The 62488-nt window shown below is 32.0% G+C and overlaps 8 protein-coding genes and 1 pseudogene across 12 annotated transcripts; 4 read left to right on the forward strand and 5 right to left on the reverse strand.

Moving 5' to 3' along the window:
• The first annotated feature begins 6462 nt into the window (after positions 1-6462).
• Positions 6463-7729, forward strand: LOC110659755 (protein SRC2). Its single transcript, XM_021817793.2, has one exon. The coding sequence runs from the start codon at positions 6677-6679 to the stop codon at positions 7598-7600; it is 924 nt and encodes a 307-aa protein (XP_021673485.2). The 5' UTR covers positions 6463-6676; the 3' UTR covers positions 7601-7729.
• A 469-nt stretch (positions 7730-8198) lies between these two features.
• LOC110659757 (autophagy-related protein 18a) lies at positions 8199-11315 on the forward strand. The gene is made up of 4 exons (XM_021817796.2): positions 8199-9176; positions 10127-10340; positions 10632-10758; positions 10996-11315. The coding sequence occupies exons 1-4, from the start codon at positions 8397-8399 to the stop codon at positions 11090-11092; spliced, it is 1218 nt and encodes a 405-aa protein (XP_021673488.2). The 5' UTR covers positions 8199-8396; the 3' UTR covers positions 11093-11315.
• Positions 11316-11394: 79 nt separating this feature from the next.
• Positions 11395-15474, reverse strand: LOC110659756 (putative protease Do-like 14). Of its 3 annotated transcripts, none has more exons than XM_021817795.2 (12): positions 15247-15474; positions 14875-15098; positions 14646-14748; positions 14390-14506; positions 14113-14289; positions 13889-14016; positions 13337-13548; positions 13165-13246; positions 12860-13002; positions 12573-12693; positions 12277-12369; positions 11395-11564 (listed from the first exon to the last, which is right to left on the reverse strand). In XM_021817795.2, the coding sequence occupies exons 2-12, from the start codon at positions 14887-14889 to the stop codon at positions 11544-11546; spliced, it is 1212 nt and encodes a 403-aa protein (XP_021673487.2). In that variant the 5' UTR covers positions 14890-15098; positions 15247-15474; the 3' UTR covers positions 11395-11543. The 3 variants fall into 3 exon arrangements, with proteins under 3 accessions (XP_021673487.2, XP_021673486.2, XP_058002816.1); XM_021817794.2 differs by lacking the exon at positions 11395-11564 and adding an exon at positions 11601-11988 and having other exon boundaries at positions 15247-15472; XM_058146833.1 differs by lacking the exon at positions 11395-11564 and adding an exon at positions 11601-11988 and having other exon boundaries at positions 14875-15472.
• Positions 15475-15526: 52 nt separating this feature from the next.
• On the reverse strand, positions 15527-16540 carry LOC110659758 (histone H2A.1). The gene is made up of 2 exons (XM_021817797.2): positions 16183-16540; positions 15527-15904 (listed from the first exon to the last, which is right to left on the reverse strand). The coding sequence occupies exons 1-2, from the start codon at positions 16384-16386 to the stop codon at positions 15671-15673; spliced, it is 438 nt and encodes a 145-aa protein (XP_021673489.1). The 5' UTR covers positions 16387-16540; the 3' UTR covers positions 15527-15670.
• Positions 16541-20170: 3630 nt separating this feature from the next.
• Positions 20171-27067, reverse strand: LOC110659759 (ATP-dependent DNA helicase Q-like SIM). Of its 3 annotated transcripts, none has more exons than XM_058146834.1 (16): positions 26829-27067; positions 26071-26681; positions 25769-25988; positions 25569-25679; positions 25275-25374; positions 24199-24487; positions 23784-24010; positions 23333-23389; positions 22830-22910; positions 22627-22690; positions 22309-22408; positions 22140-22223; positions 21814-21901; positions 21505-21618; positions 21286-21378; positions 20171-20947 (listed from the first exon to the last, which is right to left on the reverse strand). In XM_058146834.1, the coding sequence occupies exons 2-16, from the start codon at positions 26660-26662 to the stop codon at positions 20636-20638; spliced, it is 2532 nt and encodes an 843-aa protein (XP_058002817.1). In that variant the 5' UTR covers positions 26663-26681; positions 26829-27067; the 3' UTR covers positions 20171-20635. The 3 variants fall into 3 exon arrangements, with proteins under 3 accessions (XP_058002817.1, XP_021673492.2, XP_058002818.1); XM_021817800.2 differs by having other exon boundaries at positions 25185-25374; XM_058146835.1 differs by lacking the exon at positions 20171-20947 and having other exon boundaries at positions 21286-21418; positions 25185-25374.
• Positions 27068-27778: 711 nt separating this feature from the next.
• Positions 27779-32272, reverse strand: LOC110659739 (luminal-binding protein 2-like; annotated as a pseudogene).
• A 4137-nt stretch (positions 32273-36409) lies between these two features.
• LOC110659761 (formin-like protein 11) lies at positions 36410-40554 on the reverse strand. Its single transcript, XM_021817803.2, has 4 exons — positions 37945-40554; positions 37678-37868; positions 37344-37579; positions 36410-37236 (listed from the first exon to the last, which is right to left on the reverse strand). Exons 1-4 carry the CDS (start codon positions 39846-39848, stop codon positions 36508-36510), a joined length of 3060 nt encoding a protein of 1019 aa, XP_021673495.2. The 5' UTR covers positions 39849-40554; the 3' UTR covers positions 36410-36507.
• A 4493-nt stretch (positions 40555-45047) lies between these two features.
• On the forward strand, positions 45048-49954 carry LOC110659762 (respiratory burst oxidase homolog protein B). The gene is made up of 13 exons (XM_021817804.2): positions 45048-45205; positions 45555-46120; positions 46239-46398; positions 46616-46664; positions 46749-46862; positions 47042-47470; positions 47592-47978; positions 48093-48188; positions 48285-48400; positions 48501-48603; positions 48708-48784; positions 48879-49393; positions 49659-49954. The coding sequence occupies exons 2-13, from the start codon at positions 45625-45627 to the stop codon at positions 49766-49768; spliced, it is 2652 nt and encodes an 883-aa protein (XP_021673496.2). The 5' UTR covers positions 45048-45205; positions 45555-45624; the 3' UTR covers positions 49769-49954.
• Positions 49955-55143: 5189 nt separating this feature from the next.
• LOC110659763 (heavy metal-associated isoprenylated plant protein 35) lies at positions 55144-57180 on the forward strand. Its single transcript, XM_021817805.2, has 3 exons — positions 55144-55470; positions 55581-55662; positions 56004-57180. Exons 1-3 carry the CDS (start codon positions 55345-55347, stop codon positions 56906-56908), a joined length of 1113 nt encoding a protein of 370 aa, XP_021673497.2. The 5' UTR covers positions 55144-55344; the 3' UTR covers positions 56909-57180.
• The last annotated feature ends 5308 nt before the right edge of the window (positions 57181-62488 follow it).

Raw genomic sequence — 62488 nt, forward strand, 5'->3', positions numbered from 1 at the left:
AATTGAAATTTTGTTGCTTTAATTGGTGTGAGAACAATTGGAGATGAAACTAAGACCTAATGCAACAATTTTTATGTAAAAACCTTGCTCTAAAATTGACCTTAAGTTAGTGTAAAATTGAGTTGAATCCAGATTAGGTTCCTTGCCCCTGTACATAATTGACCATATGAACAGTACTTGTTCAAATGGTCATAACTTGGTATAGAAAGGTCCAAATGACTTGATTTTTAGACCATTAGAAAGCTATGATATAGTAGAATAACTTTTATGAAGAACACAAACTCGAATTCTGGCAATAACCTAGTCAATTTACCACCCAAATTTGGCTAACCAAATCTACCAGAACATAAAACTTGCCCAGAAATCTGGACTTTGGTCAATCCTGCCAGTTATAGTTAAATAGCCATAACTTGAGTTACAAAACTCTAAATATAGTGATTCAAAAAGAAAATTAAAGCTATGACACTAAGGAACATCCTTGATGAAGGGAAGTCAGCCAAATTCTCATTGTAGATGGTCCAATGAAATAGTAGAAGTAAGTGACCAAAAACTGAAAATTTGTCAATTCTCCTAGGAAAATCTTGAATTGAGTTTGGCAATCAATACCAAAAAAAATGTGACCCAAAATGTGGTATGTAGGAGTAATTAGAATTAACAAACCTATTTAGTATGAAAAAATCAATATTTTGATCAAATGGTCAAATGAATAGTAACTACTATAATAAAAAACACAAAGAATTCAATTTATGGGATCTTAGAAGTAAAATAAAGTAAAGTGAAAATTTCAATTATTGAAATTTCATTAGAAATAATTTGGATAGGTATTGAAATACTGTGATTTTGTGTTTCAGTAGAAAAAGAGATCGAAAAGGACAAGAAAATAGTGAGTCAAGGCAATGAGGCGACTCACTAGAGGTTTGTACATAACTAATTTTATTTAATTGATTTTAATACTGTAAATTATTTTGAATGAATTGTGACTTTGAATGTGTTGATAACAATTATGATTTTCTCTTTGAACTTTATGAATTGTGTATTGCCAACCCTATTAGGGTAAATTCTTGAATGATTTGTGTTAAGTGAATTGAAATGCAATTATTTAAATGGAAATTTTATGAATTAGTTTTTAAACCACAACTAGCATGACAGTCTCATTCGGAAATTCCTGGTAGTAACGGCTATTTGGGATTTGACAATTAAAAATTGCTTATATCTCCCATTAATAACGGTTAGTGGGGTAAGACTATATGAGAATCATTAACTAGTTAGCCATTCCCTCATTAATAACGGTTAGTGAGGTGATTTGCTTTGTCGTGGTGTACAATACGGCATTGATCATGAAATTTTGTGTCATATTCTAAACTGTGTGTTCTTGGCAATACTTTTACTTTGTGATTTGTGAAATGTGGTTTGAAATAAATGATTCATGTTAACTTGAGATTTTGGAAAATACTTCTTTGGATATGAAAATTTTGATTTGTTATGTTTTGATTTATTATGCTTTATAATGAGATAAAATTTTCCTAGTTGTGTATCATTGAGTATAATTACTCAGCGATAGCTTTTATTTGCTGTTACAGATAAAGGAAATGACAAAGCAACAGAGTGAGCTACTACAATGACAGAGAAGTACAGTTTGAGGGTCTTTTTGTACGAGTATATTATTTATACCTTTATCAATTAGTTGATGTAAATACTTTTGTTCATGTATATTTTTTGTACTAATTGAGTAGTTGTACTGTAAAATTTATAATGATATTACTTTTGTTTTCCTTCTTGAAAAATTTAGACTTTTGTATTTATATCGAATATATTAAATGAAATTGATGGATATGGAAAATGTATTGAAATTGTGTTGAATTGAGGCCTATTGATGTTGAGATTAAGAATTTTGTATTGGAAATGTTTTCTTTTCAGGTATTGGAAAAATTGTTTTCTTAAATTACAGCCGGCACTCCACCAAAATTTCTATAAAAATTATGAAAAATAAAATTGACTAAAATTTTAACTCATAATTTAAACTTCAATTAAAGGTTTTTAAATAGTGCTTTAACATTACTTTACAATTTTAAAATAAATTGAATTTGCTTAAAATTTCTTGTAGTATATTTAATGGGTTATCGATAGGCGAAGTTCGGTAATTCATTATATATACTACGGGATCATATTATGCTTTAAAGAAGAGTAAGGTGTGACAATATTTTTAAATTTTATAAAAAGAATTAAGTAATATAACATATAAAAAAATTATAAATATGCAAATTAAAAAAATAAATAAACATATATATATATATATAATTGGTTGACTTTAAAATCCTATTTATAAGTTTTTAAATTCAATTTTCCTTGCCAACTATATAATTCTGAATTTAAATGTAGATAAGCTACTCATGGTATGAGAGGATTTTTTCATTATGATATTAGATTTAAAAGATAAATTTGTTTATAGATACCATAAAACTATATATGAATGACTAGCTTTAAAGCACACGCATGGTCGTAATTTTTTTTTTACTCCTTTTGATTTTATTTATAATTATATATAACTGGTAAATAATCATTTATAAGATATATTCTTACTTGTCTAGATTTTGGATGTTTATTTTAATTTTTATTTTTATATAATAACAACAACAATAATACTAATTTTAAATTAATTTTCAAGTTATCACCCTTTCCTTATTAAATATTATTAAGTCTTTGATTTTAATTGTTTAAAAAATTATTTTCTTTGTAATATTATTTTTTATTTACAATTAGGAGTATAATAACATTAATTAATATTAACATTAGTGAATTCTATTATTATTTGATTTAAAATAAAGTAAATATTTTTTTTATTACGAAAAATAACTTGATTTAATAAAGTTTGACAATTCATCTTATTAATTTTTCATCAAATGATATTTTTTTATAAAATAATTAATTATAAAAAATTTGTTAAATTAACAAAAAAATAAAAACTTTTTTCACATAAAAGAATATATATATATAATATTTTTAATAATATTAAAAAATATTATAAATAAAATTAAATAAAATATACTTATGTAGCATTTACATTTAGAATCTATTATTTTAATTAAAATTTAAGACGATGTAAAAAATATAATAATTTATAATATTCAAGAAATTTTGTTCGTTAAGTGAATAAAATTTTTCGTAATTGATAAGTTTAAAAAAATATTATTTTATAAAATTTTAATGAGATAAATTATAAAATTTTATTAAATTACCTTATTTTTTTAACAAAATAATTTTATTTTATTTTAAATCAAATAAACATAGAATACATTATTAAATATATTTGGTTCATATATAATAATTTTTTTAAAATTATATTTATTTTATTTAGATTAAATTTAGTTTGATTCTATTAATTTTTTTAAATGGAATCAAATTGATTAAATTAAATTTTTTAAAAAATAAAACTAAATTAAAAATTAGTTGGTTTAATTTAATTTTTTTTCTATTTAAACCGAATTATACTATTTTTAATTTTTCTCTAAATTTTATTTTGTAAATTATAAATTTTTATGTAGTAATATATATATATATATTGATTATAATATATATATATATATATATTGATTATAATAAAACCTATCACTATCACTGTAAGTATATTGAATTCATCGTATAATTTTTTTTGCTTATTAGAGGTTTTAATTTGGCATCAAAAGGAAAAAGAAAAACAGAGGCTCATAACGTGGCAGCGTATGAATGTGTTTTCATTCCCTTATTTTACACCTTACTCTATTGAATAAAATCTTTCTAGGAGAATATATGTTTCTAGACAGAAAATTTGCAGTCCCCTGGCATCAAACATTTCTTCTCTCTCTCTCTCTCTCTCTCATTCATCTACATCTCTTTAAAATCCCTTCTTTTTTTTTTCTCACTTTCGTAGGAAGCAAACAAACCAAAGCACTCTCACGGTACTTGAAAAGAAGGTATGCTTTATCTGTTTTCAAGCCTTTAAAATAATAGATTTCTAAGGTTTTGAATTGGTTCTAGCTCTTGCAATGGTATCTTTTGTAAAAAGCAAAAACGAATTAGGTACAAATTCAAATAAAATCGAAGATAAGCGAGCAGCCAGGGCTTCTGGTGATGCTGCAGATAGCCCCAGTGAAGAGAAAGCCAGGGTTTCTGGCGTAGAGCGTGATTCCAAATCTACGGAGAGTGAACCAATTGCTAGGGTTTTAGAGAATGATGGATTTGCAGAAGAGCTTAAAGCAATGGCCAGAGTTTGTGGGGAGAGTGGTTTAGATAAGGAAATGGTGTAGGAATCTAGCGTTTTTGAAGTGAAAAATGAGAAAAACCCAAGTTTTTGGGAAAACCCAAGTGAAATGGCAAAGTTTGCTCGACTTGGCTCGATAGATCGGTCAGTCATCCGTGTCTTTTGGCGGTCCTCAACATGCTGTGTTGTGTTCCGGCACAAGTTTCATGCGCAGGCAGCATACAGATATGCTGTTGGGAACAATTCCTTATTTGATAATGTGAATGTGAGGTGTTCGGGAAGTAGGAACGCCTGCACCTGAAGCACCTGAATCTGACCAGGGCCTAGGAGATGACACTTACATTGAGGCCCCACGTGTAAAGGATTCAGCAAATGAAAGACTATTCATGCACCAGCCTCTTGCTCAGTCAACCATCCAGCTCAAGTCCATTCTGAAGAAACCAACGGGTGATGAAGCGGGGCAAGCAGCTGGTGATAATGGGCCTAATGGTGGTAGAGGGACAGCACGTGTAAAATTCATGTTGGGTGCGGAAGAAACTAGTAGGGGAGAGCAATTGATGGTTGGTAATAGAAACTTCAACAACAATGCTAGGTTAGCTGATGTTGCACCTACTTCTATTGCTATGGATTTCAATAGTAAGAACTATAAAAGGGTTATGCCTCCATCTCCATCACCTATACTCCCACTTCCCAGTCAATTTACAAAAGTCTCACTTAATAACTCACATCATACTGTTGTAGCACCCAGAAATTTGCGCAATCTGAATATTTCAATTGCTTCACCAAGCACACTGAGTATACATATTTCACAGCAGATGCTAAGCCTTTTGACAAGGTGCAACAATGTTGTAACCACTGTGACGGACTTGTTAGGCTATGTGACTTATCATCCTTTCTGATGACTATTGTTACGGGACTATCACTGAATTATTACAATAAAAAGGCAGCGAATTCATTTCCAAACCTCTTCGTGCATTGCTTGAGGGTATGGTATACAGTGATTTGGAACATTATAGGACAAGCTGTATAAATTTTTCCCTTGGGATGGTTTCTCAGAGCAATTGCAACACTAGAACGAGAGGTGTTTTTGTGGGCATCATGAGCTGTTAAATGAGATGCCAATTAAGGAAATCCATAACGAATTGAGTTTGGCTTTTAGTTGTGTAGCCTGAATTGATCATCCGAAATGTACCCGTGCCGATACTGCCATCTTTATTTGTATTTCCTTCTCTTACATATATATTTTTTCGTTCTTATTTACTTTTATAGACTTAGCAAACGGTACACTTGCTTTTTGTGTTGAAAATTTTACTCATGAATTGTTACTTGTTTGATTCACAGCTTATTCCTCCTAAGAATTAATCGCCCCTCCATAATCCATTGGAGGAGTTCCCGAAGACAAATTGGTTCACTTGCGTTGTATAGAGTTAGTGTTGCATAATTTCCATGAAAAACGTTTAACATTATTGCAAGTATATAAAGTCTTAATTTTAAATATCAGTTACTGAATTTTGAATTTCAATCACAATTAAATAAAAAAATAATAAATTGATACATTTTCAAAATTCAAAATTCCCAAGAATATTGAAAGTGGGAATTATGAAGTGGGGTTTAGGTCCACCCCACCAAGAACTGGCCAGCAATGTAATGACTTTTCTGGGTCAACTAGGCTTCGATCGACATCAACAAAAAGGAATCCGGTTTAGAAGGCCTAGCCCGGTCTTTATAGTTGGCATCGAATTGATCGACGAGTTCATTCGTCCATCGCTTTCCTTCCTTCAATAGGAAGGAATATAGAGAGGAAGGGAAGTGTTCTAGACATGCGTCAACAGGAAGAATATTAGATGTTTTCTTCTCAAGTATATGCACGTACAAATTAATGAAGGGGTAAATTATTATTAAAATTATGATAATTTTAATAAAATTATTATTTTTATATAATTTATATTTATATACACTCTTACAACTTATATTTTTTATATAAATATTATTTTTAACTCTCATGCGTCAACTAATTGTCAACCCAATGGAGAATTTAAAAGATTTTTTTTTTTACCCAAAATTATACACACACAAATTTAAAAGATTAAATGAGCATATACTTGATATTATCTTTTACTTTTTTGGGTTAAGATTTCTCTATCAGACTACGCGTTTGCAACGCGTAAGCATCATTATAGCAGAAGAATCCATTTTAAAGTGAACCTATCCTAACCTTCCATTATATTCTCCTCTCATCTATTTGCGGTTCATAGCCAACGAATCTTCCTTCCACTTTCCTCCTCCTCTCCAACCTCCTCCTCTATATAGCCCTTTTTCTCTCCCTCTCCCCCAGATTTCCCAATACAAGAGTCTCTCTTATCTGTTCAATAACTCAGTTTTTCCTCTTTTCTTTTCTGCCCAATTCTTTGATCTTCTTGGTTGAATTTCCGATCTATCATGGAGTGCAGACCATTAGAGATCACTCTGATCTCAGCCAAGGACATTAAAGATGTTAATATGTTCTCCAAGATGGATGTTTACGCCGAGGTTTCCATCAAGGGCGATCCTTATAATTCCAAGCAGAAACAGAAAACTCCTGTCGATAAAGATTGTGGAACCAATCCCAAATGGAATTTTCCTATGAAATTCACCATCCATGAAGTTTCTGCCCAGGACAACAGCCTTATTCTCGAAATCAAGCTCAAGTCCGATCGCAGCTTCGGAGATAAAGACATCGGTGAAATACATGTGCCCATCAAGGAGCTGCTGTCTCATAAATCCGGAGATGAGAAAACAGAGCATGAAAGTAACGTCAGCTATGGTGTCAGGACATCTAGTGGCAAAACCAAAGGGACTTTGAATTTTTCCTTCAAATTCGGGGAAAAATTCGAGGCTCCATTGCACACACAGGAGAAAGCGAAAAAGGTCGACGAACCCGTAATGGCATATCCAGCGGCGGGGTATCCAGGCGCAGGGGCTAGTGCAAGTTCTGCCTATCCACCTCCAGGTGGATATCCTCCACCACCACCCTATCATACGGAAGTGGGCAAGGGACAGGTTCCGTATCCTTATCCGCCACCAGGGGGTTATCCGCCGCCAGGCGGATATCCACCACCTCCACAACATGCATATGGAGGGTACCCTAATGCTCCCGGGTACGGGTACGGTTACCCCCCAGCACATGGGTACGGTGGGTATCCAGCGGTGATGCAGCAGCCGCAGAAGCCGAAGAAGAGCGGTGCAGGGAAGATGGCATTGGGATTGGGAGCTGGGTTGCTGGGTGGGTTGCTTGTCGGAGACATGATTTCTGATGTTGGGGATATGGCTGCCTATGACGCCGGATATGATGCTGGCTTCGACGATGGTGGCTTTGATTTCTAAGCTTTCCTTTTATTTATTTATTTATTTATTGTTTTTTTTTTTTTTTCCTTTTAATGGGAGAGATGTTGTCGTGTATGTGGATACCCTTCGTCTTTTTATTCATAAATAAAGAGCTGACTTTTTATCTCATTGTTATCCTTTTGTGCATAAATATATGTATTAAAAGTTAATTTAATATAATTAAATAACTTTTTAAAATATATTTTTAAAGTTATTTTTTTATTTTATTGTATTAAAAATTTTATAGTTAAATATATTAAATTTTATTAAAATAATATTTTTTAAAAAACTATTATTTAAATAATATTAAATTTTTAATATTCTTATTTTTTTAATTTTATAATTAAAATATATTAAATTTAATTTTTTATACTATTTTTAATATTTTGTTTAAAATATTTTTAACAATAATAATGTTAATAATAATTTTAATAATAATATCAAGTATATTATTAATTTAGATGATAAAAATTATTTGTTTATTTTTAAAATCTAAAAAGTTTTGTTGTTAAATATGAGGCAGAGCATTGAATTTAAATATATAAAATTAGAAGGATAAAAACATTATAATGATGAATTTTGTGATTTTAATAGATGCTTTATAAAAATTGGAAGAATATCTACAAATTTATTCCTATTTTTAGGAAAAAGAAATCCTAAAAATCCAACCAATTGACAAGTGTCTTTCCACTTATAGTAACTTATCCCTTAAATTTGCCTCCCTATCGTCGTCTCGTCTACCTAATGACCACCGTATCCTCTAAACCCTAATAATCCTAGTTTCTTCTTCCCCTTCATGGCTCAGTCCCACCACATCTCGCCGGATTCCGACTCTGAACCCGGCGAATCTATGTCCTCCTCCTCCTCCTCCTCCTCCTCCTCCTCCTCATCTATCCCCCCTCAATTTCTCCCTCATAATCCCACCCAAGAACCCAAACAATCACCAGCCATCTACCATCTCTCCTTCAACCAAGATTATGGTTGCTTCGCTGCTGGCCTTGATAATGGTTTCCGTATATACAATACCGATCCCTTCAAGCCCCTCTTCCGCCGTGACCTTGACTCGCAGGACGGAATCTTCCTTGTGGCCATGCTATTCCGCTGCAATATCCTATGCTTGGTCGGTGGTGGTACTGGTCCCATCTATGCAATGACCAAGGTAATCATTTGGGACGACTTTCAGTCGCGATGCATCGGCGAGCTGTCGTTCCGATCGGAGGTAAAAAACGTGAAACTGAGGCGGGACAGGATAATTGTTGTATTGCTTCAGAAAATTTTTGTGTACAATTTTGCGGACTTGGAGCTGCTGCACCAAATGGAGACGGTTTTGAATCCAAAAGGGTTGTGTGAAATATCCCATACTTCATCGCCAATGGTGCTGGTTTGCCCTGGCCTCCAAAAGGGGCAAATTAGAGTGGAGAATTGTGGGTCGAAGAGAACCAAGTTCGTTATGGCACATGATTCGAGGATCGCGGGTATGACTATGACTCAAGATGGCAGATTATTGGCTACTGCGAGTAGTAAGGGCACTTTGATTAGGGTCTTTAATACTTTGGATGGCTCGTTACTGCAGGAGGTATGCTTCTTTTCAATTTTTGTATGAATACTTGATGTAGAAAGGGAAAGAACCAAGAAGAATTATTGAAAGAATTAATTCTCAAGATATTATTGATTTCATAAAGATTGTCATAACAAAGATTGTCTAATGACAACAATAGGATTTTAGAATCTAATTCAAGAATACTAAATTAAACATAATAAAATTCCTAAATAGTAGACATAATAAGAATAAAATTCTTCAATAATAAAACTCTTAAATTTCCTAATTTTGCAATGAGAATAATTCCTAAATTCTATTTTCTCATTCCTAAATCTATCTTCCCATACTGCATTAATACTGTTACCCATATATGTGTGCTGTTAAGTGCAGACTCTATGTTTATTCATGGGTTTCATGGGCTTATAGTTGCAAGTGTACGGATACCTCTGTGAGTTTGGAGAATTTTGTGTTATCAAGTATTAAGCTTTGGAACTTGTTTTTCACCTATGTTTAATTCTTTTACTGTTTAATGTGTATTTTGCATAAAAAAAAAGTATCCTAGCTTTTGATATTGAGACAAACTTATGTCCAACAGAGCTGATTGGCCAAAAAATCCATAGAACTTGACCCTAATTAGTTTTAGATTAAGGCTTAATTGTTGATGTTGAATTTCATTCATAGTTGAAATAAAATAGTGACGTGAGAAACGATTGAGCTCAATTTTTTTGAAGGTATTAAGAGCTTAAAAGTTCAACTTTTTCTGGGGTGTGAGATTATCTCCCATTGATTTTTAGTCGCATGCATTGTCCATGTTAATATCTGTATTTATTTATTTTTTTTCCATTTTTTGGTTATTTAGGTGAGCCATCATTTAATTTGTTAGTTTATGTCATGGAGAAAAGAAAAAAAAAATTCAATTTCCTGTCTATTTGAACTTCTAATGCTATTTGCTAACTGTTGACCACTTTTTGAGCCTCTAATATCAGGTTAGGAGAGGTGTAGATAGAGCTGAAATATATAGTCTTGCATTCTCTTCTAATGCTCAGTGGTTAGCTGTCTCAAGTGAGAAGGGAACTGTCCATGTATTCAGCCTCAAGGTTGATTCAGGTTTGATGATATTGGCGAATGATAGATCACGTGTTGCATCTGAACCAAACCATTCTAATGGTTTAGGCATTTCATCTCTTTCCATTTTGAAAGGTAATATATTGATCAGTTGTCATTTGTCATTGAACTATTATGCTGAACCAGCTATTAGCTGAGAGAAATATTGAGTTAAGGTTTAGAATAGTTGCTGATTCAGCAAATCTTAGTTGAGAACTTTATGTTGTTGCATAGGTTATGGCACTACCAATTCTAGTGCATCAATTTCTTTAATTCAATTAAATGTTATGCAAATCCCAACTCGGTGATCATTGACATGACAACTTTGATTGCATATCAATGTTTTGGAAGTCGAGTAGGCTTATCCAACATTCTTGCTTTTTGCAGGTGTATTGCCAAAGTATTTCAGCTCAGAGTGGTCAGTGGCTCAGTTTCGATTACCTGAAGGATTGCAGTATTTTGTTGCATTTGGCCATCAGAAGAACACAGTTGTAATCATTGGCATGGACGGAAGGTAAATGAAATATCATATTATTCTCGTTTTGCTTTTGGTTTTTCTCTGTTCACCTGAACCATTATATAGCTTAATTGATTACCATTCATAATTTCCCAAGGCAATCGCCAAGTCTAAAAATCTGGTACTTACATTTGGCTAAAATGTTTCAGTGGATCATATTTTGAAAATCATGAACATTTAATTCATTTTCCTGTAACTTGGAACTTTAATTGAATGTCTTATTGCATTGCGCAGCTTCTATCGATGTGAGTTTGACCCAGAAAGTGGTGGGGAGATGACTCAGCTTGAATATCACAATTTCCTGAATGTAGACAATTTCATAAAAGCCTAGAGAAACTTTTCCAAGTTTGATGTAAAGATTGTTTCCAATTTTTTACTGGCAATTATTGTTAATACTGCATGTTGTACAACTTGAAGGTACAAGAAATTACCGAGTCGAGAAGAGCTTCCAGGCTGCGAACAGTTTGTAAATGTCTGTAAATAATAGTCATAACTCGTAATATGAATCTGACTGGCAACTTAATATAAAAGCCTTCATCTCCAATTTCTTGGAATCCCTCATCTAGCTGTCAAGTTTCAAGCCAAGTATTTTATCTATATTGATGGTTTTGTCTTGTTCAGCACTAGATTTTGGAATAAGTCGTAACGTGCCACAGGCTTGGAACAGCAGACCGTATCCTACTGAAGATATAATAGGCGTTCTGGTACTGATATTATTCCGAGACTGGCTTTCGTGAAAATCTCAAGATCAAATTTATCTACCATTGTTATTTAATTACTCTTTACCGTTTGAAGGATAGTACCTGTATCAGAAGCAAGACACGGAAACTAACGACCAGTTCAGAAAATTTCTTTGACATTAAAAAATAATTTATACTGTTTATCATTCCAAAAAATAATAATAATAGAGGCAAGTTCTTCTGTTCAGAGGGCTAAATATCATCATCATGAAAAGCCCTTCTCATAAATTCAAAACTTGACCTATGATATGGAATCTCAATTCGATTCAACTCAGCCTCAATCTGCTCAATTATGTTCGGCTTAGGGTTATAACTCTAAACTCTTTCAGCATGACATCACATGTACGGTGAAAAAGGAAATGCTAGAGTTTCACATATCAGGATTTGCCTCCTCTGGAATAACAGTCAGAGACGCCAAAATATCATTTGGTCTTTTCACAACTACCTTCATGGGAATGCCGACCCTGTCCCCCATTATTTCAATTATCTGCGACGAATTAATTCAAGCCAAACATCAGCATGCAAATGGATTTAGGATTACTATGTTTCTAGATCCAAACCTCCATGAAACGGTAACAACAACAAAATTAAGCACTACTTCCTAACGTCTTCTTATTTTAATGATTAAACCAATTGCCAAATGACCAGTATCGTTTTCCAAAATCTGTGTTTAAAGCAATTCAGTGGTTCTGTAAAGATACACAACTCCAAATGTGCACCCACCTAACTTCAGTAACTCTCCTTTACTCAAAAAGAATAAGAAAATGTTAAATACCTCCTTGATGCTTTCGACAGGCTTCCCATCAAATTCAATCACAACATCACCAGGATGGAATCCAGCACGATCTGCAGGAGACCCTGGAGTTACCTGGAATAAATAACAAATTTGTAAAACATGGAAAGGGTAAAATGCCACTTTTGAGACTCACACCTGATTTAATGGAAATTAACATGCATGCAACACCAAACCAACCAAAAGAAATATGTCAACAGTGGGACATTAATACTCTGCCAAACAACATTAGGTTATATGCAAAGGAGGAGGAGGAACAAGAATTTAGATAAGCACACCATTGGTACAAGAACGCCTCTGTCTACATTAGGGAATCTAGGATCTCTCTCCTTAAGTTGAGCAGTGATCATTTCATTGAGATCAATCATCTTCAAGCCAAGCCAAGGCCTGACAACTCTCCTGCAACATATTACTATCAATTTACACAATGTCTCAAAATAATGTTGCCTATCAATACTATTTAATTATATACTATTGGTTCTTAGATGAAAGTGAGAGGGAAAAAAAACCATGTAGGCTGCAAATACTTGTAATACTTCACTGCAAACAAAACCTAATCGCATACCCACTCTTCTTGAAATGCTCTATGATTTTGATCACTGAATCGATTGGTACAGCAAAACTCAACCCATCTGCAGCCAATACTTTCATGATATTAACACCAACAACTTGTCCATCAACATTAACAAGCGGCCCACCAGAATTTCCCTATGACAGAAAAGTAGACAGAACAAAACCTTAGTAATTAGTATATGGATGAACTGAACTTCTTGCACTGGCATGAATGAATGCACATTCTCCTGCGCATTACTGCCAGCAAGTAATCCTTGAAAGAATGTGTTTCCAAGCAAGAGAGAGAGAAAGCGCTACCGCATTGATTGCACAATCTGTCTGTAAATACTCTCTTCGCATGCCTCCAAGACCCAAGTCACTGCTTTTACGGTCAACACAACTATGTCCAAAATACATAAAGCTAAATTACAACAACAAATGATGGGAAGAGGCAAATCCCCGATACTTTAATTTTAAATATTCTAAGTACCTTACAATACCAGCTGTCACAGTATTTTGAAGGGAAAGTGGGCAGCCCATAGCTATCACCCAATCACCTGGGCGAAGCTTACTTGAGGACCCAAGCTTTGCCGTAGGCAATGGAGTTTTAGACTTTATCTTGACGATAGCAATATCAGAATGTAAATCAGCATTGACCACTGTACCCTCAAACGTACGACCATCTTGCAAAGTCACATCTACCTGCAAATGTTCATAATGCATCTAATTCTACAGCTGAGACTTCATAAGCAAATCTGAAACAACTTTATTGTAGCAATTGCAATCCAGAATTGCTACCATGCACTAGGAAACCAGTTCTCTACATTGTTCAGAACTTGAGATATTGCAACTACATGCTAATAAACTACAGCGAGTTAATTTTCTGTAAAATCATAGCGACAAAGGATTGTCAACTAATACTGCACAGCATTGCTAAAATCTTTAAATAAAAGGATTGTCAACTACTACTGCACAGCATTGCTAAAATCTTTAAATATCTTTACGCATTGACTACTAAATCTATTTCTATGTGATAGCTAACCTTCCCTTTGGATGAACCTCTCATGCCTTGAAAATCCACCACAACATGAGCACAAGTTAAAATAGTGCCGTCTGAATCAATAATAGTTCCAGAGCCTATGCTCTTTCCAGTAGTAATCCCATAGAATCCTACAAAAAAGGCCAAATGTATACAAAACCCTTGTGTTCAATAATAATCCAAGAAAAAACCAAAACATATAATTTGAAAGAATCCCCAAACCAGACCCTGTGGAACAGATAGATTGACAACAGCAGGACCAACCCTGGCAGCGGCATTGGCTATAGTGTCCCTGCCTAAGCATCCACAACTTGGTTTTGGACCATCAACAACACCGGGACTCTCTTTCTGTATGTCAGCGGATGGAGCAGGACTAACTCTAGAATAAAACAATGGAAGAATTCCTACGAATTTAAAAACAAATTGATAACCAAAAATACCAATAAAAGAATCGCGCCGCCAAGTTATTTGATTAGTTTAAAAATATAATAAAGTAGTACAAACCAAAGTGCCAGTGATCTGCAGAAATAAATGAAGGACGCAAAGGGATCAAGTGCTGTGACCATGGCAATGATACAGATTCACGCAATGGTAGAGGAACTGCTAGAGACACCGTTGCATCTATAACATTCAATCAATCAATCAATCCATAATAGTTAATTTTTCTACAGAAATTGAAGGAAATAGGCAAGAAATTTTCAGTTAGGGAGAAAAACAAAATGGAAGGAGAAGGTAATTGCGGAGAGGATGGAAAGCTCACCGGAATAAGAGTTGCCCTTAGCATAGAGAAGGCCCGACCCGGCAGCAGCAATGGATAGTGCTCGAAAGAGGGAGTGTCTGCTGCAAGAGGTTGAAGCCTTTTTCTGCAAACCATCAAAAAAAGGATCTCAGGCAAATGATATTGATTTCAACGTTGGACATGAAATCCAACGTTGAAATCAAAATTATACGTTTGAATATTTTTTGCGATGAATAAAACAGATTATTACCAGAAACGGGTTCATGTCCCTCACTTCCGGTACGTATCGATTCAAAAACCTAGTAAAACCCCTTGCTCTGGGTTTTAGAACGATCGAAGTATACCCGGAGCCCCAACGCCATTTTTAATGGAAGTTTCGAAGTACCTGGGCCAAGTTCACAGCCAACAGCCCAAACCCATTTCCCCTTTTATATGCCAGATCCCATGAGGGCTTCAAAAGCCTCATAGGTTATCCTGTTCCGATCATCAAGATGCAAAGAGTGAGAATCTCTGATGTTAGTATCTATTCTTTCCATTAGAGAAGTATTCACTTTAGAATATATTTTCTTGAGGTAATGCGATGTTTGTTCCAATAAAATTCAAGTGAAATAGTGTTCTTAACTGGTGAAACGACAGAGCCAACTTCCATCTGGCCTGCTTTCAAGTTACTTTTTATGGCATATGATTCCAGATCTCAATAACAATCTTCAGGCCTGCTTGTTCACATCTCAGGCCAAGTCCTTTCCTTTGAAGGAGCTCAATCTCAGCTCATATTTAATACACTATCCCTTATTATGGTTTGGAAGTCCAGAAGGACTATTTACAATCAACTAAACAAGCAAACACTGGTATGCGCCAAGAACCCTACACTAATCATGAAAAAAACAAAGCAGAGCAAAGAATGCAGAAACGGGCAAATTTCCATTAGAAACTTTATCACCAGCTACATTATGCACCATAAGGATAGTTAAATTCACAAGGGGGAAAAAACTACTAGATCCTACATTCCATTATTGGAATTAAAACATAATTAGTGGGATTCATCTTTAGGCGCTTTTGGAGGACTTAGGGGATTTGGGCTCAGAAGATTTATCGGTAGCTGCAGATTTCTTGGGCAAAAGAACTGGGTTGATGTTTGGTAGCACCCCTCCACTAGCAATGGTCACACCTTGAAGCAATTTCCCCAACTCCTCATCGTTCCTCACAGCTAATAGTACGTGCCTAGGGTTTATTCTGTTCTTCTTGTTATCACGTGCTGCATTACCAGCCAGTTCCAGCACCTACATGCACACGTGAAGACAAAATTATCAAAACTCCTGTTTGGTAGCCTAGAAAATGGATGGAAAAAAAAAAGACAAATCATTCTTAAAACACCCAAAAAAAAAGCTATGAATGCAATCAAAAGAGGACAACACATTCAATCACAAATAACATACATTAAGAGCCGAAAATTGCACAAATGTTAAAATCACCTTCATTTGCCAAGAAATGAAAAATAGGAACAATCCAATTCGATCAAATTTACATGGAAGCAACAGAGATCAGATCTGAGACAAACCTCAGCGGCTAGATACTCAAGAACAGCAGCGAGATAGATCGGGGCTCCTGAACCATATCTCTGAGCATACCGGCCCTTTTTGAGAAAACGAGCAATCCGACCCACTGGGAATTGAAGGCCTGCCCTAGTCGACTTGGAAACAGCCTTCTTCCTGTCCCCTCCTCTTCTTCCTCCTGCACCTTTCTTCTCCTTTGGAGCGTCCATTTTTAACAAAAATCAGACGAGATCGGAAACTTTGAAATCGAAACGGAGCGTTTTAGAGGGAAAACCTGGAAACGTTCGAATTTGAGATATTGAATGGGAGTTTGAGTTTGGTATATATGGACCATTTGCAACGTTGGCGATCCGTGAACTTTATCTTTCGACCAATGGGATTGCTTCTTGATTTGCTGATCTAATGGAAACCATTTTCCACGCTGGCGATCCTTAGTTTTTTGTTGGCCAGTGACGATCTGTCTCGTAGCTGGGGCGTCCTTTGGTTTTGGACCGTCGGATTTTCTACTCTGGCATTTCGTGAAGTGTATTTTTGCCAACGAGAGAGAATACTTTAACACCCTGATTGATTTGATTTTGTGATAAAATTTATTTATAAATAATTTTTTTTATTTTTATTTCATATATTTTATATTAAATATTAAAATTTTTTTAAATTAAAAAAATTTTATATTTAAAATAAATAAAAAATAATAATATATAATAAAAAAAAATTTTATTCTTGAAATATATATAATTTTAAATTTAAAATTTATTTATAAATTTTATTAATTTTGATAAAATTTAATTTAATTATAATAAATTTTATGAAATTAATTATTAAAAATTTTAAATAAAAATTTTTATAAATAAAATTTTTATTTAAATTAAACACTAAAATTTTAATTTTACAATTGAATTTCATAAAATTTTATGAAATTCATTTATTATCAAATACTACCTTATAGAAATTTAGATACTTTGAAGTATATTTATGGATTTAATACTCTTTCATCCCATTTTAATAGTTTTTAAGATTTTTTTATAATAATTAAGAAAATAATTATATAATATTAATTTTTATACAAAAATTAATAATTAATTAAAATACGCTTATAGCATTATTAGAATGCAAAAATATATTAAAAAGAGCTAAATGAATTGAAAATACTAAATAAGGATAAAATTAAAAAAAAAAAAGATTAATATTTTTTATTTTTTAAAATAACAAATAAAATAAGATACAAAATTTTTTCTAAATCATCTATTACAATGGGGCAAAAAACTCTATAATAGTTGAAATTCATTATTATTAATTTAAAATTCATTAGTATTTCATATTTTTTATAAATTTTAAAAAAGTTAAATTTAAATAAATTAAATTAAAATTAAATATTCTCCACAAAATATTAAAAGAATGAAATTTCTATTCAAAATTTTTAATTAAAATCCTTCCATCTAATAAGAGTAATTATATGGTATGATCATAATTTCATATAAACATCTAATAATGATAAGTATATAAATATAATTATTAAATTTATTTAAAAATAATTATTTTAAAACTAAAAAGATATAAGTGAATTATTTTAATTTTAGAGGATTTACTTTTATTTACCTATCATTTTCTAATTAAATTATTATCTATATGAGATTTTTAATTGAATTATTATCTCTACGAAATCACAACGATAAAATATAATTTTTCTCTAATCAAAATATTACCAATTGCAACTAAATAATTAGATGCAAATGATTACATGATCTAAAAGATAATTCCTACAAAAATGTAGAATTTATTTATAAAAAAAATTGTCCAAGTCATGTCATGACCTACCCAACACAGAAAGATTAGCTTCATCTGGGAAATTGATCAAGATCTTGATTTGCATCTCTCTTAATCTAACAACAAACTCCAAAGCCTCATTCATGGCAGCCCTAGCAGCAGCCAAAGCCTCCTCAAGGTCTTGATGGGACAAATAATGTGAGCATATCTGGCTTAATAACTGATCATGCCTTTGTTGAAATCTCGCTGCCCTTTCTTCAGCATGCTCCAATGCCTCATTTATTAACCTCAGTTTCTTTTCTGCAATTTGCTGCTTTTGCCATCTTTTTAAATTTGGCAAACAAAGAAGGAATGATGCAGAGAAGCCAATTATGGTGAAGAAAATGCAACCATAACCCATGAGAGCTATAGCTTTTTTGTGGCAAGAATTGAAAGGAAATGGAATGTTGAGATGTATATTTGGTGTTATTGAATGATTCCTTGCTTTCATCAATGGGTAATTGATTATTTTTGCCTGTGTGGGTTTGCTTTAGGAAGGTTTCTAAAGTTGCCTCCACCAAACTATCATTTTTCTCACATTTTCCTTCAAAGATTGGAATTTTTCATTCTCGTTTAACCTTCAAAGAATATACATATATAATATTATAGATCATGATTTAGGATAGTTTCATATTATATTATATGATATGATTACTTTACTTTACATATTTGGAAAGGTTATTCCTAAAAATTGGTAATTTAGAATTGTAATATCATAATTTTTTAAATTATCAAATTGGTGATTTGACATTGTGTAAATTTTTTATTTTCTCATTTTATCTCGGCACAATATACAAAATTCTAATTATATAATTTCAATGTTATATACCTATGAGATATATTTAGTAATTAATTAAAAAAATATAAAGTATATCTTTAATTATTATTACAATAATCTTATTTAAAAAATAATATTTTATTTAAATAAATATTTTTAAATTATTTATATATTTAAAATAGTAATAAAGGATATTTTAATAATTTTTATATTTATTTAAAAAAAATATTAAATCATATTATACCATACCATCTTTTTAAATATATTAATAATAAAAATCATATAATGCAATACAATACAATATAATACGATACATTAATAAATTATTCTGCACTCAATCTAAACAGAAAGTATAAGAAATGTTTGATTTTCGTAATTTAGCATTATATATACTAAAACGACGAAGTTATGGCAAAATCCATAATTTTATATTTCGATGATATATTTTTTTTCTTCTAAGATATATTAGTGCATGCAAATATGTATTTGCAATAAAAGTAATTAAATAAATACAAAAAATTAAATAATATAATATATAAAAAAATATAATTAATCCAATATTAATGAGATTTGAATATAAAATCTTTTAGTTTCAAGACTTAACTAATTTTACCATTACACAATACTTCATTGACCAAATTTAGAAATTAATCTAATTGAAAAAATAAATGTGGTGTACAACCATAAGGCCCCACATCACCTAGTTTCCTTGGTGTTTTTCAGAAAAATAAAGTAAAAATTTTAAATAGTATTATTTGGTCCATAAACTTTTATCTTTTTATGAGTCCCTAAATTTTTATATTTTTTTATATTGAATCCTTAAACTTTTATCATTTTTATATTATATCCATCTTCTAATGATTTAATAAAGAAATATTAAATTAACATTATTAAAAAATAAATTAAAAGCAAATTTTCTCTGCACAACACTTTCTTCCCTCTTCTCCCTCACGTGTTCTCTCTCACTCACACCATCTCTGTGTAGAAGAATTTTTACTTGCATCAAAGGTTTATATATATCCAACCAATAGAAAATTACATACATATATTTTTATATAGAACTTATCATAATTTTAGCTAAAATAACAATTATTGATTGGCTGAATATACCCGAATGTAGATAAGAATTACTCTCTTTGTGAATCTAAAACAACACTTCCCTAGTTACCCTCCCTCCCACACCTCACACACTCCCTCTCCCTCTCCCTCTCCAACAACCCTCACACACACTCCCTCTCTCTCCAACAACACTCTCCCCTCCTCTCTCTCCCTCCCTCTACAAACACATGCCCAAATTCTCTCTCCCAAACTCTCTTTCCGTCAATGACACATAACAAAATCAGAATCAAACCTAAGAAAATCAAGGCAAAACAGAATCCAAGTTTAAGAAAAACTTCAGAAGACAAGGCAAATCAAAATCAAACCTCAGAAAATCTGCTTCAATTCAATTGCTCAAAATACTTTGTAATCGTTGCTAGCCTAAAAGCCATTTATCTTTTCATTGCCAAACTCCAACCACTCGCAAACAATGTCATACGACCTAGCATTTTGGTACTTGTTGATTTACATGGATAACACTGCCATGCCTACATCTAATATCATATCACATCTATTATCCACCCTCAAGGCTCCACAAATCACAATTCTGAAAATTTTTAACCCATCATCTATATTGCATATTACCCCGAAATATGCCTTCTCGAATCAATTCTAGGTAATTATATGTCACTATACAAACTAGATCAACTATCACCAATAAATGCCTATTAAATAATAACTCTGCAAAACTGCCCCTTTGATTTTCAATTCTTGTTGGGGCCTTGAAGGATGAAGGATGCTGCAGCCCTCTTTAGTAGAAAAACCAAAATATAACGTTATCACTTCAGTTTTGAGAGTTTTGCTGTTATTCTCCCTCTCGCAGTTCTCGTATCTGGTTTCCCTTTTCTGGATTTTCTCATTCTTGGCTTTCGTGGCTCTCTATTCAACCGCCTTTTTTCTAAGCGCTGATGGCGGATCTCAGGATCAGCCCAACCTTTTCCCCAGTCTGCAAAAGTAGAATAAGACTTGCATTTGTTCATTGAAAGAATCATGTCTGCTTCGGGATAAACATAGAAAGGTTGATCTCTTTCAAATTCCAGAAACTCCAATCCTAGCCTTGTCATCTGTGGGAATTTTATTTGAACATGAATCTGCATAAAAACATTGAAGTCAAAACAAAGAAAGCAGAATAACTAGGAATCCAAACATTCATATAAACATACACAATGTGCACGCTTGAGATAGCAGCAAATGCTAATGCATTAACAAACCATCAACATTCCAAATTTACTAAATTGAAAACGCAATGCTTTCAAATATTTCTAAGAAACTGACTTGTTCCAGATGTGGTCACAGCTCAAAGTTTATTATTAATAAATTGAAATAGTAAATGATAACATCAAATTGCTTATTCTGTAATAGCACTGGTTTAATCATGAAGTTCAACTACAAACTCTACTTAGAACAGGAATCTTTTTTGAGTATGTACCTTGTCATCACCTTCTCTGATGTATCCTTTACCTTCAATAACCCGAGCAAGACCTCGCCACCATAGCTGATCTTTCTCACAAAATTTTTGAGACTACATATAATCACCATATGGAAACCATAAGAAGCGGCACCTAAGAATTCAAATGGCATGCATATAACAATCTTGGACTGAACACAAGTAAAGAAAAAGAGAGAGAGCAATGAAACCTAGTATTACCTGCTCTCTTAATTTACTAACAAACATTCTGAGGTTTGGCTTCTGCATTAATCTAGGTGACTTGGAGTCACTGTATGTATCATCATATGAACCATCAAGATAACAGCTCTGTCCCTGAAATTCAACATAACCTCCAATAAAGAATTTTAGTCCACAAAAAGAGAGAAAAAGTTATTATCAAAAGTTATTATCCTTACGTCCATAACAACGAGTTCATGTCTTAAAAATCCATAAAATAACAGTATAATGAAAACAGAAATCCAAGCATGGTCAATTAGAATGGAAAACGGAAATCCTCATCACACTTACATGATGGGCAGCAATAATCTGCATTAAAATATCAGCTTCCTCTTTTAAATTCTCCACTTTAGGAGGCCCATCAACACACACATCACACCTGCATCAAAGGAGTTTCATAGAAAATGCTTAAGAAGCATATCTTACATGTCATTTGCCATACATGACAGACATAACAGTGCAATTAAAATAATTATTCTATTACCGATTATAATAAAGTAGATAGGCAGAGAATCCTATTGATATAGAAGATAGGAGTTGGTTTTACACTTAAAAATTCATCATTCAAAATTCCCAGATATTAAAACAGGTCCTACAAAGAAAGAAACATTACATACAAGAGACACTTCTCATAACTGAAATCCTCCCCAAAATACTCCACAAGTCTTTTAGCTCGACAACATGAGGTATTCATTCCATATCTGCATGTTAAAAAAATAAAATGATGAAATAGAAAAGAGCAAACAGAGTTGCAAATAAAGATATTTTTGGGTATTGAGTATTGACCTGAAACAATCAGACAACATCTTGTATGCTTGTTTTGTCTGATCTTCACTTCTTTTACTAGGCAAAAGTGATGGTATTCTTGACAGGTTTGCATATAGAACTGCTTGGTCCAAAAGGGAAAGAAAAATTACCTTACTCTTTACAAATATCAATGGCAATGTTGATGATGCCAATGCCATATTTTAATTACTTTTAACTAATATTAATCTATAGTACTTCAACCTAAATTGAAATCCTTCATCTTGGAGGCAACTATAAATAATGACACACAAGAGACTGTGTGTGCACGTATATATATAACATTTCAAAAGGACTTACTGCATTCTGCTAGTTTCCCATCCCTTCCAGCACGGCCTGCTTCTTGATAATATGCTTCCAAACTCTGTGATTGAACTTAAGATTAAAAGAAGCTTTAGAAGGCAAAATATAACTGAAGATTGTGTAAAATGATATTATGATAAGTCAATATCCAAAGGGATTGCAAAGCTCAACCAAATACGGCAGCGATATCAAATGTAAACCTGTGGCCAACCATAGTGGATAATTCTTCGGACATTTAACTTGTCAATCCCCATTCCAAAAGCAACTGTTGCCACCACAACCTATATCGAGGAAGATAAAAAGGTCAATTCCCAAGATGTATTGTCACATCTATACTTGAAAATGAAAGGAAGCTCAAAACACTGATATTGTCTTTTCAGATTAATAAAAAATGATCACAACTCAAGCAGTTTAGCTTCCATGAAGCCACAGAAAGTATACTCCAAATATTAGCAACGTCCACTCATTGTTACCAGATATGGATAAGAGCATTATAAAGTGTAAAAGAAGAACCTCTATATTCATCTTATAGCAAGTAAAATGAACATATGAGAATATAAATATAGACAGGATGCTGCAAAAAAACAGGTAAACTAGATACCTAGGTTTAAAACAGCTCCTGTTATTATCATCCATGGAGAATTTTAGATTCAGATGATGGAAATACAAAACAATCTAAGATTATTGGTTCCATTATCCAAACCTCTAGCATGTTGTCATGAAATTCCTTGTGAACCTGCCGGAGATGTGATTTTGACAACTGGGGAAAATGGTCATTTATTAGTTGCAATAATAATAATAATAATAATAATAATAATAATAATAATAATAATAATAATAATAATAATAATAATAATAAAAGATTGACCTTTCAAAGTGGCATGGAATACATAGTGTAGCAAAAGAATAGAGTGTGAATGTCTCACAAACAAAAGAACCAACTTTTTTTGATAATGCAGATATCCAAACAATTTTTCAATCATTTTAACATATTTACACTATAAAAGAATGTGTAGTATCATGGTTCCATATTATTATTGGGGGACCGTGACAGACTCAGAGATTGAGGAATGAAGGAAACACTATATCATACTAGAACAAACTTGAAAGTGGGTGTCTAAATACACCTGGGGTAATAACCATGGAATGCATACCGATGCATTATAAGCAGCAGCCTTCACACCATAATCACAAAGATAATTTGCAATGCTCAATGTTTCTTTTCTCGTAGGAACATATATGATGGTTGGTCCTTCTTCTAAAGGCTCTTGCAAAAGAGCTAATCTTTTTTCTGCTGTACTAGAGGCATCAATTGTCTCAGCTAACCCACTCATTTCCCAGTCCTTGTGAGGAGATTCTCCACAGAACTCACCATATGCAACTTCAAAATTGAAAAATAGATGAATCAGAATAGAATATCACAACCACGTAATGAAAATGAAGATTGGGAATAAACTTGTTTGCTACTTTATTTTTAAGTTCTATATTGCACATTAAAGCACATGTTAATATCCAACCAATAAAAAGCAAGAATGGGACATGAAATTTTATGATAATAAGAATGGATACCATCCCAGTCATCCACGCTCTGAAAGTCGTCAACCTCATTTTCCAAATATTCAACTGATAGTTCTTTTCTCTCCAATCCAGATGCAGTTGATCCATCTTCCTTTGTTAAATGTACTTCATCATCATCATCTACATCACTACACTCATCTGCCTCTGATATGCTACTACCAGAACAATTACTTATGGTCTGTTTCTTGTTGCCATTCTTTCTCTTTCTGGCATATATGTCTATCAACTGGCAAAAATCCTTCTTATAAGAAGTTGAAGAAGAGGTTCTGCTATGTTTTACCTGTAAATAGCAGCAACTATATTTTTAGTTTTATACAGTGGTAGTAGGGAAGCAACAGGTAGATGGCCGTACATCAATATCAATTATCAAACACAAGAAGCAACATAAAGTTTCTTTTTTTTTTTTTTAAATAAACCATATATATGTGTACAATAAAACTGATTCATTGGAAATGACAAACATTATTTATTTATTTTTCTTGCTGGCAGAAACTTCTAAATCCCTTGATAGGTAAATCTGTTAAGTTTTATGACACTATGACAGTTCATAAGAATATGATGAAAATAGGAAATACATTGACATGGAAATTCATAGCACTTCACCATCATTGTGGATAAAAAGTCAACATTATTTCCCTAGTAGATGTCACATAAAACTTGTTGTTTCTCTATATAGCCATTACTCTAAATTTTCATGTATAAAATATGTTAGTTTGAGAAATCTAAGATGAAATTTGTATGAAAAATAAATAATGGATAAGGTCATCAAAACTTAACCCACATGTTATGATATACAATTAATATAGCATACAACATGTTAGTTAATCATAACACAAAGTTGTTGTAATCAAGATCTATAAGATCATCTATGTCAATGCCCTCCTTTCAGCAGGATGTATAGCATTATTAAGAAAATGAGATGTTAATGAGCACTCCACATACATGAGCAAGAATGAACATGCAGGGGAGAGGGTTACCAAGAACCGTAGATTTGGTCGGAAAAATGACGTAATCACAATCTTTGTTTCCTTAGACATGTTCAATGATTCAAGAATGTCTTCTCGAACCTGAATGGTGGCAGTTGCAGTCAATGCCATCAGTGGTATATCAAATTTTAAGAATTGCAAATTGCGAGCATTAAAGTTCTCCCTCAATACAGACAAACGCCTGAAATATCAAAAAAGAAAAAAAATCAAGAGTGCACAAATAACTCTAAAGCACAACAAAGAGAATTAAGATAGGATAGAGAGGAATTACAAAGTTCACGTCAAAATTAGATATACATCTAGAAGTTGAAATTGGATGATGAAATGTAGTAACAATGACAAAAAATAGCCATGTGGAGAATAAAGAATAGGAACCTGTAGTCAGGCCGAAAGTCATGGCCCCACTTGGAAACACAATGGACTTCATCAATTGCGAACAAAGCAATGCCACGACTTTCTGCAAGCCCCTGTAGTGGTTTTATTAGTCTGCAGCAAAATTTTGCACTTATTTAATCAAAAGAAATTGAAAACTCCATCTTCTAAACACAAGCGGAAATGAGATATATGTTCCACACCTTAACACTGTCTCTGGACAAACATATATTATGTCATACATGCCTCTCATTGCTTTTTGTTCCACACCACTGTCAGGTTGTCCAGATCCAAGAAAGCATGCAGAGATACCATATCTTGATAGCTTTAAGCACTGATCATGCATCAAGCTTATCAATGGTGAAATCACAATCACGACCTTCCCTGTTAACAATGCTGGAATTTGAAAGCACAGAGATTTCCCTGCAACAAAGTAATTGTGTCAAATTAATTACCACAGCCAATTAGGACATGTATATACAACAAAGAAGCAATACAGCAGTACCAGATCCTGTTGCGGCAAGAACAAGGCAATCTTGGTGAGCTAGCCAAGCAGCCAAAGCTTCCTTTTGGAAACTCTTCACGGATGAATAACCAAAATGTTTTTGTAACAGATTATTAGCTCTCTGTTCCCAATCTAATCCTGTATCTGCCTCTTCTCGGAAGCAAACTTGCAAATCTTCTGGAACAGTTTTGAGGTTACCACAATCCACTCTAGTAATGGATGCTTTAACATCATCTATAGGACGGGCCAAGATCTCTGAACTAGAAATTGATATGTCAGGTACATTATTATTTCTGCTTCGTTTGGGTGTACCTGTGTATTGGAAATGATTCAATATACTAGACTGTCGCATTTGACCCAAAGCAGCAGAGGACAAGGTTCTTTTGCCCAGAGCCTTTCTGTTGCTTGTGGAATATTCTGAATTACTAGGTGCACCCCCACAATCTCCGCAAGAACCATTCAAGATATACTCAACAGCATCATTAAACAATGGGCCCACTTTCTTCACAGCTTGAACAGCTGAAGAATTCTCAAATCCCATTTCAATCAGCTTTGCAATGACTTCCTCAGAAGATAGACGGCTACCAGCCATGGCATCAGAAAAGAAAAAACTGGCCAAACAGAAAAGGAAAAATGAAAGGAACAAGAAGAAAACCCAAAAGTCAAAATCCAGCAAAAATGAAGCTAGAGGAGGAACAATTGAATAAGAAGCTATATATACACACAATTTCATAAGGCAAAAAAAAAAAGTCTCTGACCTAGATGGGAACCAGGTTGTGGATAGAACGAGACGAGAGCCAAATGGGAACCCTAGAATTTTGCAGAGGGAGGAATCGCAGACGTTAGTTTTGGTTTCTTGTGACCACCGCGGAAATTGATTTTCATGCCCGCCAAAAACTTTGAACTGGGAATTATTTTGAGAAAATGAACCGAGAATCCTTGTTGAGGGGAGAATCCTTGATGAGGGGGTTCTTCTTCGTGCTCCAGACACATTATTTCATTAATGGGCTTCAAGCTGCAGGCCCAATTACTAGTATTAGGGGCACATTTCTGATCAGCAAAGGCTATGTCGTTTTAATATGAATTTTGTGAACGATGATCCTCTACCGTGTAAATGGCTGGACTTCAAACGACCTCACGTTTTCCAAGTCAGTGAATTATTCATCCTGGTCTGAATAAATGACACGTCGTTTTCTTATGCACAAAAAAGAAGTATTGAATCAGCACTGAACCATGCGCCATTCCGTGCGACTTGGTTCCTTGATCATGACCTCTGGACTCATTCTATTAATGCTGCTGTAAGGTGCTGATATTCAACTAAGGCATTTTGTCATTAATAGAAAATAAGATTTAATTACCATTGAGCTTTATTAAGATTGTGATTTACACTCATTTCTCGTGTGTTTTTGAAGTTTAAATGTTAGCTTAATTGTTTGATTGGGACTACTAAATTATTCAATGTACTAATTACTTGAAATTGGTTTAGAACAGCTATTAGGCACCATTGACAATGTCTGCTAGTAGTTACTGTTATCTGCTCTTTGATCAACTCCAAGATCAGTTCTTGAATAACAAATAAACCAATAATGGACAAATACTGAAAACATCTGTGAAATTATGGATTGACTAACAAACTCCAGCAACAAAGATAATGAGGAAAATGAAAAAATAAATTGAAATAAAATAAAATAATTCTGATATGCTCTGCTATCTATAATTCATGTTCTTCATCTTCATAATCAGCTGAACTTGCACCACTCTTTTCATATGCTTGCTTTGTAACTGGATTACAGACCTCTTCCACCTCCTTCAACTTCTGTTCATAATCATGCTTGTCTCCGTTTTGGTTATCATCCAACCATTCGAGAGCTTCCTTCAATGTGCTCGCAATCTTTTCCTTATCATCAGAATCAATCTTATCTGCAAGCTTGTCTTCGTCACTAGTAGTACTCCTCATGTTGTAGATGTATGTCTCTAACTTGTTCCTGGCATCAATCTTCTCCTTCACCTTCCTATCCTCCTCGGCCATCTCCTCAGCCTCCTTTGTCATCCTATCAATCTCTTCCTGGCTCAGGCGCCCTTTATCGTTGGTGATGGTGATGGATTGAGATCTCTTTGCTGCCTTGTCTTCAGCCTTCACATGAAGGATGCCATTGGCATCAACCTCAAAAGTTACCTCAATCTGGGGTACTCCCCTGCAAAGTATAATTTAAAGACTACTTAGGATGAAAGAATTTGAATATAAGGTCATCATATCATGAAACACTAGAACAATGATATACCATGGAGCTGGCGGAATTCCTGACAAATCAAAACTTCCAAGCTCACGACAGTCCTTTTCAAGCTTCTTTCGCCTTCATAGACCTGAAATTTTTCAGGAATATGCTAGTTCAACAACATAATGGGAGCACAAATGTTAATAGGAAACTTTCAGGTGCTTATTTTACCTTTATAGACACTGTGGTTTGCTGGTCTTGATAAGTGGCAAAGATCTGAGACTTCTTGGTTGGGATGCCAGTGTTCATTGGAATCAATTTTGTCATGACACCACCAACTGTTTCAATACCAAGACTTAAGGGAGTAACATCAAGCAAAAGAACACCTGCAGCCAACAAAAATAACCAATTAGCCTCATTAAGCATCTGGGATACTCATTTAAGAACTGGAGCATTTAGGTTTTAAATTGATGCACAATACAATATGAGTTTGAATAATAACCTTCTGTTTCTTCCCCGCCTTCTCCGCTAAGAATTCCACCTTGAACTGCAGCACCATAGGCAACAGCTTCATCTGGATTGATGCCCTTGTTAGGATCCCTTCCATCAAACATATCCTTCAACAATTCTCGAACTTTAGGAATTCTAGTACTTCCTCCCACAAGAACAATCTCATTGACATCAGACTTCTTCAGACCTGCATCCTCCAAAGCCTTCTTCACTGGCCCCAATGTCTTCTTAAACAAGTCCACGTTCAATTCTTCAAATCTTGCCCTTGTCAATGGCTCTGAAAAGTCTATACCATCAAAAAGTGATTCAATCTCCACTCGAACTTGGTGCTGGCTACTGAGTGCTCTCTTAACTCTTTCACATTCCCTTCGAAGTTTTCCAAGTTCCTTTTATCTTGGCTTATATCCTTATTGTACTTCTTTTTTATCAGTTTGATGAAATACTCCATAACTCTTCGATCAAAGTCCTCTCCTTCCAGGTGGGTGTCACCACTTGTAGAAAGAACCTCAAAAACACCATTGTCAATAGTCAAGATGCTAACATCATATGTACCACCGCCAAGATCATAAACCAAAATGTTTATCTCCTCTCCTTTCTTGTCTAGACCATAGGCAATAGCTGCAGCAGTAGGCTCATTGATTATCCGAACCACATTAAGCCCGGCAATGGCGCCTGCATCCTTCGTTGCTTGCCTCTGCGCATCATTGAAATAAGCTACGACAAACAGCAAAAAACAAGCCCTTTAGACAATGAAACGCCAATGTAAGACTCCAGTAATCTCCACAAAGAAGAGATGAAGAAAGAAAAATGATTATACCTGGAACAGTGATAACGGCGTCTTTAATCTTCTTCCCCAAGTATGCCTCAGCTGTCTCCTTCATCTTCCCCAACACCATAGCACTGATTTCCTCAGGGCTAAAAACCTTATTCTCCCCTTTCACCTTCACTTGTATTTAAGGTTTACCATCCTTGTTAACCACCTTATAAGGCAAGAATTTTATATCTCTCTGAACATCTGGATCATCAAACCTGCAAAACAAGCCAAGATAAACCAAACCGATCCAACCCAGATCAATTTCACTGCCTAAAACACAAAATGGTTTCCTAGTTATCAATCAAATTAAAAGATAGATGCTTACTTTCTTCCTATGAGACGCTTGACATCAAAGATTGTTTTTTCTGGATTGAAAGCTGCTTGATTCTTTGCGGCCTCTCCTATCAGACGCTCGGTGTCAGTGAAGGCCACCCATGATGGAGTTATTCTGTTACCTTGATCGTTGGCTATAATCTCTATTTGACCGTTACGAGTGACACCCACACAAGAATAAGTAGTCCCAAGATCTATACCAATCACTGTTCCAAGTTTTGGAGAGTCATCTGCATCAGCTACAAATCCTAGCAAAAGTTCTTCAAAGAAGAAGAGCAAGCAACGCGCTTAGTTCACATTTGTATTGAATATCGGAATTTATAAGCAAGCTAAACAAACCATTTGTTTCAAAAGATTCACCCAAAAGAAAATAGTAAAAAGAAATAAAACGAAAGCTCAGTAATGCCGGCCTTCATCTCTCACAAGCAAAACAGAGCATTAAGTAAACTGAAAACTATCAAGTAATATCAGGGGAAATGACCGTACAAGGGTACGGTGGCAAAAAAAATACTGGATTAGGATGTAGAGTAATTATAGAAAAGAGGTGAGTCAGAATAAAAACGCTATTCAAAATAGCCGAATACAGAACGCTACTTATAATAGCTTCTCCAATACAAAACGCTACTTACAGCAGCATTCCAGGGTGTTCGTCAGCTTTCGAATAAGGCTACTTAAGTAGCGCCCCAGGTGGTCGTCCCAGGGGTTGATCGTCCGGCCATGCAGTCGACATCAACAAAACGCTAATGTGATTAGCGGTCCACCTACATCAAAACGCTAATTATATTAGCGTTCCGTCTCCCTCCATTTCCTTTTAAAAATGTAATTTTTATTTTATAAAATGCGTAATTTTTATAAATTAAAAAGGAATCTGACATTATAAATTAAATAAATATGATATTAAAAAAATTAAAATATTAATGTAAAATATTTAAATCAGTCTATTTTATTTATTTATCATAATAGAGAAAATTTTTAATTTATTTTATAAAATATATTAAATTTACATATGTTAGTTGTATACATTTAATTATTTTTTAAATTTTATTTTATTTTTTAGTAGTAGTAACATTAATTTAATATTATATATTTATGAAATTAATTCTATTTATACATTATAAAAATAATATAATTGTAGGGATTAAAAATATTTACAACTCTTACCATCATATTGAAAATTTTATATTTTTTAAAAAAATTTTTAGTCATTAAAATATTTCTTAATTTATATATTAAAAATATAAATGTATAATATTTGAAATAGTATATTTTATATATGGGGACTTTTTTTATTTAATTTTTAAAACATAGTAGATTGATAGATATAAAATTATGCTAGTTTTAAACGTTAAAAATTATTAAAGTATAAAAAAATATTAATTTTGATTCTGATTATAATTATGGATAATATATTTTTTTGATAGCAATTAATAAATTTAAGTATTAAAAGAAATTAAATTATTATTTAGTGTGTGTGAGCATTTATAATAACATATAATTTGGATATTGTAATTAATTTTCACTTAGTACCAAATTAAGTTATAAAAAATTTTACGAAATAAAATTACAATATGTTATAAAATTTATAGTTTTTAATAAAGTGTGAGCTACATCATGTGTTATATAGTTATTAGTTTTAATTACTTTATTATTTTCAAATTAATTATGCAAAAAATATATAAAATATTCACTAGCATGTCATATGAGCAATTGACTTAAAGCAATATATAAATTAAGACAAGTATTTATAATTAATATACAAATGAAAATAAATATTTAAATTATACATGTGTCACAACCAGGTCTTCAAATATGTCATTTTGGTCAAAGAACTTGATGTTGTCCCCTTCTTGCTGATCTTCTGGATCACCTTATTCATTTTGGAGTTAATAGTAAAAAGGCAAATCTACTACTAACTCATTATGATGACCAACATCCTCATTCATGTCCCAGTCATCACTATCAATTCATTCTTCATCAGTCCGTCCTCATCATCCTCATAATCATTGGGACAATAATCACTACTATCGAATTCATAATCATACACAAATCGATTTGGACAAATATCTTAACATTCACTAGCATTCTCTGTAACATTATCCTTTACTGTATTGTTATCAATATCATACATCTCATATCGTAATACCGTCTCATCACTTGCATCCGTAGACTGAAATGCTTCAGTGTAATAAGTATTTGATAGGTCCGCTTCATCAACAACATTTGCAGATGGTCGAAATATGTCAATATATAATTTAATCGATGACATACCTCCAATTTCATCAATGAAATTAAACATAATATTCACATCGTCGTCGTTTGCCAAACCCATGCAGTCCCATTTAAATGAGCCATTTTTTACAATGGGTTGTCTGAATAAGATTTTTGATATAAATTCACGTCCACCTTTAAGATTAATTCCATAGACTATTTTTATTCATAAAGTACCAAAATCCATGCACTTACCAATAGTAATGACAGTTGATGGGACCCTCATAGTATTCATAACCTTCATTACCCACAATGATTTATCCATCACAATATAAAGTAGCAAAAGATGGAATTGATATTTTCTAATAAAACAAAAATCGTAACAACTGTCGGCATAAACGGTATGGTTGATAATGAAGATTTAAACTTATTTGTTGCAATAAAAAAATGTTATAAATCTAACCAGATGAAGATGTAGTTTGATTTAAAATTACACTTCAGAATTATAAGAATCGGTACGAATCGCAGCAACTGTTAGCGACAACGATCTAGTCAGGCTCACAAGAAATATTCAAATTTATTTGTTGCAGAAAAATTAATAAACCAAATCAGATTAAAATCTGGTTCGATTTAACATTATAACTTAGAATTATCATAAGCCCGTATGAATCATTATATTTTACTTAATAAAGAAATTATTTTCAACAACTTTTTACATTACTAATTTTTCCATTTTTTAATTTTAATTAATAAAATAAATTTATATTTTATTTCCAATAATTACATTTTAATTAAATATGCAATTTTTTATCTTTCTATTTTTTTAATATTATCTAAATAATATAATTTTATATTTTATTTTTAGTAATTACATTTTAATTAAAATACTACTTATTTTCTGCAATTTTTCATATTACTAATTTTTCATTTTTTAATAATATTTTAATAATATAAATTTATATTTTATTTTTATGGCATCCTTTACTATAAAATATTATGAACTCAATTTTCTATTAATTTTTCTCTTTCTTCTATAGCTTTTATTAATTTTTATAAACTTAAACTATTATTTTACTTTAAACTAAAATTTTCTATTCAACTCATTAAACTATTATATTTTGTGATACAAAAATTATATTACTTAATATAAATTTTATTTTGTAACATAATTTACATTTATAATTTTTATTTTCTCTTTCCAAACATTTTCTTAATACTGCAAATTTATATTATTTTTCTATACATTTTTTATGATTATACACTAAAAATCTAATTTCTTGCAATATTTTTCCAATAACTTTTACTCATTTTAACAGTATTATTCTATTACTATATTTTTAAATATATATATATATATATATATATATATATATATATATATATATATATATATATTCATATAATTTTTATATTATTATAAAAAATATCTACTTTTTTAGGCTTACAACAATAAATTTAAGATTGCATAATAAATTCATAGACAAATATTAACAGTAAATAACTATTTTTTCCTATACTATATGAAACAATACATTCTAAAAATATCACGAAAATCTATTTCTTAAGCTATGCGTAGAAAAATATGAACTTGCTCAACAAAACTTTCTCACAAACATACCAACATGCATGCATACAAAAAAAAAATATATCACCAACTTTCCAGAATAATAAACACATTAACACTCAAGCATTTTTCATATATTGCATGTTAAAAATTGTTAAACAAGCAAAATACACACCTGAATATTAATTTTTTCAAACTTCTTCTTTTTCTCTTTGTGGTTCATCACTGCACCTATCTCTTTCTAGCTCCACCCAGCTGTAAGGATGCTCCACACCGAACAGGAAGCTGTTCCACCAAAATGAGACAATGGAGGAATCAACAAGTATTTTGGAAAAATTTCGGCCGCTGCTATTTTGAGACCAAGAGCGTAAATGAGGGCGTTGAGTGTAAGGGGGTGAGATAAATGAAGCGGGAGTAACTCTGGACCTGAATAAAAATAGCGTCCCGCTGGTCTGATGCAACCCACCGATGGGACAGAATATTCGGGTTTGAAATGTCACAAGACGCTATTTTTATTAGCGTCCTGCGCTTTGCATATTGATGGGACAGGATATTCGTCTTTCCCGAGTCAAGCCCGTGCGATTCTCTAGAACGAAAGTATAGGTAATGGCAGAGAAGATATCAGGAGGCCAATATGAATAGCGTTCGGCATCAGGACACCAATATGAATAGCGTCTAGCATTGGGATGCCATTCAAAATAGCATCTTTGACGCTGACCGATCCACCTCAGCACTCTCATCCCTACCTCGTAATTACTCCACATCCTAACTCATGTCAGTAATTTTGTTCTGCTACAGTACTCCTATACGGTCATTCTCCCTAATATCAGCACCTGAAGAGCTTAAACAAAGCTCAGAACATATTCATTAAGATCTCATAGATGAGTATTTTTGAACCTAATGCAACTTAAATTTCATTCAACTTTCAAAAATTCTCTCTTGTTAGTAATCATTAACAAAACAGAACACTTAGCAAACCCAATAAACTTAATAACCACGGAACAAATTCTAGATTTCTACTTACCTGAAAGAAAAAGAAGTAAAGAGGCTTTGCTCTTTATCTTCATTGACATTTTGACTTTAGTTTCTGTGAAATCAGCAGGAAGAAATTATTTTTCGTTTGCTTTCTTTCACTCTGCTTTGAAGTGGAGCTCACAAGGTGGTCGAGTGGCTATTTATATGGGTTTTTGCTTCCACGGTGCGAGTGGATCTACATTGCTAGAGTGTTCACTCCAATGCTATGGGGCCACGTAATTATTCTCTTTCGCTTTGACTCTCAGGCCCTGACACGCTGTTTGACCAGTAAATATTTGACACGTGGATTCTGCAAGCTTCGTGCCTTGTCCCGAAAATTCGTCACCGGCGGAGCGGAGCGGAGCGAAGGATGGCAGGATCGACGGTTTCAGGGGTAGTATGGGTATAAAAATATATAAAAACTTTGCAGAAGCGACAACGTTTTCTAATTTATTATATTATTATTTCTTCCAATTTTTTTTACAATACGTCATTGATGGTTAATAATTATTTAACATTAGTAAGAATACTAATTAAACTAGGATTATATCTATTAATAAAAGACTATTTTATATAAATAAAATAAAACTGTTCCTATAATTTAATTTTGCAAAGCAGATCACATGAAAGACTCCATCAAGAATTTCAACTTAATTATTATAAATTTTTATCAATGTTATTCTATAATTCTAATACCAATACGATTATAATTATAACTTTTAAAAATTTAGAATTTAATCATATATTAATATTTTATAATTTTTATTTTAGTTTCATAATTCCTTTAAACTGAAATTATGTTATTATAATAATAGATTTTTTTTTAAATTATATTATTAAGTATCATAAACTGAGTGAAGTAATTTCATGGAGAATGAACTCTATGAATAATGAGATTCACAAATAATTGTTGATATTTAATTTTATCTAGATAAATACCATATAATAAGTGTAGTAGTTAATTTATCACTTGTAATAATGAAATTTTTTTTTAATTTTTATATTTTAATTATTAATATTTTATTTAGGATTTTTTTTTTTTTTTTTTGTTATATATATATATATATAATATAAAAAAAAAAATCTAATTTTTTTATTTTTTTTTCTTTTTAATATTTTTCTCTTACAATATATTTAGATAAAGTGAAAGAAAATTTTTTTTTTTAAGTAAAATGTAGTGAGATAAAATAAAGTAATTGAAGGTAAAGCATAAAACCTCTAAAAACCTTATATTCTTTAAAAAAAAAAAAATCTCCCACTTCAATATATTATTAAAAAACTAATAATTAAAAGAAAGTCCACCTTATAAATTCTTAACGAAATCATTACAATAAAGAAAGACTATAAAGTTTATCTTATGTGTGATATCTATTTTTAAAAAAAATTTCACGTCATTTTATTTTATTTTTTATTTTATAATTTCAGTGCAATGTCAGTAATTTCTATCAAGGAAGATATAATTATGAATTGGCATGTATTATAATTAATACAAAATCAAAACGCATATTAACAAGATAATGGGCATTGGGCATGGTTGCCTTTGTAAATGGGAAAGCTTTTGATTATGCATGTATGTCTGATCAGTGTCATTAATTGTTATTACAAATCCTCCAAGCAAGTAATTGAATATAATTTAAATCTCTAATCCCAGCTACATGGGGAATGCTTGGCAACTGAATCTAAACAAGCCAAAACTCTACATGAAAATTCAAAAAGAGAAAAAAAGCTTTCATTTTTAGTTGGTGATTTGATATAAACACACCAATTAGCAATCCAATCTACCGAAATGGAGCAAGTGGGTTTGGACTTTTGGGGACTTTAAGGCTCCTAAGCTCCTTACACACATGATCTAACATCCCCAGAAAGTCTCTAACAATCACAAATATGCGAAGTGGGTTAGCTTCTTCTTTGCTCACATCTCCATGAAAGTACTCGGTAATTTCTCTAACATGTAATAGGACTCTATGTTCATCTTGCTGCAACTCCTTCAGATTCCTTTCTGCATAATTTAGGAATGTTTTCATTGAATGAACGAAGTTTCCACTCTTTTCATCTGTCAACAAGTCCTTGAGTATTAGATTTTTCAATTTAGCCATTCCATCTGAAAGGTTTGAGACTGAGCTCGCAAGAACATCCAGGTCAATTGTAGCTGTTTTCTTGACATTGTAGAGTTCTGTACTTAGACCTGACACAAGCTCTAGACCCATTCTTCTGTAATCTTCTTCTCGTTCTTCAATGGTCTTGCTTTTGTTCTTCTGATTGATCCTTCCCATAATACTGTCTGATACTCGAATCCCTTCTGACCGAATTATTTCTTGGACTACAAAATGGAGTAAGGTGGTTTTCCCATCTGTTCCCTTGACATCAGCAAGCTTAAGCAGGGCATCAAGCTTGAATGCTCTAGCACCTCCTCTAATTGTTCCAACGTTCATACGATTGCCTGTTTTGAGTACTGCTTCCAGTAATTTCAAGAAGAGCCTACTTGACCTGAGTTCTTTGCAGGCCTCCTTATGAAAAAATAGAATGAATGAGAGAGAGAGGCATAAGTTTTTCTGAAATATTCATTTCCTTTAATAAAATACAGACTAGCGTGCTATGAAGTTTGATCAGTTACCTCCAGCATTGAGAAAGAGTTTCTCAGATGAACCACCTCATCTTCAAAATTTTCTCTATAAAGCATTGCTTCAACTCTTAGAAAGGAAAATGGTATGGTAAGCGCTACTTTAACAAACTTTTCTATGAAACCCAATTCATTGATATCTCCTTTATACTCTGCAAGCTTAGCCTCTTCTTCCTTGGTGGGTACCATCTTTGCAAGTGCCTCTAGTTGTTGTAAACACAAGCCATCCCCTGCTTTCCACAATTCAAATGAATATTACTTTCAGCTTTGCTGCTTCGATTGATTGTAACTGGCTATAATGCTTTGTGAAGATTTATAAGCTATATACCTCTTACTAGGGCTTCGCATACTTGCTCAGGATTTGCATTCAAGGCTTTTGAGAGTATGGTTAAATTCTGTAGTCTCTTTGGCTCTAGGACATGCTTGCTTGGAGAGGGGGTTTTGCTCTTTGCTTCATCATTCTTCATTGTACCTTTTAAGTTGTATCCAAAAAGAGATTCAATCATCTCCTCATCTAACCTGTTGCGAAATCACAGATTGGTGAACTCCAAGCAGGAGAGTGGAAATATATTGCAAGTAATAAGGGAGGACTTACTCGAATGAGCTTGATCTTATCTTGTCCCACACCATACTACGATCTGGTGCAGCTCTAACTTTGTCCCAATGAAGAGGCTTTAATTTTGGAAGGGGAGCTCCATCTTTTCCAAATTGTGCATGTTGAGGAAGTTGAGATGGCGGAGGAGGTGGGCCTTTGGTAGAGCTACTATTTCCTTTTATAAATGGAGGTGGGCAAGGTGGAGGAGGCGGACCTTTGGACGAGCTACTGTTTCCTTGAATAAATGGAGGTGGACAAGGTAGAGGCGGCGGACCTTTGGAAGAGGTACTATTTCCTTGAATAAAAGGAGGTGGAGGTGGGCATGGTGGAGGAGGTGGGCCTTTGGCAAAGCTAGTATTTCCTGGTAGAAATGGAGGTGGGCATGGTGGAAGAGGGATGCTCGATCGAGCTTGTGAAGTCTCGGGAGATTTCTGGGGTGATGACAGCAAGTCATTTTGAGATTTCTGGTTTGATCCTGAAGAAGAATCTGACTTCCTAGGAGATGATAAATTTGTCAAAGGAGAAGAACATGAAGCTTTATCTGTATTTCTGGTAGACCACGAAGGTGTGCGCGAAGGAAGGAAGCGCATACTTGGTGTCAAGGCAGGTCGAGGCGGAGGTGGAGGTGGGGATGGAGGTGCAAAATTCTCATCAGAATCTAAAGGAGATGAAACTGTCAGATTTTCTGCTCTGAAAATTTCTGGAGATTGAGGAAAATTTGCTTGTAAATTCAAAGCAGGAGTTGAGATGCATTCTGAAGTTGCTTGTGGAATGTCTAATTTTTTGGAAGAAGTTAGAGGAGATGGTGGTGTCATAGTCACAATTGAATGGGATATTTCTGACATGTCACTAAGACTGCCAGCTGAAGCATTGGAAAACCTGATATGAGATGAATGTGAATCAACAAAAGAATGAAAAGATTCATCATCAGAGGAATGGCCTTCAATGGGAATAACTTCATCCTCGGGGAAAAAATTTCCACCATCAGATTCATACTTAAGAGATTCTACATCCCCATGAACAGACATGATTTCCCTTGTGGAAGAACTACTAGAATTGTCAAATTCTGATTTTATTATCAATTCTTGGTTTGATTCCTTCCCCTCGTGAAATGCACATTTTGGCATGCTATGATTTGATGATGTATCTAATGCTTCAGTAGTTTGTTTAAGGCAAGTATTATGTTGCTCTAAATCTCTTTCTAATGAATTGAGATACAATAGATCAAGGCCAGGATTTAAGCTCACCTTTCTTGCTGACTTTTGGGAAAATATATACTTAGATTTACCGATGGTTCTTCCCTTTTTCTTGTAGACCGACATCAGTCTTGCAGATATTCTTTTGTTCTTTTTGAATTTTCCAGAGACCCAGATAAGCCCAAGAACGCAGACAATGAAGGCAACTCCTGCTGACACAAGAATTGCTGCTAGAATTATTCTAAATTTGCCATCATCCCTGTGCTTCATTAGAGTGCTGTGCGCTGGTGGGATTGAATTTGAGTGATGTGGTGGAGGATGGGAGTGTACTTGGATTGGCAACACAGAAACAGGAGGTGGAGCCTCAGCTTCCATGATGGGTGAAGGAGATGGTGCTGGTGACACAAATTCACTTGGTGGGCTTCTTGTTTTGTAGCTTTTCAATCCAAGTAAAGCCCTGAATTTTTGCACAATCAAAGTTTCTTTTTTGTCATTCTCGTCCTTTCCTGAAACTTTCTCAATCTGCTTCTCATTACCATCTTCACTTTCCTCCCTGAAATCCAACTTTTGTAGGCTGTGAACTTTGAAGTACTCTGCTGCAACCAATGAAGCATCAGCAATAAAAATGTGGGTACTTCGTAATGATAAGAACATGAAAATGGTTATAATGAGGAAGATGATGTGGAGAATCTGATAAGAAGAGCCCATGTTCTTCAACCAGAAATCATCAAAGCATCAATATCTAACTTTCTGCTTATAAATCTGGTTCATTTTTGCTCCATTCTTTTTCAGAAAAAAAAAAAGAAAAAAAAAAGAACATTTATTTTAGGGAGGTGTAGGTACTGTGTAAGGAAGAACATGCATTTCAGTCTTTAATGCTACTCCAAGGAACCCCTGACGAGGGCAGTTGGAGTTGTACTGGGCCTTCCTTACTTATCCATTCATGCACACTTCTCTCTTTTCACCTCCATAAATTCTCCTGCAAAACACTGTTAATAATCACCACATTTTGTCTTTAGGAGGCTGTCCACTAATTTTCATTTTTGATTCCCTTTCTTATGTCTCTGTTACTTTCTTGTTATGCTGTTTGCTAGAGAAAAGCTGTTTAATTGATTCTTGCTTTTATGCTGTTCATCCTTCATGTAACTTACAATTTCTGCTCATATTTTGAGATATTAGTAGCTAAGCTTCTATGAACCAGGCGAGAGAAAGTTTCTATCAGGGACCCACTTTGGTTGGACATGCCTACCCATCAAGAGGGTGTTAGTTGAAGTTTTCTCCAACCCCCATTATTGAATTGAGAGAGAAATGGTCCATCACTTTCTCATGTGAGAGTATGTGACCTTCCATTGAGAGACACAAGAACAACATATCTAGGAGAGAAAACAATCTTGAATGATGAATTATGAGAAGATAAAGAGATTGCTATTTTGTTACTAGATTATTAGTAGTCTCTTTCACTCCCTTTTAATGGTTTCAACTTGCTAGTTGGTTATTGTTGCTTTCAGGTTCACAATATCTGCAGTTGGGTAGGAGTAAAGTTAATTTCAGAACCCTTTTAGGAAGCAATTAGCCCTGTGCTGCCTCTTACCTAACCATAGAAAATAGAAAGCAAAACAGAGGTGGTCTAATCTAGATCAACCAACTAGATCATCGGCATATAATGGTGCTATATTAATTAACAAGAAGGGTGAGATTAATTAGTCGTTAAGCCCATTCAGAACATTCACTACCAAATTTAAGGGCCCTCACTTGGGCTTGGCAGTTGAACATTTTGTTCAATTCATTAAGATTTTGGGCCTCAAATTTTATTCTAATTTTTTTTAAAATAAATAACATATACACATAAATTAAAAATTGAATTGAACTGTTATTAAAAAAGTCTGTCCTATATGACCCACATTCTCACTATACGATATGAGATCTTGAAGAATCATCTTCTAGACACACTCAACTCACTAACAGATCTCAATCAGGACTACACCTTAAAATAAACTTGAGAAACAATATATATATATATATATATATAAATAATAAAATAATATACTTATATATAAATTTATAATATACCTCAATTTATCTCTGAACCAAATTTAATCATTTCCATTTTGAATTGGCCAGTGACAGGATCTAAGTGAAGGTGGTGTTGCTTGGCAGTTTTATACAAACATGAACATAATAGGGCCCATGCTCACCGCTGTTACAGTGATCAATAAAGAAATCTCTGTCGGACCTCATCAATTGAAATCATGGAGTGGACAAGATAATGGTCTTCTAAATAAACAGAGAGAGAAATCCTCTCCTCTGAACAAATTTTGTAGCAAATTTACGGAAAAAATAAATAAATAAGGTTTTATATTTTCAACAAAGAGTTAAATAAGATTAAAATTAAGTTTTGAATTAAATAAATTTTAATATTTTTTAATAAGACTAAATAAGTTCATATATAATAAAATATAAAATTTTAATAATAAAATATTATTTTTTCTAATTTTAAATATTAAAAATTATTTATTAATTTTAATTAAAATAAAATTTAAAAATAGAAAAATATGGTGAACACAAATTTTTTAATATTAAAATTATTGTGTAAATATCTTATTATTTAAATAACTAAAAAAATAATATTTTATTAAATATAAATTTATTTAATCTTAATTAGAAAATACATTAACTTATTTAACTAAAAATTTAATTTTCAATTAATTCAATCTGAAAGTACAGAGCCTTATTTAATATTTTTTCTGCAAATTTGCCTCCATCTCTATGCATGCACAGAGTGAGGTGAAACTCTGCAAGATTTATTCAAATTTACTACACCACCCCAATAAAAAGAAAAAGAAAAAAAAATCTGCACTTATTATTCATCAATAGTGACATTCCATACACAGCTCATGCATATAATTACAAGTGAATTTTGTACCAAATTAACTAGTACATGTACTATAGATTTGTAAGAAGCTTTTATTTTTAAACGGCACAAGAGACGAGAGCCTTTGAGCTTCTGCATGGATTGTGGATATATATGCGTAGATTTATAAGTGAGTTTAAGATTTCTTTCAATCAGTAATTAACTGAGAGTGAATATTTATATAGTAAGTCTTATGTTCCTATTTGTGCGTATGTTACACAAAAGAAAAAGCTAAAATTCAAGAGGGCGAGACGAGTGTCTAGCATGACTTGAGGTCCGTGAGTTAGTGAACATGCCAATTGGGGTTGCTCAGTGAGGCTAAGCCTTCGGGCTCTTACATCAGTTGTGGACGTGTGTATGGGTTCATAAGTATTGTCAAGACTCCTCTCAATCAGCAATTGACTGAGAGTGAGTATCGATACAATAAGTCTTCTATTTTCATGTGTGCATGTGTTTCATGAAAAAAAAAATCAAATTTGATTTAGATTTAATAAATAATACTCATATTCAATATAAGTATTCATTATCTAATTTTATTTATATAAATAATTAATAAAATATAATATATATTTTTTATAATAATAATATTTATAAATTTTTATACATTATATTATAAATAATAATAAATTTTAAATTAATTATTTATTAGAATATATAAAATTAAATAAATTTAAATAATATTAATTAAATTTAGAGTGAATTAAAATAATTAATGATAGATTCTAATTAGGTTTAAAACATATTTAAATATTAAAAATAATAATTAAATGTATTTTTTTTTCAAAGAAAAGAAATTTAAATTCAGTTATGGGGATCTTAGCAGAAATCTACTTCCTTACTTACTGGTACAGTTCTGAAATCATTTTCAACATTAGCATTCAACATCCTAATCTCCACTAGCTAATCCTGTGGCAAGTAGTACCCATCTAACTCTGCCATTGGCCTGTTATTGTCCAAATATGTAGAGACTGTCAGCCACCTTTGACCCACATCACTGTTTTGTTTGCAGTGATCGGTAAACGCGTGTGGGCTTACTTCTTCTATTTGCAGTGAATTTAGAAAATAAATGGCCAAGAAAATTCACTTGCAAGAGAATATTCACATCTTCACTTGTTTTTGACACATTCTTCTTCCATTGTCTTCTCTCTCTCTCTCTCTCTCTCTCTCTGTCTCTCTCTCTCCTGCTGCTGTCTGCAACTTAAAAAAAAAACATTGGTAGGGTCAAAACTGAAATTAGTGAGATATTGTGCGTTCAAATTTGACTGGTTTTTGGCTAAACCAAGAGGCTGGAAAGGCTGATTTAAAGAAACATGATAAACATTCTTCCTTCAATTTGCATTTTCAAACCCTAATTCCAATTCTTGCGTGGTATTTTCCCCTTTCTATTTTGTCTCCATCTTTCTGATACCTATTTAAAGTCAAGGCCTCTATTTACGTTTTATATATCCTGGATTAATTATTTAGTAATTATGATGTCATCTAATCATCATTATTAAGGATAATCATCATAATGAAAATAATAAAAACATAGATTTATTGAGGAAATAAATCAAAATCTTTATATGTATTATTTATTTTATTTAAATTTTTTAATTTTACATAATTTAACCATGAATTTTAAAATTTAAGAAATTTTATTTAAAACTTATAATTTAATTTAAAAATTTTGATTGTAGATGTTAAAAGTTAACATCTTCAAATTAAATTATATGTTTTAGATAAAATTTATTAAATTTTCAAAATTATGATTAAATTATTTAAAATTGTAAGTTTTGAATAAATGAATAATACATGTAAAATTTTTGATTTATTCTGTCAATTAATAAAAAAATAATTTTAGGAATTTCTTATTATTTTATTATATTTTTATCGAAATTTAAATTTAAAATCTGTCATAATTTTAAGCGACTTAATTAAGCTGTCCGACATATATTATTTGGATATTCCTAATTTCATGCAATAATGTCGGCTCTGCCATGATAATTAATCTCAGTTGAATAAAGATAAGCATTGTCCATGCATGATCTTGCCATGTGAATAATTTCTTAATTAAATAATAACAATTCAAAATAGCTTAATATATAATATTTTATATAATCATAACTTAGGAACATAAATGACAAACCACCTCTCATGATTATGGTTGAAAGTGGATTTACCACTAACTCAATAGCAAATTAAAGTAATATGGACTTTTTTTCTGGATGTCACATTTTGACAAATAAATTACTCTTGTAAGTTTCAATTTTTACATAGGCCCTTAGAACTTACTTAAGAGGGAGATTTTATGGGGAAGATAAGGTTTTTGAGGGTTTTTGAAAGTTTTTAAAACCATTAAAATTCTCAATTTATCAAATTGGGGTGTTGAAAAAGTTTTTTATAAATTAAATATTAGTTATTATCAATATTTACCTTCTCATTGATCTAAACAATATAAAATTATTAAATTATTATTTACTATCATATTAAAAAATAAGATAATATTAAAAAATCTTACTTTACCTTTTATTATTTTACCTTACTTTACTTAAAAAAATATTATCTTACCTCCTTACACCCTTCACAAACGAAATGTTAAAGTTATTATTTAACCTTATAGGATATTTAGTACAGATTAACAAGTAATAATTGTTGTTCTGTAATTTTTAATTATTCATTAATATTTATGTGGTTAAATGTTAATATGGGGACTATAACTTTTCACCATGGACAGTAAGACAAGAACTAGGAAAATTTAGGTACATTGTATTATTAAATTTAAGGTCCATTACCTGCTCCTAATTTTAGGATAAATTTTCTTAATGCTGGTTTGACGAAACTGGGTTGGTGTGGTGACATTCTTCTATTTTGAAAATTGATCGAAGGCATAGTGTGTATATATACAAGACCTAATCTAACCACTATACCATAACTAACAATTGAAACTACGCGCCAATGCGCCCCTAGATTTCCTTGTTTTTGACTTCTATTCCTTTTTATTATCCATTAGACCCACGACCGCCTCCCCATTACTGCATATAAAACTCTCTTCCCATTCCCCATTAGCTTCTCAACCTAAATATCTTTCTCAACGGTTCTTCCAAATTTCTCTCTTCCTCCCAATTTACAGCTTCATTACAGCCACTTTTCAACCAAGGAAACTTTAATTTCTCTGGTGAGAGATTTTGTTGTTATTGTTATTATTATTTTGAAATGCAAACTATAATGAAACTTCCTCTTGAAGCATAGAATATGTTGCTTTTTATATTTGCATTACGTTGCTTCATTAATTGGGGTTTGCATGGAAAATTCAAATTTTATTTTAGCCAATAGGACTTAACTAGGGGAAGCACTATTGTGGCAACTCAAAATGTTCATAGATTAGGGTAATAGGCCTCTAGAGGAAAAGGACATATATGCCCTTGTGTAGGACACAATCATTCAAGATTATGTTATTTTCTAATCTCCGGCAGGGTATCTCTAGAATTATCACCATCTTACAGAAAAAACAATCTTGATTACAGGATAACAAGCAAAATCCCGGGAAAAGTACTGTTTAGCTAGGAGGGGAGCAAGAAAAAGAAGATCAAAGAGATGGAGATTCAAGAAAACCAACAGGAAACATGGTCGGAGACAGAAAGCAACAGCAGCAGCAGAAGAGCTGGCTTCAGCGGTCCATTAGTGAGCAACAAAAGAAACAGCAGCAAGAAAAGTGCAAGATTCAAAGAAGAAGAATACGTGGAGATCACCCTAGACGTTCGCGATGACTCAGTTTCCGTTCACAACATAAAGGGAGGAGATTCGGAGACGGCATTTCTAGCTAGTCAATTGGAGAAAAGAAATCATCCTTCACTTGGATCACAGCTTTCGTTTCGACTGAGACAAGTTTCACAGGAGCTCAAGAGAATCACTTCTTCGAATACTTTTGACAAGGTTGACAGGAGCAAGTCTGGAGCTGCTCGTGCCCTGAAAGGGCTTAAGTTCATGACAAAAAATGTGGGAACCGAAGGCTGGCCTGAAGTTGAAGCAAGGTTTAATAAATTGGCTGTTGATGGATCACTTCCCAAGACTCGGTTTGGCCAATGCATAGGTACCTTAATAGTACATCAAGTTTTTTCAGATTCATATAATTAATACAATTAATAGATCAAACTGGAATGTAAAATGGTATCAAAATTTGATAAATTTTAGTTTAAATGTGTGAGCAGGGATGAATGAATCAAGTGAATTTGCAAGCGAACTATTTGATGCATTGGCTAGGAGTAGAGGGATAACATCAGCTTCAATAAGCAAGGCTGTGTTGCGTGAATTCTGGGAACAAATTACTGACCAGAGTTTTGATGCTAGGCTTCAAATCTTCTTTGGCATGTAAGGGTTTAAACATTCATTTTTATTGTTGCCCCATACGTTTGGTTGAATAATTTATAATTCAATTTTTTTTAAGACTTAAATTAATGCATATCAGAAAAATAAAATGGATTTTTTTTTTTTATTTCACTTCGAATGAGACTCTGAAAACATTTTTAACATTGAAAGGAGAAAATTTAAGGAATGAAGGTTTATAACAAAATTGTGTCAAATGCAGGGTTGACAAAAATGCGGATGGCAGGATCACCGAAGAAGAGGTGAAGGAGGTGAGATTTTTGAAAATTAAAATGTCAAAATGCTAACACCACGTCATTTAATCCAAACCTTACATTTGTTTTCTTGAATTTCAGATTATTGCTTTAAGTGCTTCAGCTAATAAGCTATCAAAGATTCAAGAACGAGCTGAGGAGTATGCTGCTCTGATCATGGAAGAATTGGACCCAGACAATCTTGGATACATTGAGGTCCATATCCAAACACTGTCCTTTCTTTCTTGGGCTTCAACTTTAAATAAACTAAACTCAACTTTAGCCCAATCCAAATGGGTCACTGTTGATAAAAAAACAAACCCACTTGAAACCCATTAAAGATAATTCAATTCCTCTAACAATGTCCCTTTTTTTTTTCTTTTTGGTTGGTCCAGCTTTATAACTTGGAAATGCTGCTTCTCCAAGCTCCAAATCAATCGACAAACTTGGCTACAGATAGTCGAGCTTTAAGCCAATTACTAAGCCAAAAGCTTGTGCCAACCAAAGATCACAACCCAATAAAGAGATGCTACAGAAGCGTGGCCTACTTCGTTGAGGACAATTGGAAGAGAATTTGGGTGATGGGCCTATGGCTTGGAATCTGCGCAGGACTCTTTACTTGGAAATTCATTCAGTACAAACATCGAGCGGTGTTCGATGTCATGGGCTACTGTGTTACCACCGCTAAGGGTGCAGCTGAAACCACCAAGTTCAACATGGCTTTAATTCTTTTACCCGTGTGTAGAAATACCATTACTTGGCTTAGAAGCAACACTAAGTTAGGAGCAGTCGTTCCCTTTGATGATAATATCAACTTCCATAAGGTATGATCCCATTTCAATTTGTTAAAGTTTCTACTAATTATGAAAATGATGAAGTTCTTGAACATTCATAAGTTTGAGCAACTTTGCATATCTTTGACATGAACATATACATGATTTACAGGTAGTTGCTTTGGGGATAGCTATTGGAGTTGGGTTACATGCTGGTGCACATTTAACATGCGACTTTCCTAGGCTACTACATGCCACAGATGAAGAGTATGAGCCAATGAAGCCATTCTTTGGCGATGACCGACCAGATAACTACTGGTGGTTCGTGAAAGGGACAGAAGGTTGGACTGGCGTGGTGATGGTGGTGCTCATGGCTATAGCCTATATATTAGCCCAACCTTGGTTCCGCCGGAATAGGCTAAACCTCCCTAACACCCTGAAGAAGCTCACCGGATTCAATGCCTTCTGGTATTCACACCACTTATTTGTTATCGTCTACGCCCTCTTCATCGTTCATGGATACTATCTTTACCTTTCCAAGAAATGGTACAAGAAAACGGTAAGCTTAGTTCTTCAAGAACTAATACCAAAATTATAGAATATATTTACATTATTTTAATTTTCAAGCTCTTTTTTGTTTAATACTTAATTTTTTTTTTGGCAATGTAATCAGACGTGGATGTATCTCGCTATTCCAATGGGATTATATGCTTGTGAACGTTTGATTCGTGCATTCAGATCAGGCTATAAATCAGCGAGGATTTTGAAGGTATATAAATTAATTTACACTTAATTTTCTTTGGTATTTATTTAATATATATTCAAGTTGTCTAATGATGAAGAAATAAAACTCCAAAAAAATCAGGTGGCTGTCTACCCTGGAAACGTACTGGCACTGCACATGTCCAAGCCTCAAGGATTTAGGTATACTAGTGGGCAATATATCTTTGTGAATTGTTCAGCTGTTTCCCCATTTCAATGGTAAGTTAATCATTGTTAATTACGCTATGGAAATAGAAAAGAAATATTAATTACAAATAGTCAAGAATTGATAGTGATCAAGGTGTTGAACTAATTTCAGGCATCCATTTTCAATTACTTCTGCTCCTGGAGATGATTATCTGAGCATCCATATTCGCACCTTGGGTGACTGGACATCACAGCTCAAAGCTGTCTTCTCTAAGGTATTTATACATACCTCCAAGATTAATTCTATTATTTCCAATAAGCAAATTTCCATTTACCATCATCTGATTACATATATGCTGCTTCTGGTGTATAATTGAAGGTATGTCAACCTGCATCAAGCAATCAAAGTGGCCTGCTAAGAGCTGATATAGCAAGTGCTGACAACAATAAGCCTAGGTATTTCTTTTCTTCAAATTTTCCTTCGAACTTTTTGTTTTCCTTCCAAATCTTAGAAGGGTATGTAATTTTGGTGTACATTACTAATTAGCAGGCTGCCAAAGCTCTTAATTGATGGCCCATATGGAGCACCAGCACAGGACTACAAAAAATATGATGTTCTCCTCCTCGTTGGGCTTGGAATTGGTGCCACTCCTCTAATAAGCATAGTCAAGGATGTGCTTAACAATATTAAGCAGCAAAAAGAAATAGAAGAAGGGATAGTAGAGAGTGGCATAAAGGGCAACAAGAGAAAACCTTTTGCCACTAAACGAGCTTATTTTTATTGGGTTACTCGTGAACAAGGCTCATTCGAGTGGTTTAGGGGTGTAATGAACGAAGTAGCTGAGTATGATGAAGATAGAGTCATCGAGCTTCATAATTATTGTACAAGTGTTTATGAAGAAGGAGATGCTCGATCTGCATTAATCACCATGCTTCAATCTCTTCAACATGCTAAAAATGGTGTTGACATAGTCTCTGAAACACGTGTTAAGACTCATTTTGCTAGACCTAATTGGCGTAAAGTTTTCAAGCATGTAGCTGTTAATTATCCTGATCAAAGAGTTGGTAAGTACATTGCTTTAATTAAGTTTAATTAATGCTCTAATTTAACTTGTTATTCAAGTTTCATTTTAGGAGAAATTCCTGTCTATTTCTAGTCCATCATGAATTCAAAACACATTATGCATAGTGAGACTCATATATTTGTGTCTTCTATCTATGATTGACCAAGTTTAAGCAACAGATGCTATTGAACCTATAATTTAATGAACTTTTTTGAAAAAAATGTTGTTTCAAGCTGCTGATTGCAATTTACATGTTTTTGCCGCAGGAGTGTTTTATTGTGGTGCACCTGGATTGACCGGAGAACTAAGAAGGCTAGCTCAAGACTTTTCCAGGAAAACTACTACCAAGTTTGATTTTCATAAAGAGAATTTCTAATAAATTATTTTTAAAAAATAAATATATTTTTTTAAAATGTAATTTTGTTCCTTTTTTTTTTCTTATATACTTAGAAAAATGCAGTGTAATCAAAGTAAAAGAACAGCATTGATTCTTGTTTATAGTGCAAAGACTTGTTTTGGGATGCAATATGTATATATATATGAAGCGAAACTTAGTCAGCAATATGTTAGTCAGCAATATGTTATTGCTTTTAGCCAAAGCATTGAAGGAGATATTCTTGCAAAAGGAATCAAATTAAAAAAAAAAATTGCTTTAGTTTAATTATTGTTAAAAATAATATGTAGCATCCATCGCTCAACATTATGTTAAAATTTAAAACCATTAATAAAAGCGTAACTCTAACTTCTTATAGTATAGCAATACATGTGCGTACAAGTGCTATGTGTCAAAAGAGCCTAAGCGTCGTGGATCAAAAAGGATATAGGCAGAATATTAGTCAATTGAGCTATCCTCACTCGGTATCAACAATTCCCAACACTGCTAGAAATTTGAAATCATGACCTTAAATATGTTATCAATCATAGGATCAAGCGCTTATTAACATACCAAAAGTTTAAACTATTAACAGAGATGCAACTTTAATTCTTTATAACATAGCAGCTCGAGCGCCATAGGTAGGATGCTGGCTCATTAAGCTATCCCCACTTAATATCAATATAATATTTCATCAATCAATAAATTTTAATTCAATAATATTAAAACTTCCTCTAAAATTATATAATCTCAAATTCAAGCTTCAAATAAATTGTATAAATATTTATATATGTGACAAATTAACTTAAATCCAATGCTAGAAATGATAACATTTATTCCCTTCCTTTGCTAGCTAATAGAATTTTCGTTATATAGAAACTGTCCTACATATGAATTCTATAAATATTTGTGTATCTATAATTCAGTAAATTAAATTTATCAAATAATTATCAGAATTTATACTTTTAATTTGGATATTTGATTATTAAATTATTAATTCAATTGATTTGCTCGTTCTATTCTTGTGAAATTTGCGTATATATAGCTTTTTTTTTTTTTGTTTTGGCAAAGGAGAAGCAGAAGTTTAAAGAAATTAAATTGCAGCAAGCATAATTTCCAATAAAAGCACGAATAAATCAAGAGATTATATTGAAGAGAATATTCTCTAAACTCTATAAATTTCTAACTGTAAAGAAAAAGTAAAACTTTTACTCCATTTATTTTGTAGAAAAATATTTTTTTAAAAATAATTTTCGTATTTATTGGTGTTTAGAACATTTAAAAAAATTGGCCAATAAGAAATATTTTTTTAATTAAAAGAAAAATTAAGTAATTTAAAAAAAAATAACTTTTCTTTAAAAAAAATCATTTTATAGGTTTTGATAATTTTATTAAAATGTGAAACACTAACACATATATAAACACTTATCATTAATTAGATTAATATTACAACTAAAAAATAAAAATATTTTCATGAAAAATATTTTTTTTAAAATAATTTTCATAAATATATTTTTCATATAAATTATTTTCTGTAAAATAAATGAAGCCTTCCTCATCCATTTATATAAAAATTAACACAACTTAAACTTATCAATACTTCAAGAGCAAATTTGTGAACTAAAAATCAAATTTATGCTAATAAATACTATGGCTTATTTGGCATTATTATTAAAATTACTATTAAGAAAAATATTTTTTTTAAAAAATATTAATTGTGTAATATTAAAAAAATAATTTAAAATTAAATTTGATAAGTTTAATCATAAAAATATTAAAATAATAAAACAATTTTTTTCTTCAAACTATTTTTCAATAAAATTTAAATATATATTTTTTTAATTTGACATTCCAATGCCAAATAAATATTTAAATGAAAATATAAACAGGCGCACACAATGTGCTAGCCAAAAAGATCCATGACCTTAATTAATAGTTGGAAATGTAAACACTAAATTTTTAAATAATTATTTTATGTATAAATTATAATATTTTATTATATTAAATATTATGAAAATTAAATTGAATTTTTTTGTATTTTTAAAATCAGGTTTCTATTTTTCGAGACAATTAATTTTATTAATTTTTAAAAATTAATTTAAAGACCACTTAGCAAGTTTAAAACTATATTTGGACTCTGCAAATTTTTTTAAATTTTCTGTAATTTTTTCTGAATCTTCGGGTCTCGTTTTGGGTCCCCGAGCAGAGTAAAAATAAAATTTCGAGTACCTTGAATCGAACCAAATCGAATTGAACTAGCCCATCTTCTTTTTCTCCCTCACCTCCCGCCCGTCACCTTTCCCCTCCCATTCTTCTGCTCTTTTCTTTCTCTCCTCTCTCCCCTACCGTCGGCTGACCACCCCCAGCCATTCCCCACATGCCGGCACTCCTTCGGCCTACTTTCCCGCTGTCGGTTGCCTTCCCTAGTGACTGGAAAACGCCCCAAAAGTCCTCCCTTTGCTCTCACGCTATTTGAGCTTCCAGGTCCTATTTCGACTTATCTGACCACTAATTGGATCAGGTCTTATATTCATTTTGCTCTACTTCTCGAGAGTTTTCCATATACACCTAGAACATTCATTTTCATCGAGCGTTTTGTGCGAATCTAGCTCGAAAAATTTTAGCCCATTTCGACTTTTGGGCTAGATTTCTTCCAAATCGGGAATCCCATGGAAATTCCGAGACCACTGGCACGCTCTACTCGGCGAGAGCTTCGAACGACGTAAATTTCAAAATTTTTCGACACTGAAATTTCAGTGGGTCCCATGAACTTTGCAGTATTTTTTTGATTCTTTATTGAGTCTATTTAATTAAATAAAAATTATATTTTAACTCCTGGTATTGTGGGCTTCGCATAGGTGTTATCGTTTCGCGAAAATTTCATCGACAATCAGTACTATATTTTCGGGTCAAACAGGAAAACTGCTAGACCCACTTTGAAAGTGGGTCAATATTACAATCCTTTCCATCATTTTCAGACGCCCTGGACTTATTCCAGGTGTCAGAATTGGCGTAGGTAAACCCAAACTCTAAATTGCCTTATTTACCTAATGCCGTTTAGAATAAAAATCTATAAAATATTCATGAATAGTTAGAAAATTATAATTCCTTTTACAATAGTACAATAGCATTATTAAGGACTGCAGGGCATGTTTATAGAATTTTCAGAGTTAGTTTGGAAGGTTTTTGCAAAATGTTAATTTTAAGCATTATAGCTGAAATATCTGATTGTTTGAGTTTTGTCTGGTTTGACGGGTCCAGGAGGGACCGTGTGATGTTGTTGAGATGTGGGCTTGAGGCCTTTGGTTATAGAAGTGTTGTTAGAGCTACATTACAGGTTGGAAATGTCTTACGTACATGAGAAATTTTGCCAGATTTTCAGCATAAATTAGGATGTCTTTTGACTCTTTAAATTCTTATTTTGTGTGGGTGCTGATAAATTCATTAACATAATTGTTTAGGTGATCAGAGTTAACTTTCTTCCTCTGCCCAACAGCCACAGTAATTACTGGTTGATCAGTGATGAGACATTAATTTTATTTATAATTTCAATATTATTATATATTTAAGGCATACCCATACATTCACTTATAAATATATGTATATACCTAATATTAGGCATGCCTTGTATTGCATATTTAATTGATGATATTGTTGTGGATGTCGCCTTAAGGTGATTTGAAGCTCTGTGTGTGTGTCAACGTGCGTGTAGTGTATTTATGGATATGGGTAGGACGAGTAGTAGCGGCTAGAGCTTGACTCGTTGAGATCCGATCCTTTTTGTGGATAAGTCGGGGTGAGTACGGCTTTGAGTTGATCTCGCTGACGCCCGCATTTGAATTATTAAAAGAAAGTTCGGCTCGAGTTGATCTCGCTGACAGATATTAAAATTAAGAGAGCTGTATAGGGGATCAACTCTTATATATATATATATGATGTGATTAATGTGACACACGGGTATGTGAGTGCTTCAAATTATCTTTTGTATAATTATTATTTGACTTGTTTGGAAATAAGTGTGTGTATATTACATTTCATACATAGGATTGTATTAGGCCTAGATAGTTATAGAAATTATATTTAAAATAAATATCTTACTCCATGAGTCTAATGCTCACTCCTATTTAACTAATTTTTTCTCAGGTGACAGAATGACTCTTTAAGATTAACCTGCTTTATTTCTTGCAGGTATATCAGAAGTAGTTTCACTGTGTTTTTATTTTTTTGTTTTATATTATAGAATTACACATATACCAATAGTGTATTAAATTTTTTTGATATTGTAATAACTTATTCAGTTGAGTGTTGTAAAATTTATTATGTGATTGTGATTATATGGGGAAGCTAAGCTCCCATTGAATTATATTCATTTATTTGAGGATTGTGAGAGTGAGTTGAGCTCCCCATATTTGGATATATTGTGCTTATAGGTCGGGTGAGCTAAAAACTCCAAGTTTGATAGTTTAATTTATGACCGGACTTTATCTGTTTATTTTCTTGAAATTAGACAATAATTATGGGCCTTATAGTTAGTCTAGGAATAGTTAAGCTGGTCCAGCTCAGAATTTGAGTCGTGATAGGAAAAATTTGTGAACCAAGGTATGCAAGTCCTTGTTACTTACGTTTCTTTTTGACAAACTTGTTACTTAAGTTTCACACATATATAGAAAGCAATTTGCTTCGCATATATGGATGTTACAATCCATCCTTTTTCTTACCAGCCTAGCTTGTTTTATTTATTTATTTTTTTTGTCATAGTTATTTGCCAACTTGATTCTCGATCTTTAGCTTTTCATTACAGTTTGTATCTGTTAATCCAATGAAAGTTAAGATCCTATACAAACATATATAAATTATATTATATAGGTTAATTAATACCTTAATTATTTCAAAAACCAAAAAAAAAAAAAGAAATTAAAAGATACGTCTCAAAATTTTTTATTAATATTTATAATGTAAAATTCCAAGCATAAAAAACACTTTTAATACAAAGACATTTAGAATAAAACTATAATAAGTAAATAATTAAGACACATCATATAATTTATTTTTTTCTCAATCATATATGGTGAACTGGAGGTATCAAATAAATGTCCTTTTCCCCATATTAAATATCCATTTCCACAAATGTTCATTTATAAATTTGTTTAATTTGTACTTATTAAAGTAGAAAATGCAATGTAATCTGCTTTTCCCTTGCTTAAAAAGCATTAAGCAAAGAGTATCAAGTGCACTGCAATCCTCATTCCTTGCTGTTAGTGACCAGTATCTGTAGTTTCTTTTTCAGCTTTGGAGAAAGTTTATTATATAATATTATATAAATATGTAAAGCATCAAATGCCAAATTGATAGGCACCCGCCAAAAGGAAAAAAAAGAAGCCAAATTTATAAATAATTTCAATCATCAGTGGCCATCACCAGCAGATTTACTATTGCCACCCCATCAAACACCAACCCCTAGGTCCTACTTCCTTTCCCCTCTCTACAGCCCCTTCTCCGTTCTCGCGCTTCCCTTTTTCTTAAGCATTCCCTTGCATCTTCTTCTCTCCCTTCCTTTCCTTTCCTCTCTCACCCTCCTCATGCACCCATCATCACCTCCCCAAATGGCGGCAGAAGGGAAGACTGAAGCCAAAGCTGAACCAAAAACAGAAGCTAATAAAGAAGTAGTAGTGGAAGGAAATCCAGAATCACGTCTCAAGACCAAGGTAAGTGAAGCACGATGATGATATTTACATCTCCAACAAAAAGATTTCATGTTTCCGGAGAAATTTTGATTCTTTGTATGTTTCTAACTTCAATTTCTATGTCTCTTTAGACATTGGTGTTGAAAGTCTCGATTCATTGTCATTGTGAAGGCTGCAAACGGAAAGTCAAAAAGATCCTAACAAATATTGACGGTAACCACCAAAATCATACATTCGGTTATTATTTCTTGGTTTTACGGTGATGTTCTTGCCAGAATTTCTAGACTATCTCATTTTTTTCATATGGGTTTTTTTTTACTTGCAAATTAACTTTCTTTAAAGCTATCATTAATTATATTCTCCGTCCAGTATTTAGCTGAAGCAACAAATCTCAAACTTGTTTCTCGATTTTAATTCCCAAGTGGGTTTCGTTCATTCTCCTTAATTTCAGACCTCCTTTGTCATTTTCGGTTCTTTTTTATGCGACATCTATCTAGCCTTGTTGATTTTACGATATTTGTCTCTACTCATGTTGAGCTTGTTCATTCTTGCAGGTGTTTACACCACGGAAATTGATTTAAGACAACAAAAGGTCACAGTACTGGGAAATGTAGATGCAGATACTTTGATCAAGAAACTGGTGAAGGCAGGGAAGCATGCAGAGCTATGGCCTGAAAAAGCTGATCATAAGGAGAAAAAGAAAGGAAAATCAAAAAATAAAGAGAAAGAAAAAGGTAAAGAGAAACTAAGCGACGAAGAAAGCGGTGATGAAGGGGGTGAAAAAGAGAAACAAACTGTGAAAACTGAAGCAGTACAAATTCAAGATCCTTCTAAAGCTCCTGAAAATGGAAGTACCCAAAAAAACCCAGAGACTATTAATGTTGCCAAACCTAGCGAAGGCGGCACAACCAGTAAAGCCGCCGCCGGTGGACAAATGAAGGAGGTGAAGATAGAAGTAAAACAACCTGAGGCCTCACCGGCCAATAGCCCTTCACCGGTGGCCGACAAGAAAGGCAGCAGTGAAAATGAGGGTGGTGCAGAGAAAAGTGGCAGTGGAAGCAAAAAGAAGAAAAAGAAGGGGCAAAAAGGGAATAATGACAATGTTGATGAGGGTGAACATTCTGGTGATGCATTAGCAGGCACTGGATCACCTAGTCAAGGTGATGGTCAAGGCTCTGTTGGCTATCCTATCAATCACAGCCCTCCGAATCACCACGTGTATCAATACCCACCACATTACTATGCACCTCCTCCAGTGCACGCCGCGCATTACAATACAGCGCACCCCAGTACTAGCTACGGTGCATCAGTCTATCCCCCAGCGTATTCATACGTGCGCATGCATCCGGGGTCGGCAAGTGAACTTCCAACGTCCGATTTGGACGCAGATCCATCACAGCCGTCTGATTCATTTGAGATTTTTAGCGACGAAAATCCAAATGCATGCTCAATCATGTGAAAATTCGGAAACAAATGGTGGAATCAACACTTGGAACTTATACTTCTTGTATAAGTAAGTCTAGGGGGGTAAAATTTTGTAATATAAGTAGATATATGATTGGTAAAAATTATAATAGCTAGGGGAAAATAGGAGGGGCGATGAGGGTTTTGAAGGGGGTTTTCTCTTTAGTTGGGGGTGTGTGATTTAGCTTTCTTTGTGTATTTTACTCTTTCAAGGTTGTTCTCAGAAGTTTATATATAAATGCTAGCCGTGTAATGTTTAGTTGTTAATATGGCCTTCTTTTTAAGAAATTTTTTGTTTAGATATTCATTAAATATATAAATATTATATATTTAAATGAATTTAAATAATTTTGAAATATTTTTTTTATTGTATCTCTTAATTACTTTTTTAACATGATTGAAAATATTAACTTATTAAGTCTTGTATAATAATTTTAAGGTAATATTTAATATTTTAATTTTAAAATATTATATTATAATTATACTATTTAAAAATTAAGAAGGTGATTTATAAAAAATTATTTTTTTTAATTTTTAAAAATAAGAAAATATTTTGATCAAACCAATAAGTTTATATTATTATTATTTTTATTAAATATTTTTATTTTAAATTATTATATAAATAATTAATTATTAAAAATTAATAAAATTATTAATAATTATTAAAATAATTAATTATTAATTATTAAAAATATTAATATTGTTGAGTAAACTTAAATGTGGATTAATGACATATTGGCAACTTTTATGGGCTTTTGGCATGTGTGCTTAATTAGATGCGAACAAAACAAAACAAAACTACAAAAGCAATATAAAATACGTGGCAAATTGGTTGCTGGAAATAGAGCGGAAAAATAAATTTTGACTAAGAAACTCGCACAAACTTAAATCCCTTTTGACACTTGTCAAGGTGGTCACCTCCCCAACTTAGTGCTTTGTGATTTTTCTCAATGGTTGTGCTAGTTAGGTTTGTAGGACCCTCAAATCTTTCTAACACTCTCTTTATGATGTGTAAAGAACATCTTGATTGAGAATTAGGGATAATAGTAACTATAAACAGTGTTTACAAGGAGACTGAGGTGATAAGTAGAGGAAGATTGAATTGCAGAGTGGCAGCAGCTTCTGGGTTTGTGTAACTTAAGAAACAAAAATCTAGTCCTTTACTCTGTACACTAATTAAAAATAAATAACTATAATCTTGGATTTGCACTTATTTCCCTTCAAATCAAAGGGATTAGTTAATAATTCAATTTTTTTATTAATTATTAAATGATAAATTATTAAATATTTTTAGTATATGAGTATCCTATATAAAACAGTGATAAAAAAATTATAAAATATTTTCAATATATATAAAAATAATATTCTTTTTCTTATAAAAAAATATTATTTTTTATAATATAAATAATAAATCTCATGTGATTATAATAAATAATATATATCTAATAATTTTTTCATTTTTAAATTTAAGTGACAACTAATAAATACGCAATTTTTCAATACACTGGTTACTTCCTATAATTTATCCTGTTAAATTATTACCCTTCCTTTAGGGGGTTGTTTGAGAGGAAAACTTTCTTTGATGCAGCTCTTTGCCTCTTTCTTTTATCAAAAGCCGCCTTTGGAGAGTGTGTGTCATTCTTTTAAGATCTTTGCTTTATTTAATTTCTTTGTACTATTGCATATGGCTCTTTATTCTTTTTGGTACCTCTCTTCCCCATCTCTCTGAATTAGGGTAAGGATTAAAACAAAAGAAATAAAGAGAGAAAATAATGCATATTGCATTTTCATGATAAAGTTAGGAGACAGAATGCTTTTCTATTCATTTCTATTTGACTTGTATTGGACTGTTTGGGACCAATATCTGATTATTCTATTTTAGTGCTCTTAGCCAAATCCATTTGAATCATACCCTTAATGACTATCTCCTCTGGTCATGATTTTCATTTGGTGTATCAATTCAGTGGGATAATTAATGGGTGCTAAACCAATGGTTTTGTAAATGAACAACAGGTTAATAAATTATCATTTGATCAATTATTTGATTAAGTTTCTGAGATATAGCAAAATCTATAAATTAATTCTTAATCCTTATATATTTTTAAGTAATAATTTGATTCTAAGTTTAATTATGTTAATAAATTAGTCTCTATTATTATTTATCTTAATTTAAATTAATTTAATCCATAAAATTTTATTAGTATCTACATCTAAATTTTTATACTTGAATAACTATTTATTTATATTTAAATATTATATGAATTTATTTTAAATAATTTTATACAATCATTTAAATGTAAAATAAATAATTACTTAAATATAAAATTTAAATAAAAGAATTATTTTACTAATAAAATAAAACTTTAGGAACTATTTTGTTGATAAACTAAAATTTCATCAATTAAATTATTTTTAAATTAAAAAAATAATTAACAATCAATATAGACGGTATAAATTAATTTATTAATAAAATTAAATTTTTAAGATATAATAGGGATTAATATGTAAATTTTATTATATTTCAAGAATTTAATTATAAATTGCCTATACTTTTTTATGGGCTGTTATTTCCATTACTAAATCTTGAAAAGAATATGGACTCTTGTTTTTCTTTCTTTTTCTTTTTTCCTCCACAAGGGACAGCTTTGATCACAAGTAGCCAAAAAAAAAATAAATAAATAAAATAAAGAAAAACTCAAAAACCAGCAAGGCCTGCCTTTGTCATCTCTCTTTCAATATCTAGAAAGCTCTTGCTTGGAGTTTTTATTCCCTTGGCCACTACAAGGTCATTTGACATTCCAAGCCTTATAAGAGAATCTCATGTTTTGTGTTCTTATTCTTGATTAATGAACTGTAGTTTTGAACAAAATAAAGATTTTTCTTGCAGGTTAATCGTGGCATCAAATTGCTACTATTAATTTCAATTAAGTTTGATTTGATTCATTAGAGATAGATCTGATCATAAGCATATTTGAAATCGAGTTTGAATCAAAATTAGATTGATTAAACTCAAGAGTTTGCAACTGTTAATTAGTCAATGGTTCAACCGGCTCAAAATTAACACTTCTAAGAATTGGGTTTAGCTTCCCTTTTTCAAGCCTTGAATCAGATTATAATAAAATGAATGATTTGATTTTATAATCTGATTCGATTCAATACACTAAAAAAAATTTTAAAAGAAAATCATTGAATCAATTTAACGGTCTGATTTTGATCCGACTTCTGATCCTAACCGGCACTTGACTTTTGATTCCCATTCGCATATTCCTGTCCTGTCCATCAGTTGCTCAGGAATTTCGATTTAGGAACTTTATCCCTTCACTCTAATCCGTCTTCTTCCCCAAGCCACTCAATTGCCTCAGAATTCTTAGTAGCCTTGCTGATTTTTTTTTTTCCTTTTAATTTATTTAAATTTTGATTGCAATTAAAATTCAAGATTTTAGTGTCATAAAGTGAAATTCAATAAGGCGTTTATAGCAAATACAAATGGCAAATTTGGTGCATTATATATAATTAATTTTGAGTGTAATTTAAATTTAATATTTTATCTCTAAAATAATTTTAATATTATTAATATAAAAAAAATTATTTTTTATTTTTATTATTAATTTATATATGAGTGTGTTTCATCTTCTTAATAAAAAAAATCAGCTGAATGAATAAATAAATATAAAATATACTTGCTTTTTATCAGAAGATGGAAATGGTGGCAAAGGAAAGAAATTGAAAGAAAGGGAAGTATGCTAATGATTATGAGTGGTGGTGCCATAAGAAATGTACAAGATAATGAGGATAATCATTACAAGTACAACGAGGCAAACACACAAGCCATCTTGAATATTTAACAAGGGATTTATTTATTTATCATTGTCTTAAATGCTCACCTCTCAAGTCCTTAACTTTATTGGTTCAATTAGGTCTATTATGTCATTTTATTTAAATTTTTTAATTTTAGATATTTAAATAAAAGTTTTTTAAAATTAAAAAAATATTTTAAAATTTTTTATAGGTAAAGTATAATTAAAATTCTGGGGTTGCTGTATCTTCAATTTAATTTATATATATATATATAGTTGAAAAAAAAAAAAGGAAGAGCAACGCTCAAACAAGAAAACAACTAATTTGAAAAAAAAAAAGAAAAAAAAAAGTGACTAACAAAATCGGAGATAGGACACCCTGTCAAATCATGACACGACAAAGGAACCAGGTCACCAGAGGCCCATCAAGATTCTGGACCCCTACGAGCAGAGACGTTAGTTTATATATTTTTAAAATTAAGTAATTTATATTTTACAAAATCTATCACTTAATTGTTTTATTTAATTAATTATTAATTATAATAAAAATAATTAAAATGTCCTAACTTTATATATTTTTTTAAGAGATAAATAAAAGTAATTAGATTTTTTACCTTGATTTTGTCGTCACAAACTGTAATCAGTCGAGATCACCTTGGTCTACCAACTCATTCTTAGAGAGATACATAGTCATTAAAAATGTGAAGATTAGAGATTAAGTGTAAATCTCACAGGTCAACTTATAATTAGAGATGGGCGTTTTTAGATTAAAATCGAATAAATTAAATTGAATTATCTTAATTTAATAAGATAATTTAATTTATTTAATTTTTAAGATAATTCAATTTGGTTTGATTCGATTTTATATTATAAAAATTTTAATTATTTTAATTTGATTTAATTTTAAAGAGAAAAAATTGATTAAATCGAACTGAATTGAATAATTTTATTAATTTTTGAATTGATTTATTTTATATGTAATTATATATATATACAAATTATTTAATTTTATTGATTAATGATTATTATATTTAAATCAATGTTAAAATCAAACTAAATAATTTAAAATTTAAGTATAAATTAAAAAATTAATAAAAAATAAAACCGATAGATTTAAACTAAATCGAACTAAATGGAGCGATTTAATTTAATTCGATTTTTATTTATTTCGATTCTATTCAATTTTTAAAATATGTAATTTAGTTTTAATTATTTGATTCAGTTTGATTCAATTTAGTTTGAACCAAATGACTACCCTGCTCATGACCTATAAATCCAAATAGACCAAATCTTTGTTTTTCCAAGTAAAAATTTAAGAAATTGAAATTTCACTTATTAAAATCTAAAAAATATATAGAAAAAATTTAGAAAAGTTTCAAAATAATTCTGAAAATTTTTTGATAGAAAGAAAAATTAATTTAAAAAATAATATATTTATTATATTATTTAACTATAAAATTTAAATTATATATTTTATTAAATCTTATATATTAAATTACTTAATTTTTAAAATATAGAAATTAAGTTATAAAATTTGCTAAATTTTAAAAATTAAATTATAATTTAATTTTGAATAAAATTTTTATGTTTTTTAAAATTTTAATTTAATTATTAAAAATTAAAAGATTAAAATAAAATAACAACAAAATTACAAATATTTGAATTTATTCTATAAATATACCTTCTAATTAAAGGATTATAAATATTTTTTTTGGCAAACTACTAAAGAATTGATTGCCACACTAAAGGCTAGGCGTTAAAAGCTAGATGTCCTAGGA

The sequence above is a fragment of the Hevea brasiliensis genome, chromosome 5 (genome assembly GCF_030052815.1).
Source record: "Hevea brasiliensis isolate MT/VB/25A 57/8 chromosome 5, ASM3005281v1, whole genome shotgun sequence".
NCBI lineage: Eukaryota > Viridiplantae > Streptophyta > Magnoliopsida > Malpighiales > Euphorbiaceae > Hevea > Hevea brasiliensis.

What these genes read in the sequence shown, in the direction of transcription:
- LOC110659758 (XM_021817797.2), bottom strand. Translation starts at nt 16,386, where the DNA reads ATGGACGCTCCAAAGGAGAAGAAAGGTGCAGGAGGAAGAAGAGGAGGG. An exon ending in TTGAGTATCTAGCCGCTGAG is followed by an intron (nt 15,905 to 16,182) that starts GTTTGTCTCAGA and finishes GTGTGCATGTAG; the next exon opens with GTGCTGGAACTGGCTGGTAA.
- LOC110659755 (XM_021817793.2), top strand. Translation starts at nt 6,677, where the DNA reads ATGGAGTGCAGACCATTAGAGATCACTCTGATCTCAGCCAAGGACATT.
- LOC110659757 (XM_021817796.2), top strand. Translation starts at nt 8,397, where the DNA reads ATGGCTCAGTCCCACCACATCTCGCCGGATTCCGACTCTGAACCCGGC. An exon ending in ATCTCTTTCCATTTTGAAAG is followed by an intron (nt 10,341 to 10,631) that starts GTAATATATTGA and finishes TGCTTTTTGCAG; the next exon opens with GTGTATTGCCAAAGTATTTC. An exon ending in ATCATTGGCATGGACGGAAG is followed by an intron (nt 10,759 to 10,995) that starts GTAAATGAAATA and finishes TGCATTGCGCAG; the next exon opens with CTTCTATCGATGTGAGTTTG.
- LOC110659756 (XM_021817794.2), bottom strand. An exon ending in GTGACAGCTGGTATTGTAAG is followed by an intron (nt 13,247 to 13,336) that starts GTACTTAGAATA and finishes TTTTGGACATAG; the next exon opens with TTGTGTTGACCGTAAAAGCA. An exon ending in CTGTCGAAAGCATCAAGGAG is followed by an intron (nt 11,989 to 12,276) that starts GTATTTAACATT and finishes AATTCGTCGCAG; the next exon opens with ATAATTGAAATAATGGGGGA.
- LOC110659763 (XM_021817805.2), top strand. Translation starts at nt 55,345, where the DNA reads ATGCACCCATCATCACCTCCCCAAATGGCGGCAGAAGGGAAGACTGAA. An exon ending in AATCACGTCTCAAGACCAAG is followed by an intron (nt 55,471 to 55,580) that starts GTAAGTGAAGCA and finishes ATGTCTCTTTAG; the next exon opens with ACATTGGTGTTGAAAGTCTC. An exon ending in GATCCTAACAAATATTGACG is followed by an intron (nt 55,663 to 56,003) that starts GTAACCACCAAA and finishes TCATTCTTGCAG; the next exon opens with GTGTTTACACCACGGAAATT.
- LOC110659761 (XM_021817803.2), bottom strand. Translation starts at nt 39,848, where the DNA reads ATGGGCTCTTCTTATCAGATTCTCCACATCATCTTCCTCATTATAACC. An exon ending in ATAAGATCAAGCTCATTCGA is followed by an intron (nt 37,869 to 37,944) that starts GTAAGTCCTCCC and finishes ATTTCGCAACAG; the next exon opens with GTTAGATGAGGAGATGATTG. An exon ending in ATGCGAAGCCCTAGTAAGAG is followed by an intron (nt 37,580 to 37,677) that starts GTATATAGCTTA and finishes TGTGGAAAGCAG; the next exon opens with GGGATGGCTTGTGTTTACAA.
- LOC110659762 (XM_021817804.2), top strand. Translation starts at nt 45,625, where the DNA reads ATGGAGATTCAAGAAAACCAACAGGAAACATGGTCGGAGACAGAAAGC. An exon ending in TCAAAGCTGTCTTCTCTAAG is followed by an intron (nt 48,604 to 48,707) that starts GTATTTATACAT and finishes GTATAATTGAAG; the next exon opens with GTATGTCAACCTGCATCAAG. An exon ending in TTATCCTGATCAAAGAGTTG is followed by an intron (nt 49,394 to 49,658) that starts GTAAGTACATTG and finishes TTTTTGCCGCAG; the next exon opens with GAGTGTTTTATTGTGGTGCA.
- LOC110659759 (XM_021817800.2), bottom strand. Translation starts at nt 26,662, where the DNA reads ATGGCTGGTAGCCGTCTATCTTCTGAGGAAGTCATTGCAAAGCTGATT. An exon ending in ATGTTGTCTGATTGTTTCAG is followed by an intron (nt 22,224 to 22,308) that starts GTCAATACTCAA and finishes TTTAACATGCAG; the next exon opens with ATATGGAATGAATACCTCAT. An exon ending in AGATTATTGCTGCCCATCAT is followed by an intron (nt 21,619 to 21,813) that starts GTAAGTGTGATG and finishes GTTGAATTTCAG; the next exon opens with GGACAGAGCTGTTATCTTGA.